Source organism: Symphalangus syndactylus, chromosome 5, assembly GCF_028878055.3.
Source record: "Symphalangus syndactylus isolate Jambi chromosome 5, NHGRI_mSymSyn1-v2.1_pri, whole genome shotgun sequence".
NCBI lineage: Eukaryota > Metazoa > Chordata > Mammalia > Primates > Hylobatidae > Symphalangus > Symphalangus syndactylus.
In genome coordinates, this window is record NC_072427.2 from 32,187,358 (window position 1) to 32,245,033 (window position 57,676).

At 52.2% G+C, this 57,676-nt stretch overlaps 1 protein-coding gene across 3 annotated transcripts; it reads right to left on the reverse strand.

Moving 5' to 3' along the window:
- Window positions 1–23,728: 23,728 nt before the first annotated feature.
- On the reverse strand, window positions 23,729–54,531 carry CD276 (CD276 molecule). Of its 3 annotated transcripts, none has more exons than XM_055277843.2 (10): window positions 54,445–54,531; window positions 39,211–39,343; window positions 35,969–36,307; window positions 35,476–35,790; window positions 34,569–34,907; window positions 34,094–34,390; window positions 30,095–30,229; window positions 28,543–28,584; window positions 27,062–27,097; window positions 23,729–25,303 (listed from the first exon to the last, which is right to left on the reverse strand). In XM_055277843.2, exons 2-10 carry the CDS (start codon window positions 39,287–39,289, stop codon window positions 25,281–25,283), a joined length of 1,605 nt encoding a protein of 534 aa, XP_055133818.2. In that variant the 5' UTR covers window positions 39,290–39,343; window positions 54,445–54,531; the 3' UTR covers window positions 23,729–25,280. The 3 variants fall into 3 exon arrangements, with proteins under 3 accessions (XP_055133818.2, XP_063496229.1, XP_063496230.1); XM_063640159.1 differs by having other exon boundaries at window positions 54,105–54,521; XM_063640160.1 differs by lacking the exon at window positions 35,476–35,790.
- Window positions 54,532–57,676: the final 3,145 nt, after the last annotated feature.

The window sequence follows — 57,676 nt, forward strand, 5'->3', positions numbered from 1 at the left end:
AACCCTCCATTGCTTGGTCCCTCGCAGTAGCTCGAAGTCAGAAGTTGACTGCAGCTTGATTCACAGTCCCTCGCTCAGAGCAGGGAGGTGGGACTGGCAGCACAGCAAAGACATCGCTCCTTGGGGGCCTCCCTGTTGCACATTTCAATTAAGGCAGGTTTACAGCCCCCCAGCGTCTATCCGGAGGGGGCCTGAGCAGCAGGCCTGGCAGCACCCACTGCTCCTGCCTGAGGAGGTGCTATCCAGCCCCGGCCGTGGACATACAGTGAGATTGTACAGGCCGGTCTGGAGCAGTTGCAGGGGATATGATCTGGACGAGACTGAGCAGACCTAGGAGGCTCTGCAATGTAGAGCTTGTTCCTCAAGCTCATGGTGAGATTGGAGCCCTAAAGAGTTAGCCAGGGTGCAGCCACCAGTGTGGAAATCCAGGGACGGTGCAGGCCATGGCCAGCTCTTCCCAGCTCGCGTCTGAGAACCAGGGGTCTGAGCCCCTCTATCAGCCCCAGGAAATCCTCAGGCATTTGGTGCTGATCGGCGATAGGGCTCTGGTTCAGAGGACGAGTGTCAGGAGCTCCTCTGGGGAGAGGGGCCAGCTGCATTCCGCCCCACCCTGAGAGTGAGAAGGGGGCAGTCCCCAACCAGGAATGGGCCCACCTGGTGCTGAGGATGGACATAACAGTTCTCCCTCTGAGGCTTGCATTTCATCTGTCATGGCAAGATCACTTTCAGGCTTAGTTTCTCATCTTTTCAACAATCAGGGAAAAGAAACCTATGGGAATAGTTCCCATTTCACAGAAGAAGAAACTGAGGGCCAGAGCTAGGGGTCTGTGACACAGCCATGGGATCCTCCACCCCACACTGGCTCTATGTGACTCTGTGGTAGTGGCTAATGTCCATCAGTTGCCCCTGCTCCCCTGCCTGGCCGTTTGCCCCCAAATGGGGCAGTGGTAGGAGTATGTCCTGGAGGAGGGGGAAGTGGGATATAGGTAGTACTTGGCTAACTTCACAATTTTGCTACACCCAGTCTGGGCCTCCTGACACAGTGGGATCCCTGTGGCTTCCTTTTTTTTTTTTAGATGGAGTCTCGCTCTATCATCCAGGCTGAAGTGCAATGGTGCGATTTCGGCTCACTGCAACTTCCACCTCCGGGGTTCAAGTGATTCTCCTGTCTCAGCCTCCTGAGTAGCTTGGACTACAGGCACCCGCCACCACCCCAGCTACTAAGTTTTGTATTTTCAGTAGAGATGCGGTTTCACCATGTTGGCCAGGATGGTCTTGATCTCTTGACCTCATGATCTGCCCGCCTTGGCCTCGCAAAGCACTGGGATTACAGGCGTGGGCCACCACGCCTGGCCAATTTTTGTTTTGTTTTGTTTTGTTTTGTTTTGTTTTTCTGAGACAGAGTCTTGCTCCATCTCCCAGGCTGGAGAGCAATGGCGCGATCTCAGGTCACTGCAACCTCTGCCTCCTGGATTCAAGCAATTCTCCTGCCTCAGCCTCCCAAGTAGCTGGAATTACAGACACCCGCCATCATGCCCGGGTAATTTTTGTATTTTCTTAGAGATGTAGTTTCACCAGTTGGCCCGCCTTGTCTTGAACTCCTGACCTCAGGTGATACGCCTGCCTTGGCCTCAAAGTGCTGGGATTCCAGTCGTGAGCCACCGCACCTGGCCCCAGTGGCTTCTTCAGACTTGAAACACAAAATGTGGCCAACTAGGGATAGAGAGAATTCTGACTTTCAACACTGCTGAGCCGTGGCATGGGCTGCTTCTGGGTAGTGAGCTCCCTGTCCTTGGGGTAGACACAGCCATCCCTTGGGTCCTTCCTCCAGACCTTCCAGTTACAGCCCTTTGCTGCTCTTCCCTGCCTCCAAACATTTGCCAGTTTCTGAGTTTCTTTACGCAGGATGTTCCATCAGATCTCTCTGCTTCCAGGAAGTCCTATTCCACTGACCACCTACTGTGTGCACAGGCTTGTTCTGAGTGGTGCTGTGGAGGGGCAGGAGGGAGCTGGAACCTGGTGATGGAGAGGAGTCATAGCATGATGAATAACTCATGTCCACTGGGCACGTGCTAGGCACTGGGCATTGTTCTAAGTGTATGTCTTATCTCACAGCACGTATGAGATAAGCAATCTTACTTATATCTAAGTAGCTTCCAGATGAGGAAACTGAGGCTCTGGGAAGTGAAGTAACTTGCCTAAGGAAACACAGGATGGGCTATGGAACCAGGATTCAACCCCAAACACAGTGACTTAGCATCATCCACTGCAAACATCCACTGCAGTTAAAATGCCTGGAGTGGGTGGCCTGGTCACTGGAGGTGAGGGTGGGGGCTGGGTAGTCTGAGAGCCAGGCGGGTCTTCGGGGTGAGGGGAGTGTTGGGGTGAGGAGACATGTGAACATGCCTCAGTCTTTGGAGAACTTGGTTACTGTTAACCTGAATGTCACCACTCCTGACTCGGAGACTGGCACCAAATGGATTATGGGTTCAATAAATGTTTGTTGAATGAATAAACGAGCCCCATTTGCAGAAGGGTATCCACTATGCATTCATTCAATCAGCTTTTATTGCAGACCTCCTGTGTGCCAGGTCTCATGGTGCTTGCACACAGAGATACACACAACTCCCCTGTGAAGGTCTGGTCTGGTGTGCCTTGGGGCTGGGGAAAGTCAAAACTGAAGGGTGTGGGGTTTCAGCACTAAGGGAGCCATAACTGCTGCTGGGTCTAGCCTGGGATGCCAGCGAAAGGAACCAGAAGTGGGAGGCAAGTCAGCTTGGTGAGCAGACCACTCTGGGAGATGTCCTGGGAAGGGTGGGGGTCCCCAACCTGACACTCCATTAATAGGGTGGGCACATTGCCATGTCTTTGGTATCTAAGAATGAGGAGGCATCGCTGTCTGTATTTTATAGATGAGGGACAGATGATGTCATCCACAGAAGTGGTCTAATGGGATCAAGGGACAGAAAGGAGGGTAAACTATTCAAAGACCCCAGCACCATCCCCTGTCCTTAATGAGGCCTTGTCAACAAGAAGGGAAAGTGGGGTGTAGTGGGGCTGGGAATTCCAGAGACAACAGGACCAGCCCTCCACCCCATCCACTCCTGACTTTCCATTTCTCTGTTCCAGCCCTTCCCACGCCCACCCATCTCCCATTCCACAGCTGAGACTTGTGTAAGAAAACTGATGTTTATTGACAACCTAGTATATGTCAGGTACCGTGCTACATCTTTTAACAAACACTAAATGACAGATTTAGTTGTACCTAGAACAGAATATGTTGCTCAATAATTATTTGTTGAGTAAATGAATTAACCACAATCTTTATTTTACAGGTCAGGGGAGGCAACTGAGAACAAAAATAAGGAATTCATTCTAAGTTACACAGCCAGAAATTGGCTGCTCTGGGGACTGACACTGCCATTATTATTTACACTATATATAAGTGCTACAATGTATAGAATACATACTATGTGATTGTTAGGCACTTTACATAGTGCTCACCAGGGTTTGGGCCCTGACTTCAACTCCGCTTTAGGCCAGACTTTCAGAACCACCCCCTAGTTTCTGGTGGGTCTGGGGCACTGACTGGGTGACTAGCAGAAAAACAGCTCCAAGTCCAAAGCATCCTTCCCCCTTTCCATTTCTCAGGCAGAGCCGAGACTAGCCTGCCCTAAGCCCAGTAAATGTCCCTGCCCTTTCTCGTCTAGGCTTACCTGACAATGGGTGGGGCTGGAGTATCTAGAAAAGGCTTTTGGGGGCCAGGTACAGTGGCTTACGCCTGTAATCCCACCACTTTCGGAGGCTGAAGTGGGTGGATCATGAGGTCAAGAGATGGAGACCATCCTGGCCAACATGGTGAAACCCTGTCTCTACTAAAAATACAAAAAATTAGCCGGGTGTTGTGGTGGAAGCCTGTAGTCCCAGCTACTCAGGAGGCTGAGGCAGGAAAATCACTTGAACCCAGGAGGTGGAGGTTGCAGTGAGCCGAGATTGCACCACTGCACTCCAGCCTGGCGACAGAGCAAAACTCTGTTTAAAAAAAAAAAAAAAAAAAAAAGGAAAAGGCTTCCGGAAGGAGGGAGGAGTTCACATGGAACTTCACTTGAAATGGAATAGAGCCGGGTCACCTAGAAGTGGGAATGAAGGACATGAGATACTGGTGGAACTTCACAAAGATGGCTGGGGGAACCATATAGGAGATGGTGGAGAGAGCCCTTGTTAAAGTAGAGGTGCACACTGGTGCAAAATGGAAAAGATAAGAGCACCTTCTGCAAGGGACTTTTGAGTCCCCAGGGCCCCACTCAGAGCCACTCCATCCTCTTAACTGTGGGGGAGGAAGCCAGGGTATCCTGTCTAGTCTGATACTGGGAGAATAGCTTTATGATAGCCCAGCAACAGTTATCCAGTAGACCGTCATGATAGGGACCACTCTTATGAATAGATAAGAACAGCACACAATTAGCACATTGGTAAGTAACATAGATATGCTAACCCCTTGAAGATAACTGGATCTTGCAAGTGGGTTAAAGGTCCCTCCTGCAATGCATTTGCAGTGTCCTTTTCTTTCTCCCACAGGGCACAGGGGTGGGATGCTGGAGCTGCATCTTCCTGTAACATGTTACATGGGAGCTAGCTGGAATTCTGATGCAACCTGACTCCTTCATTGGCCTGCCCCGAACCCCTACTACAGGGGCGAGCACAGCTGCCATCACTACCTGCCTACCCCCACCTTACCTGTACCAGCCATGCCAGACTAGGGGACCAAGGGGTCTTGGCGGGTGACCCCAGGCTGACGCTATCCAGGGCCCAAGCACTGTGCTGATCAGGCCTGACTCCCTGCCAGGAACACTCAAGCTCACACACCTGCCTGAGGCTCTTGGCTCTCAGTTCCTGTTCAGGCTGCTCCCTTCCTATTATGCTGGGATGTGTAAAGTCAGGCACTTCCCACTGTGCACAACAAATCTGATGGTGCAGACCCGCCCTGGTGTCCTCTCCTCCCCCACCACCTTAGAAGAGCCACAGAAACCCAGTCTCCAGGCACCACCCGACCTGTCCTCCACCCCCAAGAAAGCAGGATGGGGTGGGGGTTGCAGGTGTCACTGCAAGGCACTGCCTGTGGAGCAGCTGTGGAAAGATCCCGAGGGGCCCTGATCTTTGTGGGGTTCCTTGACGCACCATGGCCAGTGGTAGGGCCTTCCCAGGAGACCCCTGTAAGATGGAGAATTTTTCCTTAGCTAAATGGCTGAGTGTGAGCAGCTTCCCAAAGGAGGTACTGCTGGCAGCCCTCGCTCGCTCTCGGTGCCTCCTCGGCCTCGATGCCCATTCTGGCCGTGTTTGAGGAGCCCTTCAGCCCGCCGCTGCACTGTGGGAGCCCCTTTCTGGGCTGGCCAAGGCCGGAGCCGGCTCCCTCAGCTTGCGAGGAGGTGTGGAGGGAGAGGCGGGGGCAGGGACTGGGACCGCGCGCGGCGCTTGCCGGCCAGCGCAAGTTCCGGGCGGGCGTGGGCTCCGCGGGCGTGCCCCGCCGGCCCCGGGCAGTGAGGGGCTTAGCACCTGGGCCAGCAGCTGCTGTGCTCGATTTCTCGCCGGGCCTTAGCTGCCCCCCAGCGGGGCAGGGCTCGGGACCTGCAGCCCGCAATGCCTGAGCCGCCCCCCCTCCCGCCGTGGGCTCCTGCGCGGCCCGAGCCTCCCTGAGGAGCGCTGCCCCCTGCTCCACAGCGCCCAGTCCCATTGACCGCCCAAGGGCTGAGGAGTGCGGGCTCAGGGCGCGGGACTTGCAGGCAGCTCCACCTGCGGCCCCGGTGCGGGATCCACTGGGTGAAGCAAGCTGGGCTCCTGAGTCTGGTGGGGACTTGGAGAATCTTCACGTCTAGCTAAGGGATTGTGAATATACCAATTGGCACTCTGTATCTAGCGCAAGGTACGTAAATGCACCAATCAGCACTCTGTGTCTAGCTCAGGGTTTGTAAATACACCAATCAACACTCTGTATCTAGCTAATCTAGTGGGGACATGGAGAACTTCTGTGTCTAGCTCAGGGATGGTAAACGCACCAATCAGCACACTGTCAAAACGGACCAATCAGTTCTCTGTAAAACAGACCAATCGGCTCTCTGTAAAATGGACCAATCAGCAGGATGTGGGTGGGGCCAGATAAGACAATAAAAGCAGGCTGCCCGCGCCAGCAGTAGTAACCCGCTGGGGTTTCTTATCACACCGGCAGGTCTTGTTCTTTTGCCTTTTGGGTCCATCCTACCTTTGTGAGATGTAACACTGCGAAGGTATGCAGTTTCATACCTAAAGTTGGCGAGACCACGAACCCACCAGGAGGAACGAGCAACTCCAGACGCACTGTAATACTCACCGCGAAGGTCTATAATTTCACTCCTGAGGTCAGCGAGACCACGAACCCACCGGGAGGAAAGAACAACTCCAGACGTACCGCCTTAAGAGCTGTAACACCGTTAAGGTCTGCAGCTTCGCTCCTGAAAGCATGCGAGGCCACGCACCCACCGGGAGGAACAAACAACTCCAGACGTGCTACCTTAAGAGTTGTAATACCGCGAACGTATGCAGCTTCACTTCTGAGCCAGTGAGACCACGAACCCACCAGAAGGAAGAAACTCTGAACACATCTGAACATCGGAAGGAACGAACTCCAGGCACGCGCCTTTACGAACTGTACCACTCAAGGGCGAGGGTCCGCGGCTTTATCATTGAAGTTAGTGAGACCAAGAACTCACCAATTCTGGTCACAAGCCCACCTGGTGAGGTGGGGAAGGGGGCTTACTAAGATGTAGTGATCCGGGAGTGGGGGAGGGGACAGAACCCTGATGCCTCCCCCTAGTTAACAATCTTGGTATCATCTCTTTTTTTGCTCTCCAGACACTACCGGTCCCGTAGGGGCATTACTAGGAGGAGGCTTATTTGCCCCTGAGGCCCAGGGGGAGGGCGGAGGGTTAAATCCAGAAAGCCACCCAATGAGCAGATGAGGCCCAGGTGTGATAAGCTCTTTTTCTGGCCTGCATCGGGTGAGGATGGTTAGGGTAAATCTGTGATCCTAAAGGCACCAAGGGGAGCACCAGCAGGTCCCTGGAATATGGGTGGGAGGCAGGAGCCCCACTTGGCAAGGAGATAGGTCTAGGACATGTTCCCAGGCGTGCTCAGTCTGATACCACTTTTGAGTGGCAGAGGCTGCAGTGTCCTGGTACCTAAGAGCTGCCAGCTCCTCTCAAGACAGATTTCAATGCCTGGTGTAAACAAGAAAAAGTTTTTCAGGATGGCCCCCCAGACATGGAGTTCGGTCTTGCCAGTCAACATATGGGCCTCCTAAAGGGTTCCAGTCTTTCTTAATGAAAACCGTTTCCTCTGGCTTCCTGAAAAATGCGGTTCCTTGTGCTTGGGCTGGAGGCTGGGGGTGGTGTCAGGAACGCTGCAGATGGTCCTCCTGCCCGGGGTGGGTGGGGACGTCCTGAGAACTTCTCTAGCCCAAAGAACACCCTTTTTCAGGTCAAGCTAACCCTGCTCACCTTTCAGTTCCTGGATATTTCTCTTTCTGTCATCCACAGGTCGCAGACTGGTGGCCTGCACACCTGTTTTGCTTCCTACATTTTTTTAAAAAAAGAATTTTACGTAAAATTCCAGATTTCAGATTTCTTGGAAAAAATCAGTAGCTGTGACAACACTGCTGGCATTTCCACACAGAACCAGTCAGCAGGAACTGAGCAGCAGGGCCCTTCTGGGTGGGACAGGCACTCACCAGTGTCCCCACGCTGGCCCAGGGACTCTGATTTATTCACACTGGCACCTGCCCATTCAGCTTATCCCAAACTCATCTTTCACCATGTCTCTTCCATTCTGCCCTGCTGTGTCTTAAGTGTACCTCTGACCCACCTTCATCACTGCACTAAGATTTATCTTCACTCATACAGCTGTCTCCTCTAGTTGATTGCAAGCCCCTTGAGGGCAGGAACAATGTTCCATAAGGTTCTCAGTGCATGTACATTGAATAAACACACCTCTTGCCTTTGCTTGGCCCACCCTTGTCCACGGGGCTTCACTCCCTCTCCAGATTCAGAGTTGGCTTCCTGAAAGGGAGGAAGTTTCATTCTGGGTCGTGGGGCAGTGAAGGCAGGCACAGGCCACTTTGACCCTCTGGTGCTTTGAGGTAGCTGGCCTCTGCTGGACTTTCCGAAGCACCCAGTTTTGTTTGGTGGTTGGCTTTTTTTTTTTTTTTTTCCAATTGGTTTTGGTTTTGTTTTGTTGCTTTGTTTGCTTTTTAATGCAGAGCATCATTGCAGGGCTGATTTCATGCTTTTTAATAAGGGAATCTTCAAATAGCCCTTGTTGCTATTCCTTCAATCCACTGTAGTGCCAGCCACAGGGATAACTCATTCACCAAGTAATCGCCATTGTTCGAGTACTGAATGGGACATAGCAAGATGTCAGTAAGTGAATTTTTTTTAAGTGTCTTCGCCCCATAGGCTTGCATATTCTGAAGGCCCGGTGGTGCTCCCAACAAGCAAGGTCTAGCTAAATGCATCAACGTCAGATTCTCTGGTTTCCCCACTACTGCCGGCCTTGGGAGGCTGGCCCAGAAGCCCTCCAATGTACCCCTCAGACAAGCTCTCTTCCCTCTGCCCCTGCCTCATCCCTATCAGAACTTCCCTAGGGAGTGTTGAGGGCACCTGCCAGGGCCGCTGCACAACTCCAGGGACACCACTCACATTGTCACCTATGTAAATGGCCCCCTCAGCACAGCTCCCCTGGAGACACCACAGCAGTGTGCCCTGGAGGTGGGCAGCATGGTTATTATGACACCTGCACAGGGCCACAAGGACACATGGCCCTGACACCAAGCTGAGGCTGCCAGGGCTTCTGGACCAGGTTCAGAGCCTCAGACCTCATGCTTTTGAGCTTTAGCTGCCCACAGTACCCTCACCGCACACACTGGGGCCCAGAGAGATTCCTACAGGGGACAGTGTGGCTAGTGAAAGGGTTCCTTCCTGGCCCCAGGCTTGTCCCAAGAGGATCCATAATCCCCACCTCACCACCCTCTGCAGAGACCTCATCCCAAAACTTCAGATGCAGAGGGCAGGATCCATGGCAGGCCAAGCCTGGCAGACACCATCCCAGAGTCTTGAGGCTCAAGATGGCTGACCAACCCCTGCCCCAACTGTGGCCAGATTCAGAAGCTGCTTTGTACCCTGGACCAAATGTTGGGCAGGGCCAGCCGGGAGAAGGCTGGCCTACAAGTGATGCAATGTGAGGTCCTAAACCCTAACCGTAACTCTGGTTTTAGAGCCAGAAAGCCCTGGTTCCAAACTGGGGCTCCATCTCCTCCTACCTTTGTGAACTTGCACCAGCTATTTCACCTCTTGGAGCTTCATTTTCTTAAGGATATAAAACCCACCAATGTCTCTGCTGTGAAGGCTGAATGTAAAAATACGTGTGAAGCCCCTTCCCCAGGGCCTGCCAGGATATGCACCACCACCGTCTGTTTACTTCTCTCTCAAGGGCTCTCTGCCTCCCTGTCATATTGAGCCTAGGAAATGTCCTGAGCTCAGGAACAAGGGCCCAGGGCAGCATTCTTGTGGCTGCTCCCAGGGTCAGTTTGCAAGGTCCAGAGAGGGATAGTACCTGACCCATATGTCATCGCAGAGGCAGGACAGGAGGGTGGGGCTAGAGAAGACCCTCACAGGCAGCTGTACTTTGCTGGAAGTGGGCCCACCAGAACCAGTCATGTCCTGGGGATTTTAACAAGCTGCCCATTAAGAATGGTTTCTCTCCTCCATGCTGGAGACGACTACATCTGCTAGTGGGTAGACCCCATTCTTGAGTCCTGGAGACTTTAGGGACAGGACAGAACAGAAGGCTGCTAGAGTGGTTTAATTCCAGTTTTAATTAGTGGAAATTTGCTTGGCAGTGTGGAGAGGAATGGCCCAAGTGACCTCTAAAGCTGGAAGGGGAAAGTAGGAGGGGTGGGGTGTGGAGGGCAACGCAGGGGCTCCAGCACAAGAAAGACATTTACCCCATCTGCAACCACTTTGGGGTGACTCTATACTGTGAGTACCTTGGATCCACCTGCCAGCAGACAAATGGGTTGTTTCCTCAGGGCCCAGCCCCAGGGGCCCACTCTGCCTGCTGCCCCCTGTGAATGCAGGATCTCACTAAGATCCTGCTGGCCTGTGGCCATGGGAGAGGCTGAGGTCTGATCTCTCTCCCAGAAGCCCAGCAGGCCCCAGGCCAGAGCACAGCTAGTCCCAGGTTGTCGCTATGCCCTCTGCATTCCTATCTGGTTGGCAGGGAGCTCGGGGCTTGTAGTGAGAGCCCTCTTTGTTATAGAAAAGGGAGATTAATGTTCTAGGAACTCACCTCCCTCTCCTCTTCCACCTTCTCCTACTCCTTGACTCATCAAGCACTAAGTAAGCATGTCCAGTCATCTTTCACGTCACAGAAGCAGACTTCTCTGCTTTTTAAAGATGTGCATCCTGGGCTGTGGACACAGCAATAGAGAAGGGCTGCACTGAATGAATCACACTTTTGCCTGACTGCCCCAGTGATAAGTGGCCTTCCTGGTGTGGTTGGATGGGATAAGAGCTCAACTGCAAGACAGGCCAGTCTACCAACCAGGGAGAGACCAAAAATAGGACTCAGTTCAGAACAAGGATGGGGCTCAGTCTATAGGATCAGGGTTCTATCTGTGACCAGGGTCAGGGCTCAGTGTATGACCAAGGATTAGGGTTCAGTGTGTGATCAGGACTCAGTGCACCACTGGGGTCAGGGCTCAGTGTATGACCAAAATCAGGGTTCGGGGTGTGATCAGAATTGTAGCTCAGTCTATGACCAGAGATGGAGCTTAGTGTGTGACCACAGTCAGAGCTCAGTGTGTTCCCATGGTTGGGGCTCAGTCTGTGACCCTGAGCCCATCACAGGGTCAGGGTTCAGTGTGTGACCAGGATCAAGGCTCAGTGCGTGACTAGGGTAAGGGCTCAGTGTATGATTAGAATCAGGGTTCAGTGTGTGACCAGAATTGGAGCTCAATCTATGACTAGGGTTGGAGCTCAGTCTATGATGCTGAGTCCATCACAGGGTCAGGGTTTAGTGTGTGACCAGGGTCAGGGTTTTGTCTTTCCTACGTGACTCAGTTCTCTGATCTAGTGTAAACCTTTCTTCACATACGAAATGCAAAACAAATTGTTACTCTCCTGTCTTAAGACATTTTATGGAAAAAGCCCACAAAAAGGAGATTTCCATGGTGCCTGCTGGTCTTTAGGAGTGCAGTGCAGCCATGTGGCAGAGCACTGGAGACCCTCGTGGCCTGGCCTCTGCTGCTCTCTACTCGCTTCTCCTCTCCATGCAGCTTTTCTTCAAGGCATAGGAGCTGCTTGCAGTTCCCTGAAGTGCCTGGTTACTTCATGCCTCTATGTTCTTCAAGGCCATTTCCCCTCGTGGCACTGACCCTGCCCCTCCTCAGTATTGTGTAGCGGTTAGAAGCTCAAGCGCTAAAGTAGACCAAAGCTGGATTCAAACCTGCCTCCAGGCCGGGCGCGGTGGCTCACGCTTGTAATCCCAGCACTTTGGGAGGCCGAGGCGGGCGGATCACGAGGTCAGGAGATCGAGACCACGGTGAAACCCCGTCTCTACTAAAAATACAAAAAAAAAATTAGCCGGGCGTGGTGGCGGGCGCCTGTAGTCCCAGCTACTCGGAGAGGCTGAGGCAGGAGAATGGCGTGAACCCGGGAGGCGGAGCTTGCAGTGAGCCGAGATTGCGCCACTGCACTCCAGCCTGGGCGACAGAGCGAGACTCCGTCTCAAAAAAAAAAAAAAAAAAAAAAAAAAACCTGCCTCCATCACTTCCTTGCTGCGGGACTTTTGGGCAAATAGCTTAGCTTCATCTTTACACAGAGGCCAGGTACAGTGCTCGTGCATGGGCTGGTGGGAGATTTTCCTGGTGAGCCCGTGGTCAGGTTTTAATGCATATTACTCATTTTCATCATTAATTATTCCCCATTGTGTCTGAGATGTTTGGTGAACACTCAGCATCCCTTTCCTGCCATCTCCTCGTGGCCTTGCTAGACTGCAGTGGCTGGGAAGCTAAACGTGCAGGGCTCCTTTGCAGCTGAAGTTGTGTGTGAATTAAGTTCCAGCAATTAGAGGCCCTTTGGCAAGACCTGGAAGGCAGATTTGGAGGCTATCTATGGCTGCTTTCAGCCAGCAAGACTGCCTGTGGAACTGCAGCAGCATTTCAGTGCTGAGGCCTCAGATTCAGGGGTGTGGAAGGGTAGCAGCGATGGGTTTGTTTCTGTACCCTGGATCAGGTTGTTGAAGCATATTCTTGAACCCAATGGTTCCAGTGATTCTTCCCCATTCCCCATATTCTTTTTGCTGCTATAACTAAATACCACAAACTCAGAGGCTTGTAACAACACACATTTGTTCTCTTACAGCTGTGGAGGTCAGAAGTCCAAAATCGGTTTCACTGGGCTAAAGTCAAGGTGTCAGCAGCTCTGCGTTCCTTCTGGAGGCTCCAGGGGACAGTTCATTTCCTTGCCTTGTCCAGTTTCTAGAGGCCGCCTGCCTTCCTTGGCTCACAGCCCCTTCCTCCGTCTTCAAGCCAGCTCCTGGTCTGTCATCCATCTCCTTTGATTTTTCCTGATTCTGCTTTCTCGCCTCCTTATAAGGACCCTTGTTATTATATTGGGCCCGTCTAGATAATCCAGGATCATCTTCCCATCTCAAGATTCTTAACCTAATTACATCTGCGAAGTCCTTTTTGCCTGGTAAGGTAATATTTACAGGCTCCAGGAATTAGGACATGGACATCTTTGGGGACCATTATTCAACCTACTGCATGACAAAGTAGCAGCCCCCTGGTTGGTCAGTTCTGTGATATTCTGTATTCTGGAAGTATTTCCTGGCCAGGCACTGTGGCTCACGCCTGTAATCCCAGCACTTTGGGAGGCTGAGGCGGGTGGATCACTTGAGGTCAGAAGTTCAAGACCAGCGTGGCCAACATGGTGAAACCCCATCTCTACTAAAAATACAAAAATTAGCAGGGCGTGGTGGCATGCGCCTGTAATCCCAGCTACTTGGGAGGCTCAGACATGAGAATCGCTTGAACCCAGGTGGCAGAGGCTGCAGTGAGCCAAGATCACGCCACTGCACTCCAGTCTGGGCAACAGAGCGAGACTCTGTCTCAAAAAAAAGAAAAGAAAAACAAGAAAGAGAAATCAGCCAGGCATGGTGGCGCACCCCTGTAATCCCAGCTGCTCGGGAGGCTGAGGCAGGAGAATAGCTTGAACCCAGGAGGCGGAGGTTGCAGTGAGCTGAGATCACACCACTGTATTCCAGCCTGGACCACAGAGCAAGACTCCATCTCAAAAAAAAAAAAAAAAAATCATTTCCTGAGACCCAGCCCCAAGCTGGCTCCTTCAGTCTTTGTAAGCACCCAATACCCTGTACTAAATTCCTTTCTGTTTAAAATACAATTGCTTCTGTTCAATGCACCCAACTATGAATAACATACCAAATGTCCTTCAAGACTCAGCTCTCACATCACCATGTCTGGAAAATCTGCTCCAATTCTTCCAGGGTTCATTGATCCCTCCTCTGGACCCCACGGTTCTGCCTAGATCGAATTCACATAAATGCTTATCTCCCCTAGTGGATCATGACTTTCCCATCCAACTACAGCACCGAATCTAACACTAAGGAAGGTTGCATCAAGAAATGAAGTAGGGGCCGTTGGCTGAGCACGGGCTTCTGAGCACCGAGCCTGGGATGCAGGCAGAAGCAGGGATGCCCTGGAGAGGAAGAGGATTGGCCAGCAGCAGAAAGAAGGAAGCCTGGGACAGAAATGCAATCTCAGTCTCACACACCACAGCAGCAGCTAGACCTGTGTGACACAGCACAATCTTCAGCCCCAGGGCTGCATCCCAGCCTGCAGCTTTGTGGCCCTGAATCCAGAATGCAGAAACAATGACATGCGAAAGAAGAGACAGGCCCCAACACACAGGACAGTGCCAGGGGTTAAACCCAGAAAGCAACCAATGAGCAGAGGATGAATCTTTCTTAATTGAGGGCAGAAGAGGAAACGAGCAAAATGATGTCCTTAGCCCACGACAGGCTCTGACTCTACTTCACCTGCGACTGGACGAGTGGTCTGGCCCCTGAGCCCAGAGGGCACACCCATGCCTGGGTGTAAATGAAGCAAAGAAACTGCTCCTTGAAAGGATCAGATGCAGGCCGGGTGCAGTGGCTCACACCTGTAATCCCAGCACTTTGGGAGGCTGAGGCGGGCAGATCACTGGAGGCCAGGAGTTCCAGACCAGCCTGGCCAACATGGTGAAACCTCATCTCTACTAAAAATACAAAATTAACCAGGCATGGTGGCAGGCGCCTGGAATCCCAGCTATTCAAGAGACAGGCAGGAGAATCACTTGAACCCGGGAGGCAGAGGTTGCAGTGAGCCAAGATCACACCACTGCACTCCAGCCTGGGCAACAGAGCGAGACTCTGCATTAAAAAAAAAAAAAAAAGGATCAGATGAGATCAGATGCAGGCAACAAATTGAAAAAACTTTGCATGCCACCTTAGATGATATGGATATAAAGATGGCACACAACAGGTGAGAGACAGTCCTGCAGAAGGCCACCTCTGCTGTCAGGCAACAACCCCAAAAGGCCCTGCCCTGCCTGTGGCTAATGCATGTTGTGACATCCACTGGACTCCCTGCCCTCCCTGCACCTCAGTCTCCTCCATCACATGTAATGGGAACAGTAGACTCTGTGCCAAACGGCTTAGGAAAATAAGGAAAACAAGAAAGCATGGTGCAAAATGAGAGGTTAGAAGGTCAGAAGAGTGGGAGGTGCAGATCCTGGGCCATGGCAGGGAAGAGGCTCCATCTGGAGAAGAAAGGCTGGGAGGTCTGAGGTATCATTAATGAGGTCCCAACAGAGAGGGCTGGGCCTGAGCTTGGAGAGCCGGCCCTCCTCCACCCCATGCTCAGCACACTTCAAATTAATAATTAAAATGCTTCCTGTCAAATTCCACCCTGACACGTAATTAGAGCAGCTCCAGGCTTTAGGCAATGGTGATGAAAACAGCTCTTGTTAGAAAGAGACTTTTCTGGGGATGAGAGGGGTGAGAATTGAGAATAGAATCTTCCTCCCAAAATTTCTCCATCAGGGCCTCCTCTCTGTCTGCATGCCAGGTAGATATGGATGGGATTTTCCTTCTAGCCTGGGGAGAGGCTGGGAGATGGGGAGGAACCTTAGTTTCCCCCTCTGTGCCGGGAAGAGATTGGACAAGGTACAATCCTACCTGTCCATGAGAGGGCAGCTCAGGGATTTGTGTAAGAAGGAGGGTAGGTGGTGGCTTCTTGGAGTTTCAAAGGCCAGACAGACAAATCTGGGGGCCAACAGCAGATCCTGACTTACTCCCGACCCACCCCCACAACGTGCACACAAAGCATTGCCATCGTGTCCTTTCCAGCCAGGGCTGCTGGGGAACAGCTGAGCTCAGCTACCAACTGTTCAGTGGCCACAGCATCCCAGTCCAGGTTCCTCCCTAGAAACCCATGGCACTCATCACTTCCTTCTGAAGTACAGCCTTTCTCCATTCCTATCAATAAAGTGGGAGAGAGACTGAGGAGTCCTAGCTCCCAGCTTCTGGGCTTCTCAGTGCCCCAGGGGCACAGGTTGGAGGTGCTATCCATGGTTCTAGAGAAACTTCCAGTTTTCAGCCTCTTCCCATGTCAGGAGTTCTTCCAGAGCCCTAATTGGCATGCCTGATCCCCTAGACCCCTTCTGCCAGAGTCCAGTCCCTGACCCCTATGACACTGTCACACCACACTTGCCACCAGACCTAGCCCCCCAGTGGAGGCCCTGAGAGAGGGAAGGGATCCCCACTGCTCAGCTCATTCATGGAGAGCCTTGAATGCCCACCCTGGGGTTTCACCCTGATGGGCCTGCCCTTAGGAGCTTGGGAAATGGAGCCCGTGCTCAAGCTACCTATTAGAAGGAAGTCGTTTTAAAGCAATGTCATGTTACTTCATCGAAGCTGCCTTCATAAATATTTTAAAGGTGTTTATTAGGAAAACCACAGGAGGAGAGAGGAGGTTGCTGAGGTTGGGAGGAGTGGTGCCCCATAAGGGCTTAGCTGCCACTGCCACCACTGCTGCCAATGAAACATGCTCCCTTGGAGGGGCTGGCTCTGTGGGGGCTGCAAAACGGAAAAGCCTGCTGTGTTGGGCTGCCTCACCGCATGCAGGAAGTGGCTGCTCAGATACCCATCCTCTTGTCCTCAAATTGAACCCCACAGAGGTGTATCACAGAGTCCTGTGGACACAGCGCTGAGCCGGGGGCAGAGCCTCCTGGGTCCTATTCTGAGCTTTGCTCCCAGCTGCTCCCAATTCCTCCCCTTCTAGAGCTCAGCAATACTGTGGAAAAGGGGCTTGAGGGTCCCTTCCTCAGCAGGCTGATGTTTCCAAGTTTGTGGATGCTGCCCTTTGCTTTCCTGTCTTCACTCTTATCTACCCTCTCACCCCACCAAATGCACACATCCATCCAGGGCCACAAACATTGGACCAGGAGCAGCTGCGGCGAGCAGGTGCACAGGGCCAGACAACTGCCCGCAGGAGTCCCTCAACCCAGGCATCTTGGCCTGCCTCGCCCCACACCACCAGGCAGGCAGAGGCCTGGCTAGGGCCAGGGGAGAGGCTAAGAATGGTGTCCTGCCTGCTGACCCAGCATCTCTCGCAGGGCTGGGTGGGGGTGGGGTGTGCGGCGGGGATGGAGGCACCACAGCCACCTCTGACACAGCTCCTCTCCTTGAGAAAGCTTGTTTTTCCTCCCCAAGCTGAAGCCAACAAGCCTATCAAACAGAAAGCAGAATCTATCTGCAGGCCAGGGATCTGCGGTGCTGGTGCTCAGGGGGCCATGGCTGCTTCTCCTTGTGCCTGGGGCTCCTTCAGCTACCATCTTGGGCTGAGCAATGAGAAATCGCCTCTGCTTCCACCCCCATCCTCCCCACACAAATCCTGTCTGACCATCCAGCCCCTTCCTATTGGTCTCAGGTCAAAGCTCTCTTTTGTCCTGGCTGAGTCCAGTGCCATCTGCCCAGATCTGTCCATTCATACTGTGCAAGTGCAGGTGAGGTGGCCCTGTGAAGGCTCTGTCCTTTGGGCATTCTCTGTCCATTTTGGTCAACTAGGGAGGGGAAGGTACTACTCTTGACCCCATTTTACAGATGGGGCCTACAGGACACCGAGCATTTAGTACCCAGCTCCCTAAGGGTTAGCAGAGCATGGGAGTGGGTGAACAGAGCTTAGAGAGTCTTCTCTAATAAATTTTAAAAATGGCTTGCAATTACCGTATCAATTGTTTCTGGGTAACTAAAGGCTTCTAAAATATTTTTAAAATAGATTATTCCTTTAAATAGGTGAAGCACCATTTGGCAGCCTCATTTACATTGTTCATTTGCTGGGAAATCCTTTTTTCAAGGATAGCGTAGAAGTAAACTTCAGCCTTAGTTACTTCCATTCAGAGACCTGAATTTGTGGTTTGGGTACCTCCTGCTTGCAGCAGACCAGAGGACAGGAGCTGCTCTGTGCCCGGCTCTGGGCTTGGGGGCAAGCCAGACCTGCTCTGGGGAGATGAGTTCCCAGAGAGCAATGAATGAGCAAGTGCTTCATCGTAGCTATGAAACACGGAGTTGCAGAGATCTGGGGGGATACATAGGAGGGGGTGTATAGGATCTGAATAGGCAGAGGGGAGAGAGGGCATATCCAAGGATGGGGGGAGCTGGAGCACATGCTTATAAACACGACTGAATGTGAAATGCAACTTCTGCCACTCGCCAGTCATCTGTGTCCCCTTCTCCCTTATACTTCCCCCTGACTCCCTCATCACCCATCCTGCAGACAGAACAGAATGCACTCTCTTCTCCTAGCACTGCATTGCCCATTCCAAAAATGTCCTGGGTCCAGAACCCCTGGCTGCCAGCACATTCTCCTGTTGGGCTGACCCAGATCCTCCTGGCCGCAGTGGACGGGAGGATGCTGAGAAGAGCAGCACCCTGGCCATGCCTCACAGGTCACCAAGGCCCTCAGCATGGTCACCCAAGGAGGCTGAGCCCTCTGCAACCTGGCCAGCTTCAGTTCCCGGAACGTTTGCTGAAACTGCTGTCAGGAAGCACATGACTTCAATGCAATTACAAAAGCTATAAGAACAAGAAGCGCATTCATTCATTAGTAGCAAATTACACTAAATTATCTTAGCAAATAAGGCAAAATGTCAGTTCAGTGGCTGGCAGGCTCTGCAGACACATCAGTCCCTCTTCCCCATCTCCAACAATGGTGCCACACTCCACAGGGACTTTTTAGGAGAGGATACTGCAACGTGAGGACCAGCACCCAGGGAGCATGCTGGCCTGTAAATTAGCGTAGGTAGGTAGGCAGGTGGACTTCAGATAGGGGAGTTTTGAGACTGAGGAAGAACTAGAGGCCAGAGAGCTGCAAGAAGGAGGGTGGGGGTGGTAGAGGAGAGCTGCTGTGCTTCAGTCACTCTGGATACTACAGGGCTGCAGTGTGGTAGAGACCCCAGGATACCCTGATTCTGAAGCACGTGTGAGATGGCAGGTGGGGGGTGGAGCAGGAAAAGCACGAAGGCTATTATTTCCCTGAGCCTGGCACATGCACGTAGACCGATGGCTACTGGGAGCAGGACAGATGGTCCTTCCCTCTGCGGAGGACATAGTGCTGGAGGGAAGAGGGAGTCAGAAGCAGCCACGTGGCTACGCACATCTGGAGGCCTGGGGGCGACAGGGGAGAGACACACAGGCAAAAGGGAGGCCGTGAAAGGAGGAGGGGAAGGGGACGCTCAGGAGTAGGTAGGGACCCCCATTTCCTAGAGCTAAAAAGGACTGAGCCATCACCAGCGGCACCCCGTCCTTCATCATTCTCCCAGAGCCTACGTGTCTGGTCTGAGTGCAGGAACTCAGGATGCCTGCTCTCTCCCCAGCCCACAACACAGGGAACAGGGCCCCCTCCTTTCCGAACTAAACATTATCACTTCCCTCAACCTTCTTTGCTCCTGTATTTTGTGTGCTTCCCTTAATTAAAAACAAAAACCCCACAGTCCAATATGGTGATCACTGAGAATAGCTAGCTTATCTAAGAGGTGGGGTCTCAAAGGTCTCTGCTCACGGCTGTCTTCTGAATCCTATTTTATATTAATTTATAAGCCAGATTAGGGCCACTGGCATATGCACATCAAATATTTAGCAATAAACACAAAAAATTGCATCAGAACTTCTGGGGATGGAGCCCAGGCACCATTTACAACTCCCAAAGTGATGCTAATGGGCAGCCAGGGTTGAGAACCACTGGACTAATGGGATCTGGAGCTGTATCACTAGGAACATAGTGCCCTGGATGCGGGAGGTGAAAGCTGATCTATCATGAGCTGAAGCATCGTGATCCATGCCAGAGCCTCAATCTGCAAGGGATGCTGATGAAACACATCCAGAGGAGGGCGTTGGGGTGGAGAAATCATATTAGCTAAGGAAGGCTGAGGTGCAGGGGATATTTTGCTGCTCAGATGCTGGAGAAAGGCTGGAGGTAAAGGTCACAGACCCTGTGTCTGAGGGCCGGGTTATGACTTCTCTATGATACCCAGGTGTTTCTCTGTTCTAACAAAGAGCTGCCTCATTAGTAATGAAGTAGTGTCACCATAATTACCTGGAGCTGGCAGTGCCAAAGGTTATGAATACTCTCTGACACAAGTGCAAGAGATTTAACCTAACCTGAGCCACCTGCATCCAACAGGATGCTGACCAGGCACAGTGGCTCTTGCCTGTAATCCCAGCACTTTGGGAGGCCGAGGCAGGAGGATTGATTGAACCCAGGAGTTTGAGACCAGCCCAGGCAACATAGCAAGATCCCGTCTCTGCAATAAAAAATATAAAAAAATATATATATATATTTAAATTAGGTGTAGTGGCAGGCACCTGCAGTCCCAGCTACTCAGGAGACTGAGGCAGGAAGATCATGAGCTCCGGAGGGCGAGGCTGCAGTGAGCTATGACCGTACCGCTGCACTCCAGCCTGGGCAACAGAGTGAGACCTTCTTTAAAAAAGAGAAAAACCCCAAAGATGCTGAGAACCTCCCCCCCTTAGTTACGGTGCTGCGGGTGCAGGGCTCAACCCTGGCACACACTCACTCAGAACACATTGCTGGGCCCACATAATCCACTAGGAGGCAGATGCACTTCCCCAGGACTGGGGTACCGGGGACACAGACAGCTCCTGGGAACTGAGGCAGCGGCAGTGACAGATGCTAACGGGCAAGGTGGTCCAGAGTGGGTGGAAGGGATGACTGCAGGCCCTGTACACTACCGAATCAGGCTCCACTCTGAAGTCTCTGAGAGCCCAGCTGGATGTGAATTCCAAGCACCATCTCTGCCCTGTCTAGAATCAGTTTTTCCAGCCACCCTAAGTTTTCTTCACTTGCACATTCTTACTGCCACAGGGACTGGCTAAAAAGGCAGCTGAAACAATTGGCAACTCTCCCAAAACTTAAAATGTATCCAGAGATCCCACTTCCAGGGCTCCATACTGTAGAAACTCGAGCACAAGCCTGCATTATTTGTGTCTTAAACTGTAGGAACTAGGAAAATATAGGCTAGAACAGCAGTACTATGAGATACTATGTAGCCATTTAAAAAGAACGAGGGAGGTCTTTGCAAGAAGCTAGATAGAAAATAGCATGTACTGCAGGATTCCATTTATATGAAGTTCAAGAATAAGTAAAACTAATTGGTGAAAGCAGCCAAGTGGGTGGGGCTGTTGCTTGGGTAGGAACACTAGGGAACTTTCTGGAATCCAGGAACTGTTCTATATCTTGATCTGGGTAGTGGTTATATGGGTAGAGATTCGTGTAAAAATTCATGGAGTCATACACTGATGATTAGCATCTTGTAAATACTAGGGGTATGTTACACATCAATATAGAAAGTAAATAGGACGAGTACACTCTAGAAGAAGTGACTTGGGAAAAGAGTAAAGAAAAACAGAAAAAAGGGTTGCATAATGTTTGATTATGATATTTTTGTAAATGTGTAAGACTGATACAACAGTCTAGAAGGAGGCCAGTCTAATAGCAGAGCCAGGATTCAAAGTCAAGTGTCCTGACCCCCAGCCCAGGCTCCTCCTGCTGCCCAGGGTCTGCGAGTGTAAGTAGAATGCTCCAAACACACAAGTAGAAGAGGCAGGATGATCCAGGTGCCCTGGCCACACCATTTTCACCCCTCCTCCCAGTCTCCTCCTTCTGGGTGGTGAGTGGTCAGATCCACTAATTGGTCTTCAAGCCCTGGTTACAAATGGTCCTGGAGACGAATTCTGGTCACACCTTGAGCCAGGCAAATGAACTTCGCTCTGTCCCCTCTTTAATATGGATGTGACACCTGCAGGCTACAGCTTGTCGCACTGTGAGAATTATTTCTCCATTAAAATGCAGGAGTTGGAGCTTTGCCCAGGAAGGGCAGCTAAAAATACTGCTGTCCAGGGCACTTGTCACCAGAGGACTTAGTTGCCACTCTCTTTACCCCTAAGCCTCCAGGCAAGTCCCACACCTGCTGGGTCCATGCCCAGAACACTTGATACAGTGTCATGTCTGAGCCTTATCCAGCCCTGTCACAAAGAAAAAGCATGGGTTCCTGTGCCTGTTTTACAGATGAAAAAACTGGGCTTCAGACAGCTTGTTCCAAGTCACTGTGCTCTATCTACAAAATCACCTAAGGAGCAAGTGTGTGGGCCTGACTGCAGGAGAGAAAGAATAGCCCCTCACATGTGCCCAGCACCTAATGGTCTGCAGTGTCTTTTTATTTTTATTTATTTTTGAGATGGAGTCTCACTGTCACCCAAGGTGGAATGCAGTGGCGCAATCTCAGCTCACTGCAACTTCCACCTCCTGGGCTCAAATGATTCTCCTGTCTCAGCCCCCTGAGTAGCTGGGACTACAGGCGCGTGCCACCACACCCGGCTAATTTTTTTGTATTCTTAGTAGAGACAGGTTTTACCATGTTGGCCAGGCTGGTCTCGAACTCCTGACCTCAGGTGATCTGCCCGCCTCAGCCTCCCAAAATGCTGGGCTTACAGGCGTGAGCCACCACACCTGGCCTAATTGCAGTGTCTTCTCACCCACTGCTTTATCCAGCCCTCTCAACAATGCTTTGAAAGAGGAAGTATTACTGTCTCTACCTTACAGGTAGGGACTGAAGCCCAGTGTGGTGAAGCAGCAAGCTCACGGGCACACAGTGGGTTGGAGGGGCAAAGGTAGAAGTCCTTCAATCCTAATACCCACCCAGAGCACCGATGACAGGACCTCAAGCAACATGACTAATCTCACCCCTAGAGCCATCAACTGTATAACAAATCCTCCAGTTTGTAAAGAATGCCACATAATTTTTGGGAGATGACTTGTTACCCCTATTTAATAGATAAGGAAAGTAAGGCTCAGAGGTATGAAGGACATGGACACAGGTTAGTAGCAGAGCCAGGATTGAAAGTCAAGTGTCCTGACCCCCAGCACAGACTCCTCCTGCTGCCCAGAGTCTGCAAAGCTCCAGGCTGTCCCAGTGCTGGGACACTGTCATCCAGGGGCAAATGAACGCAGTATCCTAGGCAGGCTCCCATAGCCCTGAATCTGGCTCTCTGGAAGCCTGTGTGCCTCCTCTCAGTCTTTCAAAGTGGAAGGTGGTTAAAACCTCAGTCTTATTTTTCTTTTTTTTTTTCCTTTAGAGACAGAGTCTTGCTCTGTTGCCCAGGCTAGAATGCAGTGCTACAGTTACAGCTCATTGCAACTTTGACCTCCTGGGCTGAAGATCAAGTGATTCTCCCACCTCAGCCTCCTGAGTAATAGGACTACAGGTGTGTGCCTGTAGTGACTTTTTTATTTCTGTGCAGAGACAGGTCTTGTTATGTTGCCCAGGCTAGTCTTGAAATCCTGGCCTTAAGCGATCCTCCCACCTCAGCCTCCTGAGTAACTAGGACTACAGGTGTGTGCCACTGCACCTTGCTAATTTTTTATTTCTGTGCAGAGACAGGATCTTGCTATGTTGCCCGGGCTAGTCTTGAAATCCTGGCCTTAAGCGATCCTCCCACCTCAGCCTCCCAAAGTCTTGGGATTACAGGCATGAGCCACTGTGCATAGGTGGCTATTTTTTGTACAAGAAAGCCAAGGCTCAGAGAAGGTAAATGTCCTGCTCAGGGTCATAGGGCAGAACTATGTCCTGGGAATGGCCCTCTGATCCCTGGCCTGGTGCCCATCCAATTGAGTCAGCCAGAAACAGCATTCAGAACTCTTTTCCTGGTGCCAGCTTCTTACTGGGTCTCAGCTTCGCAATCTCTAAAATGGGTATATTAGCAGAGGCCCTAAACAAGCCTAGGTTTGAGTTTTCTGAGGCAAAGAAATTGGGTGATGCTTCCAGTGGGAGGAGCCCCATACAGTGACCAAAGGGCCTGGCTTTCTGGACAACCAACTTCACTTTACCCAGAGGGAAACTGAAGCCAAGGCGGGAGCCAAATGGCCTTGGAGATCCAGTGATTTAAGGATGGTGAGATAAGGAGGGCCAGGCTTCCCTACCCCAGACTACAACATCCAGGAGAGAATCCTTCCAGTTGAGTCCTGGGGCCCACCCTGCTTCCAAACACTTCACAGAGAAAAAGCTTTTTACAAAGACATTTATTTTCCCCAAAATATACCCCCAGTTTACAAAATCCCTCCGAGTCCCACGTTTAAATTAGAAGTCCTCACATCTTCCATTCCTGGGGCAGGGAGAGATGACATCCGGAAGGCATCAGAACGTCTGAAGTCTCACTCTACCAGAGGCCGGGGGCTGGCCAGAGGCAAGCCAGGAAAAGACTGCCCCAGCCCCAGAATAGCACCATGGTGGGGTAGGGGGCAGTCCCCTCGGTGTCCCCAAAGCACTCCTGGCCCTGCCCCAGGCTCTGCCTCTTCTGCTGCTATGAAAGGTCCGGAGGGCCTAGGTGCCTGCCCACCTGCCCACACCTGGACAGACACTTTGGACACCACCAGATTCTCTAGCTGTGGCGAGGGACTATGTCCCTCTCTCCAGGTTTCCGCCCCAACCCCATGCTCTGGGTAAGAATTAGGGGTGGGATGGGGGTGAGGTATCCAGGAAGCCTTGAGCACAGAGGAGGTGTGGGGCAGAGAGCCAGGCAGGAGCCCCCTGCAAACCGCAGGGTGCAGTGTAGTTAGTTGTCCGTCTCCCAGCTGGATGGGGAGTCCTTGAGGGAGGAACTTTATCTTCCCACGCAGGGCCCCCAGCACCTAACACAGTGCTGACATCTGTAGTTGCTCAATAAGCATCAACTGAATGGATACATGAAAGGAAAGGAACAAAGAGGTGGGAAGGCAGAGGGACAGAAGCTGACCCCCAGGGGCCCCATCACAGACCCCCGGAGAACCAGTGTGACCAGCACATGCTTCCGTGGGGAGGGCGGGCGGGGGAGAGGGGCACTGCAGAGGAGGCTGGGCCAGGGGGGAACCACACGTGTTCCAGCACGTGCACCTGCAGGTCTCTCTGCACAGCTGTGCATGTGGTGGGCGCAGAGTGCCCTGTCTTCACCTGGGGCAGGGAGGAAAAAGGCCAGTATTGGGGCTAGAGCAAGAGGAGGAAGGAGGGGAGAGGAAACAGCTTCTAGACTCCGGGAGATGCTGAGGCCGCACTGTCCCTGTCTGAGAAGACAAGATTCTATGCAGGTGGAAGCAGGGCTGAACATGATCACTAATGTATCACAGCCATTGGAGAAACAAGGCCAGGAGTGACTATGCATCGTGTCTTTGGTGAAATAAGGCAGGGGGTCAGTCAGTCTGAATATTGCATCTTTTGGAGAAAAAAAGACAGCCAGATGGTCCACGAAGCACTGGAAGAAGAGGGTGGTGATGTGGTCAGTGTACTGTGTCCCTAAGAAATGTATGTACTGTGAAATAGGGCAGCAGGCAGGATGACTTAGAGAAATAAGGTTGTGGGTGGTCTGTGTATTGTGTCTTAAGAAATAAGGCAGCAGGATGACTTGGGAATCATGTCCATTGGAGAAATAAGGCTGCACAGTGGTCTGTGTATTGCATCCTTTGGAGAAGGAGCCCACCTGTCAGAGCAGGATGCATCTGTTAGGGGCAGGGCTCACAGTGCAGCCCCATTGCAGCCAGTGGGTAGGAGCTGTAGGGAGGGGCAGCAGCTCCCTGGTCCTCATGGTCAGGCTATTTCTTGTCCATCATCTTCATTTGGTGATGGGAAGAAAAAAAGGGAGGAGAAAAGCATTAGATGCCAGAAGTTCTATTTTTGGGATCATGCCAGAAGCTCAGGCACCTGGTCACACTTCAAGTGGGGAGTGTGTGTGAGACAGCAGCCCAACGGACAGCCCCCGTGCTGACCACTGCCCTGGAGGCCCAGACACAGATGCAGGTGCCAGGCACGCCGGGGCACCTGAGGGGGACCACCTCACGCAGCCCCCTCTCAGTACCCACAGCCCACAGCCCTACACACTTCCCTCCACTCTCCCTCTATGTGCAACACTTTTCCCTTCTCATCTCCTGTTTGTCCATCCCATCCACCCTGCAAGGCCTGGCCCAACTCCCTCGTCTAGCAGGCAGCCTTCCCAGTCTCCCCTCCACACTGGTTTCCCTGAGAGTGACACGGCAGGGGCCCTCCTCCTTCCCTCGGGCTTCCTGTCTCCATGTGGAGGGCCATCCCAAAGACTCATCTTTCAGACCCCACTCTGCATCTGGAGCTGAATGGAGACTTGGGAAGAAGGGCTTGGGCCCTGCCCCTGCCCTCGCCCTCACCCATTCTTGGGGCTCTGTATGTCCCTAGGGAGAGGAGAAGAGCTCCCCCATCTGGGCACTGCCTCTGTGGTTGTCCAGCGTGGCCAGAGACTGAGGGGGCAGGCTGCCTCACCAAGGAGCAGGATTAGGAAGCAAACTGGTTTGCCCATCCAGGCCACATTCTCCAGTAACTCTTCAAAATCAAGCTGACCTTTTTTTTTTTTTTTTTTTTTGAGATGGAATCTCTGTCGCCCAGGCTGGAGTGCACAGGTGCAATCTCGGTTCACTGCAACCTCTGCCTCCCAGGTTCAAGTGATTCTCCCGCCTCAGCCTCCCAAGTAGCTGGGATTATAGGCATGCACCACCACACCCAGCTAATTTTTGTATTTTTAGTAGAGACGGGGTTTCACCATGTTGGCCAGGCTGGTCTCAAACTCCTGACCTCAAGTGATCCACCCACCTCGGCCTCCCAAAGTGCTGAGATTACAGGTGTGAAGTACCACGCCTGGCCTAAGCTGACACTTTTTATCTCCATCTGCCCAGCTCTTCTATGGTTATTTGATTCTGAACAACAGGAAGGAAATGACTTATCTCCTACATTTCCAAATGTCATCACTGACATTATAACAATAGGCCTAATAATGACTATGGACATTTACTAACCACTCACTGTGCACCAGGGACATGGCTACCCAGCTGAACACTCTTCTAGCCTCCCCTGAGTTAGGGCTCATATGCCTGGGTTCTGACCAACGGGATGTAAGCAGAAGTGATGCAGGCTACTTCCAGTCAAGCTCTAGAAGGAAACATATCCTTCCTTTCTCTCCCTCTTGGCTCTGGAGAGGGTGTGGGAGCTCCAACAGCCTCTTAGACCTAGGAGTAAAGCTTGAAATTGAAGAGGGCAGAATCCAGGTAAGTGGAACCTGGCTCCAGGTCATCCGTGGTTTTACGATTACCTATGCTCACACTATCACAGGAAGGAGAAATAAACTCCTGTCCTGGTTAAGCCTCTGTCATATGTGGGTCCCATTAGAGCAGCTGGGACCTTGGTTACTCAGCCCTCTGCCATCTCACCAGGGGGAAGTTGAGGCTGCTCTTCTGCAGAGGGGGCCTCAGGTCACTAGGGAAAGGATGATGCCTACCCACCCTCTCAGCCTCTCACACACAGATGTGTGCATACACAGACACAATCTCAAGCCCAGGTGTCTTTACCTTCTTTGCTGTCAGAGTGTTTCAGAGGCTGCAGGGCTGTAAAAAAAGGAAGGCGCACACAGTGAGGGAGGAACCGTGGGAAGTGGTGGGGTAGGGAGTCAGGCAGAGGGAGGAGTGAGGGCTGGAAAGGGCGGGAGAAGTCAGCAGAGTGGGACCACTTCATAGCACAAGGGAAGAGGCCCTAGGCTGCTGTCCCAAGCCCCAGTCCCAGGTCCCAGTTCCGCTCTGTGGCTTGTCATTCTCCTCTCTAGGCCTTAGTTTTCTGCATCTATAGAATGGGACAACCCTTGAGCCCTCCACCTCCAGCTGGAGATGCGGAAGTGCCCTGAGCCCACTGTACACACAGGGTGATGTGAGAAGCTAAAGGAGGCTGGCAGATTTGTAGGTGGGCCTGGGACCATGTGGAATGAGACTGACCAACTCTGTCACCCACACTCTTCTCCCCACTCCCTCCCTTCTGCCAACTACATCTGCCTCTGAGCATGAAAAATGAGGTCTGATCCCAGAGCTGTCTCTATGCCTGCCACACTGGGCACCAACAGGCAAAGAATTAATTGGCATAATTTATAGCAGTCCCCAAGTGTCAATCTCCTGCCTTTCCTTCTGCGGGGGTGGGGAGGGAACTGGCATTAACTGGAACCATCCCAAATGGCTCAGCAGAAACCTGCCTCTCCCAGCCGAGGATCCCCTGGGAGTTGGCCATGGGCACCAGTGCCTTGGCACCCACCCAAGCTGGGCCCCCGGCTTACTGTGCCATGCTCGTATGTCCTTTGCAAGTACCTCCCTCTCCAGTCACCTGAGAGAGCTTCAAAACAGCCCTCTGGTGCCATCAGGGCAGGGTCAGGATGACATTTTACAGATGGGAAACTGATGCCCAGAGGAGCAAGGCACCTTGCCCAAAGCTACACAGTCTGTAACTAGAACAGTATTGTCTTAAGCTGTTTGCCTAATAGTAATAGGACTCCAGAGTATTAAGCACTTGGCACTAGATATGATGCTAGGTCCTTTATATACATTATCTCAATTAATTAAATTAATTAATAATTCAAACAACCTATGAATCCGTGATTATCCTCATTTTACATAAGAGGAAACTGAAGCCAGAGAGGCAAAGCATCTTGCTCAAGGCCACTCTGGTTACCTGAGATGGAGCAGGAACTTAAACCCAGACTGCCCGATCTCCCACCCCTAGGAAGCCAGCAGACTCCACAGTGTGGGGCCAATCAGGTGGAATCGGCCCTGGCAGATGGGTAAAGGTTGGCAGGAGAAATGAAGCCACACCTGGGAGGGAACTGGGTGATCCACCTCCTGCCTAACTCTGGGCAAAGAGCAGACTCACCGGGGTGGGGAGGCCTGAGTCCAGAGAACACATTTCATTCAAACCTTACAGCAAATCTGGCCCCTCCAGATCCTAGAGTCCTCTCTCCTTTCCCATATGTCCCTCTCCCAGCCAAGAGGGTCAGCTCCAAGTTCAGACTCACCTGTCTTGGATCCTTCTCCCTCCCCGTCCTGGTCCTCAGCTCCTGCAAAGGCAAGAACTCAGAATAAACAAAAATCTTTCGCAAGCCCATTTTCATGCCAGCGCTTTCCCACCTGAGAGTGCAGGAAGCTGGTGAACAGGGCCTGACTGGTGAGTGGGCCTGACCTGTGGTCCAAATGCTAGACACTGGTTAGAGCCGGAGAGCAGAGCACAGCAGAGTCGAGCCTGTGACAATATGAAGAGGCTCCCAGCCTGGAGCCCCCCACCACTCACCCAGCCAAAGACCATCCACCCAGCCTGAAGCGCACCACTCACCCAGCCAAAGACCATCCACCCAGCCTGAAGCGCACCACTCACCCAGCCAAAGACTACCCAGCCTGGCGCCCCCACCACTCACCCAGCCAAAAACTACCCAGCCTGGCGCCCCCACCACTCACCCAGCCAAAAACTACCCAGCCTGGCGCCCCCACCACTCACCCAGCCAAAAACTACCCAGCCTGGCGCCCCCACCACTCACCCAGCCAAAGACTACCCAGCCTGGAGCCCCCCACTCACCCAGCCAAAGACTACCCAGCCTGGAGCCCCCCACTCACCCAGCCAAAAACTACCCAGCCTGGAGCCCACCACTCACCCAGCCAAAGACCATCCACCCAGCCTGGAGCCCACCACTCACCCAGCCAAAGACCATCCACCCAGCCTGAAGCGCACCACTCACCCAGTCAAGGACCATCCACCCAGCCTGGAGCCCCCACCACACACCCGGCCAAAGACCATCCACCTACCCTCCACTAGCCCACCCACCCATCACCTCACCCATCCGCTCGCTCAGTAGCCCTGCCAACCATCAACCTCCAACACATGTAACCAACCAGCCGTCCACCTGCTCATCCTTCCACCTGTCCACGTCACAAGTACTCACCTACCTGCCAACTGACCACTCTCTTCTTCCCTCTCCTTCCTGACCTCCAGCCATCCCCAGCCTCTGACTACCCATCTACTCTCATGCATCTGTTTACCCACCAGGGTCAACTCACCACCCACCAATGTCGTCACACCCACTTACCAGTCACCAATGCCAGCTCGGGCTGACCCTCAGCCCCACCAATGGCAGCTGCTTCAGACTCACTCACTCTGAGGCAGGCACGTTCCCCCCCAGTGTCATGCACGCCCCTGGCGTGCCTACATTTGTGCCGCACAGCTTCCATGCTCTGGCCTGCTCTCTTACACACACACGTGACTGACTTACTTTCACAGGCACACTTGTTTGCACACACTCATCCCTTTGTAGCAGTTGGCCTTACACTCCCACCACCTTCCAGTCACACTCATCCACATTCATCCTGTGGTATCTGCACATGGACAGACAGGCTCACGCTTGTTCACACACACAAGACATAGACTCAAGGTCACACACAGACAAATCCAGCCCCATTTGCACACTCACACTCATTCTGTCACTAGAAAGTGACACTATTGACACCAAAGACACAGCAACATACCCCAAGACACATAAGTGTGCACGCACATGCACACACACACACACACATACTCACCTGCATTCTCCTCCTCACAGCTCTGTTTGATCTTTCTCCAGCACACGAAAGCCAGGGCCACCAGCAGTGCAACGAGACAGACAGAGAGCCCCACAGTCACCCACAGGGCCTCCGGGGGGAATGTCATAGGCTGCCCTGAGAGGAAAAGTTGGAACAGTGAGACTGTCATGCCTGGTCCCATGTCCTGGAGGACAGCACCATTGGCAACAAGTGTGAACAGGGGCTCCCACCTTCACTGGGCCCTAATACTATGAATAAAGCTCACTTAAGCTCCCACAGTCCCTTCGCCATACACTCCCCAAACCCTGATACAACCCTGGCTGATGTGGACATGCCTCAACTGGGAAGGGTTGAAGAGTCTGTGGTTGAATGATGCTCAAGTACCTTCTATGGCTCCCTAGTGACTTTAGAATAATGCTTTAAGCTTCAAGCCTGATTCAAGGACCTCTATAAGCTGGCTGCTGCTTACCCTCCCCTAACTTTTCTAATTCAACCGTAGGAGCCTCAGCTCCAGCCAAACTGGTGTCCTAACCATTCTCTCCAGAAGTAACTGGCTCCTTCCAACCTCTGCACTATTGCTATCAGTTTCCCAAACTCTCTACCTAGCTCAATATTCACCTCCTCCAGAGGCCCTCTTTTGACTGCTCCAGCCCCACCTGGTGACATCTCCCATTCTATGGATCAGAAGGCAGCAAACTACAGCCCATGGGCCAAAGCTGGCTTGTGGCCTGTTTTTGTACAGTCCACAAACTAGTGATGGTTTTTACATTTGTAAAGGGTTACCAAAAAAAGATGGGGGAAGGCGGAGGAGGAACAGAAGGAGAAGCAGCAGCAACAGAGATGGTGTGTGGCCCACGATGCCTAAAAACATTTACTCCCTGGCCATTTACAGAAAATGTTTGCTGAGTCCTACATACAGATGAGGTCACTGAGGGGGCTGGAGTGAGGGCTCAGAGTTTCCCCAAGGAGTCAGGTAGGTCTGCAGGGGCCTTGCCGGGGGATATTTACATGAAACACTGAGGCCCCTCCTCTCAGAGCTCTCATGTCAAGAGGGATGAAGTTGAAGACCCAAAGCTGGGTAGGGCCAGGAGCTGTTCTGAGCACAGCCTGTGTGGCTCCATCTTACACACCATCCTCCAGCCCAGCCCCTGCACCCAGCTGGGTCCTGGGCAGAGGTCTTGAGAGGAAGTCTGACAAAAGACAGTGTGCTTTCCTTTGCTCTCTGGAGACGATGCGTGCGCAGGGCCTCAGCAGCTTCTGCAGAAGACCCTGTCAGTGCAGTGCACAGTGCTATGGACCCTTTGGCAGCAGAGACCCCAGCATAGATGCACCTCGTGCAGGGATCTGCAGATGTCACCTTCAATAGGCACTGCTGGCAAAACTGCTGCTCTGTGCATTGGAAGCAGAGGGATCCATCACCCCAGTGATGAAGAGAGGTATGCAGAAAAGGAGGGCAGCAGCTGATGTGGTGGCCAAGAGGACCCGTCCACAGAGCACACATTAAAAAAAACAAACAACCACCCTGGAAATCCCATCATGGGGCTCTGGTGGCAGAGGAGGGGGCAGAGCCATAGAAATACTCAAGCAGACGGTCTCTATGTTCCCCCTTAACTGGTGTTGTCCCTGGAACACAAATTAGATTTGCCCTGTTCACCCAAGAAAGGACAGGCTCAGGCCATGTCTCCAGGGCTTGCTCCATAAATCCCCCTCCGAGAGGCTCTGCACAGCACACTCAACTTCACTAACTTCGTCAGGTATGGGAGAGACCAGCTGGAGGACTGAAAGCCTGAATCCCAGAATGTTTGACATGACACAAAGCTGCCCGAAGCAAAATACAGGCCAAGGGCTCCAAAGTAGGCCAGACCTGCTCTAACAAAAACAGGAGGCTGGCTGGTGGGGAGGAGAGGAAATTAGGCTGAGAGGCCAAAGTTGGATTCTGATCGTGGCTCATCTCCTCACTGCAGGGCGCTGGCCCAGGTCTACAGACCCACAGAGGAGTTTAGAGAGGCAGCGAACCCTCCAGAGTTATATGCAAACTGCTGCATTGATCATTTATCCAATTTTCAAAGAAGGGTCTGACCCCCAAAGATTGAGAACCACTGTGCCAGTCTGTGACTTTGGGAAAGTTCCCCCTTCTCTGTGGACCTCAGTTTCTTCATCTGTGAAATGTGCTTGGCAACAATGGCCTCAATGAAATCACTTTATTTTTATTTTATTTATTTATTGAGACAGTGTCTTGCTCTGTCACCCAGGCTGGAGTGCAGTGACGCTATCTCGGCTCACTGCAACCTCCGCCTCCCAGGTTCAAGCAATTCTCTTGCCCCAGCCTCCCAAGTAGCTGGGACTACAGGTGCATGCCACCACGCCCAGCTAATTTTTGTGTTTTTAGTAGAGACAGGGTTTCACCATGCTGACCAGGCTGGTCTCGAACTCCTGACCTCAAGTGATCTGCCCGCCTTGGCCTCCCAAAGTGCTGGGATTACAGGTATGAGCCACCATGCCCGGCCCTAAATTTTTTTGAAATCACTTTAAATGTTAGCTACTCAAGTTTAAAATAGAGAATTTTCTCTTAGGTGAGATAAACATTCTCTTTGCAATCACACTTACACTCGTAAGTCCTTTCTGCACAGCATCGCAAATATCCAGCTCAGCCCAGGGTGCAAATGACCACAAAGACCCCTTATCCTTCAAGACCTTCTCAGCTCCCACTTGGCCCTGGAGGTGTCCTCACTACCACCCTCCCACCTCTGAAAGCTTCATATCCTCTGCCAAGATCACTCTATCTTCTATTTCTTCTATTCTCCTGTGAACAGCATTTTCACCACCAGACCACATGCTATTCTCTCAAAGGTCAAGGACATGTCTCAGAACACTCAAGAGTTCAGGGCAGCCACTCTCTCCTGCAGAGCACAGGAAGGGAGTGTTTTCCATCTTGGGGAAGGGGTGGGCAGAAGGAGCACAACCTTGCCAGAAGGAAACACCTAAGAGAGAAGGAGGAGTGAGCCTGAACTCCAAGCAGACGATGTGATGGGCCCTGGCTCGGAGCTTGTCAGAAGTGGGGACCACATAGGGCTCAAGAGGGAGAGGACAGGAATAAGTCACTGAGTCCTGAGGTGCGTGCAGACCTGGAAACCGGGGGTGAGATCAGAACTTGGATGGGCTGGGGGGCAGGTGGAAGTCATCAGAAGACAAGAGGAGAACCAGACAGACAAAACCTGCTGTCCTGACCTCACTGTGCACCAGGATGAGGTCCCTGGGAAAGCTCAGTTGGCCCAGGGAGAGATACTGAAGAGCCAGACTGAGCACTTCGGCCCAGGAAGTGACTGACCAGAGGCCTCTCAGGGCCAAACGCAGATGGAGACTGCGGCTCTTGACCTCAACCCTCTTCACACCCTCATGCACAAGAGGTGCCCACCAGGCTAGGACCTGGAAACCAGAGACTAAGAATCACTAAAGGAGTGGCCTCTATCTGGTGTTTGACCACACGGGGGCAGCAGAGACAGCCCCTGCCCATCCAACGGCTGCCTAGGTGGAGCTCAAGCCTGCAGGAAGAAGAGCTGACACTGACTCAGGTGTTGGGGACTAACTGGGGAGGTCCAGCTGTCACTCAGGCCTTCAGAATCAGATGACGCCCACTGACCCAGAATACCTTCCTATCACTCAGAGGAGTTCCTGTTGGAAAGCACACCCACCCCAAGTCCCCTGGGCCATGCCTTGTGGCTGCCCCAGAATTCTTGCCCATGCCTCCAAATTTCGGGCAGGTACCTGGTCCTCTGCATAAGAGGCATAAGTGCCACGAAAAGCACTCTTAGGAAGTCAAACATTATAAATGGTTCTTATCAGCTCGAGTCCCTTAAGGACTTGTGGGGAAGAGTGTGAGCACCTGAAGTCTATCAAAGGGATTTTGAAAGTCTTCTGGCCACCCAAACCTACGGAAATTCCACCAGTAAAGAGGGAGTTACTCGCTCCGTCCTTCCCCAGCTGTTCAACTGCCCCTACCTGTGATGGTGACAGAGCCATGTGCATCCTGCTGCAGCACGGGGTTGCGCACCAGGCAGCTGTAGGTGCCATTCGCACCCAGCACCACCCGCAGGACGCTGTGCACGTCAAACAAGCCCTGCTCGTTGGCCATCTGCGACGTGGTCACGTTGCCAGTAAGGGGCGCACCCTGCCCATCCTGCCAGAACACCTCAGCCTCAGGGTAGCCTCGGTAGCTGGAGCACGTGATGGTCACCGTGTCCCCAGGCCGCAGGTCCTTGTTGGGCTCCAGGGTCATGCTGGGCTTCGAGTAGGGAGCTGGAGGTGACACAGGGCAGGGGTCAAGGGCAGGGCAATGGCAGAGGATGAAAAGGATGCATGGGGCTGAGTACGGGAATCAGCACTGGGGTTCTGGGAGCAGTGGTGCAGCAGCGGGTGGGCTGCAGGGGGAATGGAGGGTGAACTAAGGGGAAGGTGTCCCCCTCCCGGTGCTCACCGGCCACCTGCAGGCTGACTGCAGCGCTGCCGAAATCCCGGATGCTCACGAAGCAGGTGAAGCTGCCCTCGTCTGCCACACGCACGCGCTGCAGCCTCAGGGATGCGTTGCCCTGTGCCAGCAGGTCTGGGAAGAGGGCCGTGCGGTTGGCATAGGCGCTGCCCTGGTCCCGACCCTCGGTGAAACTGTGCACCAGCTGTTTGGTGTCTGTCAGCTGCCAGATGAGGTTGAGCTGCGCCAGGCTGAAGCCAGGCTCGGGGGAGAAGGAGCAGCGCAGGGTGGCATCAGTGCCCACCAGGGCTACCACCGGGTCCTCAGGGACCTGGACCTCCACGGCTCCTGGGGGCGGGGGCAGAGGGGCAGGGTGGTGAGAAGTGGGACTCCCCAGGCTAACACCCGAGTCCTCCAATCTCTTCCCCCATCAACTCCCAGACCCCGTTCCATCTTCCTATTTTCTTCTTAGATACAAAAGCAGATTAAGCCTGAGGACTCTCAGATATGGAGTCTCCTCAATCCTCTGAGAACAATCACAGCAGGTGGGTCTTGGCCTGACCAGATCAATCCCAGGGCCAGGCCTGGGGCAGGTGACTCTCACTGGCTTCAGCCCTGGTGAATCCTGCCATCAGGACTCCTTTCCTTCTCCCACCCCTCTGCTGAACCAGATGTGGCTCCATTCTTCCCAGAGGCTTCCAGAGCCTCTAAGTCAGGAGAGCCAAGAAGGCCTGTGATTGCTCCGCCCCCAACCCCATCCAGTGAACACCCCCACCTCCCCGTTATCTTTCTCCCTATCATTAGAAGGCAACTCTCTGTTCTGGGAGATTGAAGGTGGGGCCAGATTCGGAGCTCCCAACCCCTGCTGACAGAAGCAGAACCCCCCTCCCCCAAGGGGACATTTAAGCAAAGAAACCTGTGGGGCTTCTCTGGGGTGTGATGGTGATGGAGCCGTGCGCGTCCTGCTGCAGCACGGGGTTGCGCACCAGGCAGCTGTAGGTGCCATTCGCACCCAGCACCACCCGCAGGACGCTGTGCACGTCAAACAAGCCCTGCTCGTTGGCCATCTGCGACGTGGTCACGTTGCCAGTAAGGGGCGCACCCTGCCCATCCTGCCAGAACACCTCAGCCTCAGGGTAGCCTCGGTAGCTGGAGCACGTGATGGTCACCGTGTCCCCAGGCCGCAGGTCCTTGTTGGGCTCCAGGGTCATGCTGGGCTTCGAGTAGGGAGCTGGAGGTGACACAGGGCAGGGGTCAAGGGCAGGGCAATGGCAGAGGATGAAAAGGATGCATGGGGCTGAGTACAGGAATCAGCACTTGGGTTCTGGGAGCAGTGGTGCAGCAGCGGGTGGGCTGCAGGGGGAATGGAGGGTGAACTAAGGGGAAGGTGTCCCCCTCCCGGTGCTCACCGGCCACCTGCAGGCTGACTGCAGCGCTGCCGAAGTCCCGGATGCTCACGAAGCAGGTGAAGCTGCCCTCGTCTGCCACACGCACGCGCTGCAGCCTCAGGGATGCGTTGCCCTGTGCCAGCAGGTCCGGGAAGAGGGCCGTGCGGTTGGCATAGGCGCTGCCCTGGTCCTGGCCCTCGGCAAAGCTGTGCACCAGCTGTTTGGTATCTGTCAGCTGCCAGATGAGGTTGAGCTGTGCCAGGCTGAAGCCAGGCTCGGGGGAGAAGGAGCAGCGCAGGGTGGCATCGGCGCCCACCAGTGCCACCACTGGGTCTTCAGGGACCTGGACCTCCAGGGCTCCTGGGGGCAGGGGGAGTGGGGAACATATAAGGGGGACTGAGGAGGGGTGGGAACTCTCTGGGCCTCCCTAGTCCCACTCCTTGCCCCCGCTAACCCCAGGCCCTGTCCACCACTCCTTTTAGGCCTGAGACCCAAAGTAATTTATTGTCTTAGGACCTCATTCAGTCGAGAATATAGTCAGCACCTACAGGTGCCAAGCATAAGAGTCAGAATGCAACAGAGAGCAATACTAAGGTTACATCCCCACAGAACTTACATTTTAATGGGAGAGAGGGACAAACGAGCACACAGATTCTCATCAGCATGTGACTAAGGTATGTGAAGAAAAGGTGCCAGCAGGTTAGTAAGTAAAGCAAGAGCTTTTCAAAAATCTAGCAGGTACTTTACACCTGCCTGTGCCATGTGCATTTCCCCATGAGCGTAAGTAATTTTATAAATTGGGGAGTCCAAAAAAGTATCCACCAAAAATGTCAATAGTGGTTTTCTCTGGAGGAGAGAGAATCACAAGTGCTTTTTCTTTTTTCTTTTTTCTTTTTTTTCCTTTCCCTAAAGAAATACGATTTGTTTTTATACAAGAAAGAATATCCGTACCTTTAAATATGGTGGTGAGGCACATGCTTTTTAAAGCAATTAAGCTGAAATTTACAGGGAATGAAAAAGAGCTGACACACAGAGAACCCCGTAGAGGAAACAGCAGGTGGAAGGCCCTGAGGCAAGACTGGCCTTGCTGTGTGAAAATATCAGGGAGTGTCCAGTGTGGCAGACACATCTGATGGGAGGGCATGTACCACCAGACCAAAGATGACTTGAAGAGACCAGTGAGGAATCTAAGTTTTTCTATGAGTAATGGAATCATTGGGGAGTGTTTTAATCATGCATAATCTGAGTGGCAATGCTTAAAACTCACTCTAGCTCCTCTGTGGAGACCGGACTGTGGCAGGGCAAGGGGGAGGCCAGTTAGGGGCTGTCTCAGCTGTCCCTGTAAGAGGTGAGGGTGGTGTGGCTTCAAAGGGTGGCAGTAGAGAGGAAGAGAGGGGGGCAGATTCAAGGTTTATTTAGGAGGGAGAATCAACAGGACTTGCCGATGAGTTAGAAGTGAGGGGAAAAGGCCCGGCGCGGAAGGCCGAGGCAGGTGGATCACATGAGGTCAGGAGTTCGAGACCAGCTTGGCAGATATGGTGAAACCCAATCTCTAATAAAAAATACAAAAAAATAGCCAGGGGTGGTGGCGCACACCTGCAATCCCAGCTACTCGGGAGGCTGAGGCAGGAGAATCACTTGAACCTGGGAGGCAGAGGTTGCAGTGAGCTGAGATCGCGCCACTGCACTCCATCCTTGGCAACAGAGCAAGACCCCATCTCAAAAAAAAAAAAAAAAAGGGAGTAGGAGGAGGAGGAAGGGGAGGAAGGGAAGGAGGGGCAGGAGGGGCAGGAGGGGGGAGGAAGAGGAGGGGGAGGAGGAGGGGGAAGGGAAGGAGAAGGAGGAGGAGGAAAGCAGGAACAGGTATCCCAGCTATCCAGAGTCAACTCTACTTCCAGAGACAGGGCCAGGTCATGTCCAGAGCCAGAGCCTCCAGCGAAAAGCCCCTGGGCAGGGTCCCCTGATCCCATCCCTGCCCTCTATCCTGTGGAGTTACCCCGCAGCCTCCCCACCCAGTCACCTCTGTTTTCATACTAGCTCTTCTTCTAGAGCACTGGATAGTTAGGCAGGGGTCCTGATAGCCTTTCTTTTGGGGAAGCAAGCCCCCCACCCTGGCACTACCGTTCTCTGGTAATGGTTAGATTGTGTGCTTCGAGCACTAGCAAAGCAGGCACACTCAAAATGCGTGAAGATCAGCCTTGAAACAACGCAAATTGAATACAGCACTCATTAAAGGTTTCTTGCATTTAGAAAAATAACATTGACTTTATGGTTATTATTTTTATTGTGAGTCATACTCAGTGTCATAATCTTTGCAGTACCTAGAGATCTCCAAAGTTCTTAAGCTAGCCTTGGATCTCTTGCTGAAACCCCTGGTGCCCCAGGCCAGTTCTCATGCCCTGTCAGTCGAACCAGGGTGCCCCTTGGAGGGGGCATTTGGGGGAATGAAACCTGATAAGTCACCCAGACAAAAAACCCTTTCTTGCTCTAGAGAAATCAGAGCAGCCGTGGGTAGAGACAGGCACCACTTCTTTAAGGCCACAAGATGGCGCCAGACACTCAGCTTTGTCTTCCCCACGGAGGAAGCCGTCTCAGAGCAGAGATGCTGATGAGAATTTGAAAGGTGATGAGGATATTGTTATTAAAGTAGCTATTATTATTGAGTGCTTCCTGTGTGCCAAGCACCGTGTGGGGAGAGTCACATCGTTTATTCTACACAGTTATTGGGCACCTACTATGCAGCAGCCGCCCCGGCCCTAAGATGGACCTTGCTCTTTGAACAGGGAGGAAGCAAGCAAACGCCAGATGGCGGCGAATCTAGGCAGAATAACGCAGGGAGGCCAGGGATAGGGAGGGAGGAGCGGAGGTGTGCTATTTTATACAAGGGAGCCAGGAGAGCCTTGCGAGGAGGTGACATTGAGCAAAGACCTCAACAAAATATGGGATCCAGTCATGCAGATGTTTAGGGGCAGAAAGTTCCAGGCACAGGAAAGAGCGAGTGGAAAGGTCCTGGGAGGGGGCACACACAGTATATTCAAGAAATAGCACGATCTCATTTAGCACTCACGTTCCCATTTTACAGACAAGGAAATGGAGGCTAAGAACAGTAACATGAGTTGCCTACTGGATCCCACAGGTGGAAGTAAGGTATGGCCCTGCTAGCCAGAGCTGGCTTGGCAGGACCCCTGACAGGCGTGGGCACCCCCTCCCCAACTGCCACAATCACTGTCCCTCCCCTCCAGTCCCCATGCTGCTGCGCTCACCTGTGAGGCAGAACCACAGTGCTCCCAGGGCTGCACCCACGTGCACACCCATGCCAGGGCTGCCCCGCCGATGCAGCATCTTCCCGTGAGGCGGCTGACAGCTGGGCTCCCCGTGGTGGAAGGCTGCCCCTGCCTGGGAGGAAGAGGATGCAAGGCCTTTGTCTCCAAAGGTTCTCCCCAGACCGTCTCTCACCTCATCTCTCCTGGACCAGAGTGGGGAATGCTGCAACTGCCCACTGGGAGGTCCTCGTTCCCATACCCCACAGGGTCCCCTGCTGAGGGATCTTGGTGACAGATGCTTGGCAAGGAGTCCCTGGGGAGGCCTAACAGGGAAGATGGGGTAGGGGGCAGCTGGGATCCACCCCTTCAGCTAAGATGTTAGTATCCAAATATAAGGAAGAGGAGGCAAGGCGGCAAGTGAAGGCAAGGTTGGCTTGCTCTGGGGCTAGGATGTGTGCAGATCAATTTGGCAGACAGTAGCTCGTAGGGCAGAGCAGGAGCTCCTGTGGGGGCCGGACTTAGAGATGGGCTGACAGGTGTGAACTGTATCCTAAAGGCAGTTGGGAGCCACTGAAGCTTCCTGAATAAGGGAAATACATGGTCAGAGCTGAGCTTCATGAAGATTAATCTGACAGCACCTCCACCCCCCATCTGATGGGAGGGTGTGTTTCAGCCAGATCAAGCAGGGCTTTGAGAGACCAGTGAGGAATTTAGGTTTTTCTATGAGTAATGGGAATCATTGGGGAGCGTTTTAATCACACATAATCTAGGTAACAATGTTTAAAATTCACTCTAGCTCCTTGGCATAGACTGGATTGTATCAGGGCAAGGGAGAGGCCGGTTAAGAGGCTATTTCAGGCTGAGTGCAGTGGCTCATGCCTGTAATCCCAGCACTTTGGGAAGCTGAGGCAGGCGGATCACTTGAAATCAGGAGTTTGTGACCAGTTTGAACAACATGGTGAAACCCCATCTCTACTAAAAATACAAATAATTAGCTGGGCATGGTGGTGGGCACCTGTAATCCCAGCTACTTGGGAGGGTGAGGCAGGAGATTTGCTAGAACCCAGGAGGCAGAGGTTGCAGTAAGCCAAGACTGCGCCATTGCACTCCAGACTGGGTGACAGAGACTCGATCTCAAAAAATAAAAATTAAAAAAGAGGCTAATATAGCCATCCCTGTAGGAAGGTATAGTGGTGGAATAAATGAGGGGCCAGACAGGAGACAAAGCATGTCTGGGTAAAAGTGACAGTATTTGAGGACTTGGGGAGAGAGAAAGAGCAGTCAGGTTGGCCGTGGTTTTGCGCCTCAGTGACAGGGTGGAGCATTCACTGACGCAGAGAAAAGGGAAGGGTTCAGTATAGCTTGAGTGAAGTCAGCAGTATTTGCAAAGAAGCTTCTAGGACAGAGTTTTAGGAGGCGACTGGGTGTATGAGTGTGGGAATGCACAGAGAGAACATTTGCTAGCTTAACACATCTGTATTGAGTAACCAAGACAGATCAGAAGTGGAAGAGGCAAGGACTGGGGCTGACCTCAAGGCTGGAGTCAGGACTGAGTAATAGGCAGGTCTGTGGCTGCAGGTCAGGTCTGAGCTGGGGATGGAAAGGGCAGACATCCCTAAATCCAGCCCTGCTCCCAATCCTAGCCACCCTCCAGGCTGCACACACCTCTTCCCTGAGTCCCACAGCTGCTGCCTAAACATTCGTGCCATGTCCTGATCAAGCCACATCTATGCCAACCAACACTGATCAACAAGAATAGAAATGATTTCACGTCCTCCTAATACCCTGGGAGATAGGCTGTAACATTTGGTCCTATTTTTTTGCAGGACTTTAAAACATTAAAGCCCATGGCCAGGTGTGGTGGCTCATGCCTGTAATCCCAGCCCTTTGGGAGGCCAAGGTGGGCACATCACGAGGTCAGGAGTTTGAGACCAGCCTGACCAACATGGTGAAACCCCGTGTCTACTAAAAATGTAAAAATTAGCTGGGCGTGGTGGCTCAGGCCTGTAATCCCAGCTACTCAGGAGGCTGAGGCAGGAGAATTGCTTGAACCCAGGAGGCGGGGGTTGTAGTGAATGGAAATCGCACCACTGCACTCCAGCCCGGGTGACAGAGCAAGACTGTCTCAAAAAAAAAAAAAAAAAAAACTGAAGCCCAGATAAGTAACTTTGTTAATGTCAAGTAATTTGCCAGTCAGCATAGCCAAAGAGTCCAATTCTGCTACACCTTTCTGCCCTTCCACGGAGCAAACCTCATCAACAGCTGCTAGCCTCAATTCCATTCCAGGCGCCCAGGCTCAATCCTTCCAATCCTAGCCAGGCACCCGCCCCCCGCCACCCTCCACTCCTACACACACACACCCCCAGCAGCTGGGCCGAGGGAGTCCCTCAGCCAAACCATGTGCATCCTGGCCAGCCCCCCTTCTCTCCCAGCTGTCTACAGTGGGGAAGCCCTGAGCAGCCACTTCCTTTCCAGACGCTTCCGGCCTCAAAGCCTTACTGCCTGCTGAGTCAGCAGCCTTCCCCAGCTCCATTCATAAAGCACCTTTGGCAGGCACCACATCCTGCCCCACAAGGGCCACCCTGAGGCCCACAGGAAGATCCAGCAGGCAGCTGCCTGCGGGAGCTGCCCACCACCCGCGGGAAGCACCAGGGCTAAGGATGAACGAACGCCCAGATTCCACGTCTCCCTTCCTCTCTTTACCCCCAGACAGAACCAAGGCCTGTGGATTCTTCCTGGGCTGCCTCCCTCACTCTCCACACTGCTTCTCAAGCTTCCATCTCCCACCCTGACCCATCACCCTCCTCACTGGCCCTGCTTGCTCCTCTCTTCCCCTGCCAGCCCCGTTCTCTAAGGTGCCTTCTCTTAGAACCTAAGACAGGAATCTGCTCATGTCCCTCCCCTGCTCAAGAACTTCCCATGGCTCCCCATTCACTATAGAAGTCAGACTCCATTCCTCTGCCTGGCACTCAAGACTCTTCATATAATTGTCTCTTTCATATATCAGGCTAATTCCTGCCACTCTGGGCAGGTGCGGGAAGCAGAGGGCACCTCCCCTGATCAGACCTACCCAGGTTCTCCCAGGGCCGAGCTGCCCTTCCCTCTAGAGGGAAGATGAGGGACTTCCAGGGCTGTGCCCTGGACTTGCTCCCTTTCATTCCTTTCCTACACTCTGGATCCTGGAAGCCTGCCCTGGAGAGAAGTTTGACAGCCCGGAAGCAAAGAGACCAGAAGAGTCCAGGGCACCCAGAGACCCCTACACTGACAGCTGGGCCCGGAGGAGCTGAGGACAGGAGAAAGAGACAGAGCTCAGAAAGGAAGTGCTCTCTGGAGAATGGGAGAGTGGCCTGTGAACACAGAGCTGGTCAGCCCGGGACCCAGAGCCACGTGGAGCCACGCAGGCCTCATGCTGCCTGCGTACCACCCCCTCCACCCATGTTTTCCACAAAGGGGAATCTCTTCCCCAGCCGGGACCTGCCCTGGAGTCAGCATGTGCCACCCCTCCCAGTGAGTCACCTGCCAGTGCCCACTCCTCCTCCTTCTCCTTCCTGCTGTATCCCAAAACCACAGAGCACCTTGGGCTTTCACACAGCAGCAGGAGAGAGGGGTCAGGCTGTCCTCAGCCTAAGGTACAGCAAGGGCATCCAACCCTGCAGAAGCAGGGCCAAAGGGAGGCTCCCAAGAGATGACCCAAGATGTGCCCTCAGAAAGCTACAACAACAAATCCAGACTGCATCTGGGCTCAGGGCCAAAATGCCCTGGGCCTGGGGATGCCCAAGAGCGTCTCCTTGCCCCCCACCATAATCACCCACATCACTCCACTTCCTCCTAACCCCCTACTTCCTCCCAATCCCCGCAGGGGCTCCTTGAGCAACACTTCCCACAAAGGGACAAAAACGGTCAGACAGACATAGAGTTCTGAAAATGTCAGACAAGTCCCTGGATCCAGCTATGTCTGAAGCAAGCTGCAAACCTAGACTGCCCAGATATTTGAGCCCATCATTTTTTTCCCTTAAACCAGTTTAAGCTAAGTTTCTATTGTCTGCAACTGAAGGAGTCCTTGAATCCACATGCATTCATGTCTTTAGTAATTCATTTCACTACTTACAGAGTTCCTGGTAGGGACATACTAGGGGCAGAGAGATAACTAAGCTACGCGTCTGTCCTCAAGGAGCAGATTCTAATAGGGAAGGGGGACATGCAGGTAGATCACTGCAGTTTGGTATAGTATACTATTTATGATATAGTCAGGGCGACTTGGAGGCACCTCAGAGGCATGATAACCCCAAAGGTGATCCCTGAAACGTCATGAGCAGCTCCCCAGGTAGCCGCGCTGGGAAAGGTAACCCTTTCCTGAACTCCAGAGACCCATCCTCCTGACACTGCCTGTCTGCCTCTCAGCCAGATCTCCCTGGAATTCTAGAAAATGAGTCCAAAGTGTGGGGTTCTGGTCCCAGCTCTGACACTGTGTTATACAATCTTAACTAGGCAACTTCCCTTCTCTGAGCTCAGTGTTCCTACCTATAAAAGAAAAGCTTTGTGGATGCTAGTGGAACTTTGTCAGTACTTGAAGCTTTCAGGGACTGTATCCTTAAGGTTTAGCCAATTCACAGCCACGCAGTTCACACTGAAATGCACAAAGTGATTGTGGCGGAAACTGCTAGTTGTTGTCCACTTACACCCATTCTCTCCCTTTTCTTTTTAAGAGACAGGGTCCCGCTCTGTCACCCAGGCTGGAGTGGTACCATCATAGTTCATTGGTGCAATCAGAACTCACTGCACCCTTGTAACTCCTGGGCTCAAGTGATCCTCCTGCCTCAGCCTCCCGAGTAGCAGGGACTACAGGTGCTGCCACCACACCCGGCTCTCTCCTTCTTCCATAGCATTTTTAGTTAGGCACACGGCCACTCAGCTAACGACTGCAGATCCTTACTTGCAGCTGAGTGTGGCCATGCAATGTGTACACTGATGTGTACAGCTTCTGGGTCATGCCCTTAAAGAGAGAAGCACGCCCTCCCCTCCCTTTCCCCTCCCCCTTCCCACTGGCTGGAACATAGATGCGGTGTATGTGGCGACCATACTGCCAAAGGCAACACCCTGAGGATGGCAGAGCAGCAGGCAGAAGAACCCTGAGGGACTGTAGTATCAGCCCTGGATATACCCAGATGGTCACATGGGTGAGAAATAAACATATCTTCCAGCATAAGTCATTCCTATTTTGGGCCTTTCTTACAGCATCTGAACTAACTAAGGAGCCATCCCACCCTTACTTTCCCTCCTTCTCTTCCCCCTCTCCCTAGACCATGAGCATTGCCACTGCTCAGAGCCACAAAAGGAAACCACATCTAAAATAGGTATCTCAAAATACGAACAGAAGACTATCTCATCAGAGTCACCGAGTGATGCCTGAGCCCAGCTTTGGACAAATGTCAAGGGTAGAAGTGACCAGGCTTGGGGACTGTTTGTAATGAGGGAGGGGCTGAAGGTGTCAAGAGGGCACTGAAGTCTTGAGCAATGGGCAAACAGGGACACACATAACAAGATGGGGAGACCTGGAGATGAAGCATGTGGAGGGGGAAGATCAGTTCCTGCTGAGCTCGAGCTATGGATCATCCACCCCAAAATGCCCTACGGACTCCCAGACACACCGGGCTGCGGCTCAGAACAGAGGGGCGGGGCGGTCACTCATGCAATGGTGGTGACGGAGCCAAAGGTGGGGTCACTGAGGGAGATGATGCCGTGAGAACAAATTCTGGGGAAACTGCAGAAATTAATGATCAAGTATCAGAACAGGGAACCTTTCTCTGCCCCCCCACCCCCCGCATACACACAATCTCTGTTTGCCCTCCCCTGTGATGGGCACCCATGGCCTCCAATGGGCTATCCACTTGCTTTTGGACAGCATTCATCAGTGAGAAGCTCTACTTTACGCTTAGCCCAAATTTGTCTCCCAATATAGCCCACAACAGTCCTCATCTGACCCCTTGGACCACACAGAATGAGTCTGCCCCCTTCCTTATCAAAGCCCTGAAAGTATTTGATCTTCCTTGATGAAGTCACCATTGAACAGCCATATCACACTATTCACCAAAATAACCCAAAATAACAGACTATCAAATCTGTAGCCAACCATTAGAAGTCACTCACACTCATTGCTGCTAATCCACACCTCTGCCATCCTCTTCTGATGGAGAATGGGGAGGAGTTTTACAGGATATTTCATTTGTTACTATTCCATTTCACCCAGTTAAACTGAGTCCATTCCTCCAACTGCCACAACATTTTTTTCATTGCTGTAAAATATATATAACATGAAGTTGGCCATTTTATCCAGGTTTAAGTGTATAAGTCGGCAGCATTAACTATATTTACAATGCTGTGTAACGCTGTCGTGATCTTTTGAAGTACTCTTTTGACTGTTCCTGGTGCATAGACAATGCTGGATAATTTGTTGGTGGATTAAAAAAAGAATGAATGAATATCATCTGAAAAGGTTACTCTCCTCTCTCTGCTTGTGTTTGGGTGTCATCAAGGTCCTCAGGGAGAGGACAGGAATAGGAAAGCCCATAGCACCATCTGTCCCTGGATCAATGTCCATCCACCATTCAGTACGCTGGGGTTAGGAGTGTTTCTACCTGTGCTGCTACCCGGCTCCCATCTACCCATCTCATCCCCAGGGCTGTCATGAGAAGTTTCACTGCTTCTGGCTGGGGACCAATCAAATGGAGAAGAAAAAGAAAAGAAGTGCATTTGCAAAACCCCGGTGAAGCCATGAAAGTGCCTATTAGTGGGCTCTTCTTCAAGTGCTCATTGGTTCCAGGACTTTGTCAGGGATTAAGAACAAGATTATTCATCTGTTGTTCCCATAATCTACCATCTTCCCCATAAAACTGGTTATTTCCCTGTCTCAAGTCTTCCGGCATTTGTTCATTTATTCATTCAACAAATGCTTATTCATGATCCACATGCCAGGCATTGGCCATGCATGCAATACGAATGGAGATGAAGAATCATACATATAAATATTCAACTCCAGGGGTTCTCATTCTCAAGTTGGGAGGTATGTTTATTATTGTGCTTCAAAAGTTACCCATGTTATATGTATTATTTTGCTTTTATCAAATAATAATAACGTAGGCCAGTTTTGTTGAAAGCTATGCACCAGGCTCTGTTCTAAGTGCTTTTACACATATTAACTCATCTAAGCTTCCCAACAATTCTGTGAAGTAGGTACTATTATTATCCTATTTCACCGAGGAGTAAATTCATGGATGGAGAGATTTAATAACTTGCTCAAGATTACAGAGCTGCTAAATGGCATATTTAAAATCTCACATTTTCATATTAAAAATAGAAAAAAGGTTTGGGAAACAAATATATCATTAAAATAGAATATGACCAGTTTTTTGGTACACATTTATATAAGGTATTGTGGGAATGGATGAGGGAGGAGGCTTAAACCTGGATGAAAGGGTCAAGCCATTCACTGGGGGCTGGGGAGGCTCAGTAAGGGCTGCACAGAGCAGGAGACATCTCAGCTATCTGGCAGAGGGGACAGCATGAGCAGTCACAGAAGAGATGTCCACAGCATATTCTGGGAAGATGGGACTCCAGGAGAGGCCGAGACTCAGGAGAGGAGGCAAGGGAGGTAGTGACGGAGGTAGATGAGGACTCGGATTGAATCTGTGCACAGCAGGAAACTGTGGAATATCGTGACCCACATCTCCAACCCTCTTTACGCTAGACTGGCCTGAAATATCCCTGAGAGCTTCTCAGAGATTCTGTCTCCAAGTTCACCCCACATCAGGACAGGCAATCCCAGGGGCCAGAGGACAAATCCATTTAAAACAGATGAGTACCTCCCCATTTGGCCTAAACTAAACTTCAATTCCTTCTTAACATCTGCTCCTTCTTTCCTTGACAAAGAGGCAAATCCAATGCCGAGCAGATCGTCTCTGTCTTTGGTAGCTAGCTAGTCTTAACACAGTTATTTTGCTCCGTGTCCTTTATTCTACAGTGCCCTTCTCTTGGTCTATGCTGGCCCCTTCCGGTAGCAAGGCTCCACACTCCTGCAGGGAGCCCAGTCCACGCTGTACTGGTGGAGCTGTCTGCCCAGCCTAGGGCCTGGGCATGTTACAAGACCTAGCTCATGGAGAAACCCTGCCCTGCCCCCACTCAGTGATTAGTTCGAGAATGAGCTGTAAGCCAAGCCACACCCAATCAGAGACTTCCCCAGAGCCTTGCTGCTGCAGCCATCAAAAAAGACTCTTTCTTGCTGAGATTACTAAGAAGGATATGGTCTGGGACTGTTAACAATAAATCTATCTGCTACCAACAATCTAAAGAATTGATCCAAACAAATGAACAGAGGCAGAGATGGAAGCTAGAAGGATACAGAGCCCTAAAACCATCATTTAAGCCCCTATCCCTGAAGCAAGCTGCACACATAGACTGCCTAGGTACTTGAACCAGTCTTTTTTTTTTTTTTTTTTCTTAAATATGCTTGAGCTAGTTTTCTATTATCTGTAACTGAGGGACTCCTCAAATATGTCTGCTATATCTTCACTATCTCCATTTCTCTCTACCCCTGCTTCTCTTCCTGGTCTTCTAAGTCACCATCATCTCTTGCCTGGATAACTATAAAAGCCTCTTCACCAGTCTGTTCACCTTCTCTAGTTCCCCCATCCAATTCTGTTCTCCAATCTATACTCTATACAACAGCCAGAATAATTGCTATTAATATAAAAGCATAAATTATATGATATCACTGCCTTCAATAGTTAATCATAGGGCTGTTCACTTTCCTTGTGATAAGATTGCAGCTCCTCCATAGCCTACAGAGCCCCATCTGCCCTGGCCCTGCCCACCTGCCCAGCCTCACCTCTTCTTCCTACTTGCCCCTCACCACAGTGGGCTGCTTCCAGTTCCTACAACATAGGACTCCCTTTCCTACCTCACAGTGTTGCTGCAAATACAGTTTCTTCTTCCTAGATGACATGGGTGCTTTAAGACTCATGTGAAATTTAATTGCCACTGTAACAGTATTAAGAGGTGAGGCCTGTAAGAAGTGAAGAGGTTAATGCTGTCATCACAGGAAAAGTGGGTTCCTGATAAAAGAGTAAGTGCTGCCCCCATACTGTCTGTCCTGCACGCTCACATGCCCTTCCACAATAGGATAATGCAGCAAGAAGGCCCTCGCCAGATGCCAGCACCATGCCCTTGGACTTCCCAGTCTCCAGAACTACAAGCCAAATAAACTTTTTTTCTTTATATATTACCCAGGCTGTGGCATTCTGTTATAGCAGTAAAACATGGACTAAGATAAAAGGTAACACCTCCATATTCTGAGGGTCACCTTGACAGAAAAGCCAGGTAAGAGATCTGCCACTCTAAGAAGGACCCTGTTATTCATTGCACCCAGTCTGTTTTCTTCATGATATATGGGAACCTCCCTGAGAAGGAACCACATCTGCTTTATTTAACTATTGCATCCTTAATTCTAGCAATGGCTTGGCACATAATGGGTTCTCAATGCACGATTCAATGAGTGAATGAATGAATGCATGTGTGTTTAGATAGAGAGATGGATAGATATATGGATGGATGGATGTTTGTATATGGGGAAAGGATCTGGATGCCTGAGAGTGAATGCAACTCTGAAGTGTGGGAATAAGGGTGAGAGTTTGCTACTGTTTTCTACTTGATACACTTCTCTGTTTTTAACTATGAACATGTAAATTCTTTTGCAATTAACGAAAAAAGGAAAACAGCAACAACAGAGATATCCTGGACTTTAGACCAGGCTCTATCACTCACTTGCCAGGCTCCCTAGGGCAAACCCCTTGCCTTTCTGGGTCTTCATCTCCTCAACCATCAAAGAGTCCTCACCACCATCCCATGCTGTGACCATATCACATGTTGGGCTGGTGTAATCGCAAGAAGCTTCATGGAAGAAGTTAGCACTAGTGTTTAAGACGACTTTAGAGTTGGAGAGAGAGGTTCAAATCCAGACTCTGTCACTTCTTAGTAATGAAACTTTATGAAAATATCCTCTCTGAGCCTCAGTTTGCTCATTTGTAAAATGGGGATTATAAACCTTACCCTCATAGGATGATTATAGGACTCAGTGAGTAAAATTATCAAAACTGACCTAGTTAATACTAGGTGCTCTATAAATGAGCAGCAGTCTCAGAAAAGAGATGGGAGGGTCCCTAGAGTTCCCTGGGAACAGCCTCCCTGTTCGCCTTCCTTTTTCCTGATAATCTGAGTCAGTTTGGGCCTTTTGTGTTCAAGGCTGTCCACTGGGCACCACTCCCCAGTCCCGTGATCCCACCCAAGAGCAGGAATCAGTTCTTCCTCTCCAAGTGATTTCTGTGTGAGTCAGGACAGTAGTATGTCATCAGGGCTGGCCAGCAAAGCAGGGCTAAGGTCTCCCTGGAACTAGAGGCATGTGCAGGGGCTGCAAAACTGACCTATACATGCATGTGGAAATGTGCACACACACACACACACACACACACACACGCACTGGAGGCACAGAGCCCTGAAAAAAGTGAAAGCTACATTGGGCCCAGAGGAGGTCCAGCCAAAAGAAGGGATGGCAACAAGCAGAATAGGGAGAGGAAGGAAAGGGCTGAGAGCACACGAGACCACATCAGAGGGCAGATCTTGGGTCAGACACTGGCAGGCCCAGGGCACACACATCTGCATTCAATCAATATCTGCTGAGTCCTGCTAGGTGCCCACCTAAACATATCTGGAAATCCTATCCTTTCCAGAACCCTTTCCAGACTGCACTCAAGGAAGGGTGCATTTTCTCCAGAGGTGATCTGCCTAATTGCCTCCTTGCCTCCAAATTCCTTTGGTTTCTACCCTGAAAGAGGCTCAGCTTAGCAGAACGACTCTGCCGACCCCTCTCCATCTAAGCACCAGACCCCTCTGGGAGTGTAGCAGTCTCCACCAGTCCTCAGAGCTAAAAGGCCTCTTATTGTACACCTGGTCCAGTGCCTAGCTCCAGGCCCATTGTACAGATGGAAATCTGGACCCAGAGAGTGGCGGCCGGCTGCCCAAGGGCCCACACTCAATTATCAGCCACCAGCAGAGGTGACTAAGAGCCAGCTGATGCTCCTATCTCTCTTCCTCACTTGTTGAATGGAATCATCAGGCTGCCTTGCCTGCCCAGGGTACAGCATGAGCTCAGAAGCCAGCAGCCTTGGGTTTAAATCCTGACACCGATGCCTTGCTGAACACATGACCAAGTTTAAATGACTTAACCTATTTGAGACCCAATTCCAAATCTCTAAAACGGGGGTAACAATCCCTACCCCACAGGGCTGCTGTGAGAATAAAATAAGATAATAGAGAGAGAGGACTTAGGAAAGTGCCCAGTACCAAAACTGCAGTAATAATTATTATTATTGCTGTTATTATTGCCACAAGCATGGGGACAAGGCCTCCCAGATGGGGCCTCTGCACTGAGCGAACACTTTGCCCCTACCCCACTCTCCCTAGCCAAGACCTCCTCTGTCAGGCCACACATCTGGGCCTCTGGGACCATTACTCCTTCTGTGTCCCCACTTTTCACCTAGAGCCCTATCACTGCCCCAGCTCCAAAGTAGCAAATGCACAACTCGACTCCATCTCTGGCTCTGACCCATTCTAGTGGTCCTGGGCCCCTTCCTCTTCGCAGATGCTCGGTCACAGTTCCAAGTACCATGGGCTCCTACCCTCCTGCTGCCATAGCCCCTAGCACAGAGCATTCCCACAAGGACACATTCCAATGTCTCCCACAAGGGAGCCCCAGTTCCTAGGAGCCTGTATTTCCTCTAGGGTAACCTGGGACCCCGCCTCCCAGAGACAGTATCTCTCCCTGCTCCAAGGCTCCCAGCAAGAAATGCTTCTCACTCCACTTCCCGCAGATTAAGTTCCCTATACCTAGCGAAGGTCAAATTCTCAATGGCATAAGGTGTGTGGGGCAGGCATTCATTCTCTGGACCACAAAGAGAAAGAAAGGGAGAAAGGGGGCAGCTGGCTGGGAGCACTGGTCAGAACTGGAGGGTGGAGCGGGGACTCCTGGAAGCCCCAGCATGATAAAGGCCAGGGCTCTGGAAGAGAAGAACTCTCAGCAAAGGCCCTGACTATGCTGTGAAGGCCACTAGTCGCTGGGTCACCCAGGTCAGGCCTGCCCCTTCTCTGGTTCCCCAGATGAGTCTTCCCTGATTTACTACAGAGACCCTTGGCACATCTTGCCGGGCTCCAGAAAGAGGGGTAAAACCTGTGCCTACCTCCAGAGCAGCAGAAAAAGCCAGTTCTGGAAGCAGACAACAGCCCAGCTCCACCATTTGCCGGCTGTGTGTCTTTGGGCATGTGACTTACCCTTTCTGGGCCTCAGTTTCCCCAACTGTACAATGGTGTTAATGATACCCTACCTCATAGGATTACTATGAGGGTTACATGAGATAATCTCTATTTAGCCTCCAGCACAACCCTACCCACTCCCAAACCTGAAAACCCAATGCTCCTATCTGGCACACTGCAAGGGTGGTAGAATTGGGGGTGGCAGGCAAAGGTTGCATAACGGTACATGTGGCCCCGTTCCAGGTGTGGGGTCCATTCTGAGCCAACAAGACCAAAGGCAATTTCTCAAAAATCATGTGGACCAGTCCTCATCCCTTTCCCCCTCTCCTAGGCCCTGGGCGTGCCCTCCCCCTTTTGCTGGTGGACTTCCCTACCACTCCTGCCCTGGGGATGTGGGAAAAGGACAATGAGAAGTCGCCACCCACTCAGAGGATAAGCTCATGGGCAGTAACGTCATCCTCCTTGCCATTTTTCCTCTTTCCCTGACCCTATGACTCAGATCCACAGCTTAACAGCCCCCATGTGGTCATAATCTCAGAGGCTGCTTGGATTTGGTCATTTTTCTGCACAGACCCCAAACCCCGTATGTGCAACCAAGTACCATCCAGCCACTTGTTCTACAACACTTTCTAGGAGTCTCTTTCGGTGCTGTGGAATTCCAACTCACAGCTCTCTTATCACGCTGCATCTCTGACTCCAAACAGCATTGTCCAGCTCCTTGTCAAACTCAAATCCTACTCCAAAGAACAAAGATTTACCCCTCCAGAGAAGGCCAAAGTTTAAGGATGGAGGAATTCCCACAGGAAGGTTCAGAAGTCAACCTAATAAGGACATAGACACCCCAGAGGACTCCTTTGAACGGACTACACTTCTATAACTGTCCTTTCCATAAATATTAAAGCACCCAACCCAGCTGTCAGGTATCTGAACATGAGACATTCAGCTGACCCACCATTGGGTGGTGCCTGGACAGAGCTGAAGAGGGGACAGGAAGGAAAACAGGGTCCTCAGATTCCAACACCCCTTCTCACCTGAGACTTGCATTAACACAGGCTCCTCACCTCTGGCAAGCTCATGTCTCACAGCACAGGAGTCTAGAGAAGCTGGAAAGCTTACTGCAGGCAGGAGAAACCACCAGTAATGCCACGAGGACGTGGAAGAACTCCAAAGGTCAGTCATGGGACCCAGACTGCATCACTGAGGCCACTTAATGCAGGAACGAAGTCTCTCCCACCAGAGTCCCCTTGCCATACAATTCCTCAGTACAAAAACTGAGGTCCACAGGGCTGACCCAAAGTCATGAAGGAAAATTTCATTCACATCAGGATACTCCAGTAAGCTGACGGTGAAGTATGTAAATTTGCACGGTCAACAGTTACCCTAAGTGTTAGTGCTTAAGCTCACGAACTCCAGACATCAGGAAAATGTACTCACCCAAAATACTCCCTTGAAATGAGCCACTTCATACCCTACAGCCCCATAACCCTCCACCCCGCCCTGCACTCAGAGATCAGCTCAACCCATCGGACAGGTTTAGACTTCAAGTTTAGACTTTAATTCCCCTCAGCCTCAAACTGTCCCACCTATTTGCAGGTCCTCACACTACAAGGAAGGCTGTACAGCATCAGATTTCCTAGGGATTTCTGGGAGGCCAGAGGGAACTAGAGGAGGCCGCACTAAATAAATAACTCTTAAAGACAAAGCAGCTTCATTACTTTCTAATATAGAAACTAACTGCTGAAGACATGCTTATAAGAAAAGCACCCTGGGCTTTAATGAAGAGATCAGACTCATTTACAATTATCCACATCCAATTTGAAGGTAAATCGTTTTTCTAAATTAAGACAAATAACACCCCCCCACCCGCCACACACACACACACACATCTTTTTTGCTTTACTATTTGCTTAATGTTTTTCCTCAGTGATAGATCCCATATCTGAGTCATCTATCACGCTTTTCTCATTAGAGCAGGTTTGGCTTAGAAATAAATCGCCTGCCTTAGGCTGCCAAACCTGCCAACTCGCTAGCTAAACGGTCGCAGGGAGTGCCCTGGGCGCTGGAATTCAATCCCCTCCACTCTAGTGTGCCCCCACTCGGGGTCCCCACCTCCCTCCACCGTCGCCAGCATCTCCTCTCCATCCCACCTCACCCCCCACCTCCCTGAGGCTTCCCAAGCCCAAACTGCCCATCCCAATTCCCTCCCCACCCCCAACACCTATTCACCCCGTGGCCGCTCCCAGCCCTCTCTACCTGTCCTTCCCGGAATCTGACCCCTCATGCTGCCCACGGCTGCCTGTGGAAGTGCACCAGTCGCCCACACCTTCGCCCTGCTGGGCCCCGCAGAGTGGACACGCCTAACCACTCGCCCTCCCTCCCCGCCCCTCCCCTCCCGGAGCTGGGCGTTTTCCTCTGCAGGACCCGAGACCCCGCTAACCTCCCAGCGCCGGCCGGCGGCTTCGTTAAGCTTCAACACTGGACAGATCTGCCCCCATGCCCGCTCCAGACCCGGGGCCTGCAAAAGCGCATTCACCCACCCGGCCCGATCCGCAGCTTCCAGGGTCTGCAGGTCCGACGGCGCCCGGGCCCCTCTCAACCCAAGGAAAGGCGGGCGGGGTAGGATCCGGGCGCCCCCAGCTCTCCGCGGGCCCCACAGCCCAGGGCAGGAGGGGCGCCCGCGGTTCCCGGGACTCCTGTGCGCGGGGGGCCGCCCGGACCCGGGGGAGGGCAGGGGAGCAGGAGCCCGCAGGGAAGGCGCCCCTGCTCAGCTCCTGCAGCCCTGCGCGGGAACGTGCGGACCTCCGCGGGATCCGGGCCCTGCCCGCAGCAGACAAAGGCCGCCCCACCCCGCGCCGCCCGCGCCACGCCAGCACTCACCGCGCCGCGCCGACTCTGGGACTCGGGGACGCGGCCCAGCCTGGCTCAGTCGCCGCCGCAGCGAGGCCTGGCCCGAATGGGGGCCGGGGGCGGCCCGGGGAGTCCGAGGGGCGGGGCGGGCCGGGCCGGAGAATCTGCCTGGGGCCCGGAAAGGCGGCTCCGGTGCGTCCCCGAGGCCGGATTGGCCCCGCGGCGGCGGCTGCAGACGGAGGCCTGAGCCAGCCCGCTGGGCAGAGCACACGGCCTGGCCCCCGCCCCGCCCCCAGGCCTGACCCTGGCGGGGAAAACCCTTGGCTCCGGGAGCAGGGCGCTGCCCATCCCCCACCCCGTTCCCACACTTCCAAGAGCCGAATCTTCCTTTCTGCGAGAGGGGACAGGTGACTGACTGGTCATCGACTGGCGGCGGAACAGGGCAGGAATCCTGCTGTCCGACCCCAGTCCTGGGTTCTTCCACCACACCATGCTGTCACCACAGCCCAGAAAGGGTTAACTCGACTGCGAGGAATCAAGAGCTGCAAGGAGCTCTCTATAAATACAGTGTCGTGGGCGCCTGAGCCAACCGCAGGACAATTTCCACTGAGCTGGTTTTCCTCTTTTCTTTCCACCCACGGCGATCCGACCAGCCCTGCCCCCAACCCCACCCCAGACTGCTGGCCGGACTTGGCTCCAACAGACCTGACACCTAGTGGCTTTGGGCTCTGTCCTTACAGGGCCCTGCTCCAGCCTGGGAGGAGATGGGGGTCGGGCCTGTCCAGATTTTGCTGTGGTGCAGCCCATCCCTGCACCTGTTCTTGGATCTGTTCTTCCTCATAGGGACAGTGACAGCTAAAACGTAGGGAGACTTTTGTGGGCCAGAGTTAGGTTAGGAGCTTTCCATGCTGGGCCTCTTTAATTCCTCCGAACAGCCCCGCCGGGTAGATATTATTCCCATTTCACAGATGAGAAAACCAAGGCTCAAAGGGATGAAGGGACTCCAACCTCGTACTGCTGCCAGGCTCACCACCAGTGCCAGTGGCAGTACTGGGCAGGGCTTGGGAAATGAGTATGAAAACATGTGCGTCTCTCTGCATGTGTTGCCACTGATGTAAGCTCTTTACCATTTTATCTCATTTACTCTTCACAACAACTCATTGAGGTGAATACCATTATTCTCATTTTTACAGATCAGAAATAGGGAAATTAAGATACAAAGAGATTAAGTAACTTGGGGACAGATAGCTATGAAGGGAGGAACCAGGATTTGCCCTCTGAATTTAAGTGTGCATGTGGTGTATGGGTAGGGGTGGTGGTGCATGGGTGTGTATATTTGTGGGGGGTTTTTGTCTTTTTTTTTTTTTGAGACAGAGTCTGGCTCTGGAGCGCAGTGGCTCAATCTCGGCTCACTGCAACCTCCGCCTCCTGAGTTCAAGTGATTCTCCTGCCTCAGCCTCCCGAGTGGCTGGGATTACAGGTGCGCACCACCATTTTGGCCAGGATGGTCTCCATCTCTTGACCTTGTGATCCACCCACCTTGGCCTCCCAAAGGGCTGGGATTACAAGCGTGCGCCACCGCGCCCGGCCGGGTGTGTATGTTTGTGAACACATTCAAGCAACTCTGTATTTGAGTCTACGTGCATATGTGTTTTTGAATCACACAGCAGCTTTATCTGTGTAATTGCCAACTGCTCCTAGGGATGACAGCAGAGAGGCCCAGCTGTCTTGTCCCTGACGACCTCCAGGAACTCTGGACCAATCCACGCTGCTCCCCACTGCCCTGCCAGGCCCTGTCCAGCCTCGTCCAGCCTGGGTCTGGCCTTACAGGTCTCAGGATAAGTAGCCTCCACTTGGCCCAGCAACCTGGGGAAGAAGCATCACATGGAGAGGTGTCCTTGGGCTGAGGGAGCTAGGAGCCCTGCTGCAGGACCCTGGAGGTGGCATTGAACAGATCTAGAGAAACTTATTTTCCTTCCCTTCACAAAGAGTCAGTCCTGTGCCTTGTGCCCTGCAACGGTGACGCTGGTCCTGTCCTAGGGGATTTATAATCTGGCATGACTCAGCCATGGTGGATAGCAAAGGAACATCACAGAGCAGTTTATAGTGTGTCTATAGGGGGAGATTTTAAAATAATCATTCAAGAGCAGAGGTCAGGAGGGAAGGAAATGTGTTTTGGCTCTCATCCCTGGAAGCAGCAGATTGAGAGGGCTCTGATCCCCTAGGAAGGGGAAACAGCTTGGGCAGGGCACAGATAGCACGTGTGTAGGACCAGCTCATCTGAGACTCAGACACTTGGATCTGGACACAGATAGCTAGAATGACCATTCCATCATGCAGGGGTCTCCTTGGTTCAGAGAATGTTTGCCTGATTGTCCCTGAGAACTCAGGAATGGAGGTGCTACATAGAGATTCCCGTGAGAACCAGAAAACTCAGGATGGAAGGTTGTCTTCATGCATTCTTTCTGGACAGCAGCCTTACCCCTCTCACCTCTATCCCTCCCACCCCCCACCTCCCCACAACCTGCTTCCTGGGCCAGCACAGTAGTAGATGACTCAGAATGTGCTATCTCCAGTTTTGCTTCGAGTTCCCCAAGGAGGTCACAAACCAATCCCAAAAGACCCAGATTGGGACAAGCCTTATCCCACTTTTTATCTACCTACCATCCTGCAAGTTCCTCAAATTCAACATGTGCAAAATTGAATTATCACCTGTCCCCAAAACCTGTTTCCCCTTCTAGATATACAGGAGGGACTACGCTCAAAACCTGGACTCATCCCTCCTTGCCTCCCACTTCTCCCCACTTCCCACTGCCAATATCCAGGCAGGCATGAAGGGGTGCCCCAGAATATGTTAGGAATCCATCCCTTTCCTGAATACCCTACTGCCACACCATCTTCATCTGAGCCCCCATCACTCCGCACTGGATTGTTGTTGAAGCCTCTTAACTAATTCTGCTGACTATGACTCCTCAGTCCATAGCTGCCAGACAGAGCCTTCTAAAGCGCAAATCCTCCCACAATGTCTCTTGCCTACCTGAAGCCCTCCAGTTTTCTCATTTGCCCTTAGGCTGCTTGTTGTCCACTAAAATTAATTCTCTTCTTCCTTACCAACAGAGTGTAGCATTTGTTCTAAGAAGTTCTATGCCTGGTTGAAAATACATGGGTTCTCAGACCCCCTTGCAGCTAGAGGCAGTCACGTGACCCCGTGTGGCAAATGAGATGTAAATGAAACTCACTGATTGAGGCTTTGAGGAAAGCT

Excerpts from the sequence above, each read along its gene's own strand:
- CD276 (XM_055277843.2), bottom strand. The coding sequence starts at position 39,289 with ATGCTGCATCGGCGGGGCAGCCCTGGCATGGGTGTGCACGTGGGTGCA. Across the intron at positions 36,308-39,210 it reads ACTGTGGTTCTGCCTCACAG|GAGCCCTGGAGGTCCAGGTC; the intron begins GTGAGCGCAGCA and ends CCCTGCCCCCAG. Across the intron at positions 34,908-35,475 it reads ACCCCAGAGAAGCCCCACAG|GAGCCGTGGAGGTCCAGGTC; the intron begins GTTTCTTTGCTT and ends CCCCGCCCCCAG.